We start from the raw sequence: 61,218 nt of genomic DNA, 5'->3' as shown, positions 1-61,218 counted from the left end.
ACAAAAACATTTTGGCAAAGCGTCCCGGTTTTATTGGAACGTTCACAGCCATGGCTGCACCCTCTAGCGGCTGATAGCCATAAGCCTAATTCTTTGCCAAATTCTGCTAGGAATGAAAACACCTTTACACGACTTGTTACTTTCAAAAAATAGTTTTATTTAGGAAAAGTACAGACCAATTTGAACACTGCAATTGGTAAATAAATGCAAATACACTGTTCTTGTAAGATACGAGTTATTGGTAAATAAATGCAAATACATCGTTCTTGTAAGATACGAGTTATTGGTAAATAAATGCAAATACATCGTTCTTGTAAGATACGAGTTATTGGTAAATAAATGCAAATACATCGTTCTTGTAAGATACGAGTTATTGGTAAATAAATGCAAATACATCGTTCTTGTAAGATACGAGTTATTGGTAAATAAATGCAAATACATCGTTCTTGTAAGATACGAGTTATTGGTAAATAAATGCAAATACATCGTTCTTGTAAGATACGAGTTATTGGTAAATAAATGCAAATACATCGTTCTTGTAAGATACGAGTTATTGGTAAATAAATGCAATTACGCCGCGCTTATAAGGTACAAATTGTTGTACATAGGGGAAATTCTATTTTAGTTGTTGAAAGTCACGGGACAACCTGGCAATATCATGAGTGCTTGTGTTTGTGCGTATCTTGAGAGATCGACGCAACCCATAACATATAAACCAGCAGTAATAAGTTGTGTGTTTCAATAAAAGAATGGACATATTTGGCATAAAAATCACAATGGAAATACTGTTGATAACTACACGTGGTCACACCTTTTACCGACTTGTTAAAGAAGAGCTCCCCTGTCGTATGCCACCAGTCAAATCGCGCCTCGCACGAGGTGTTTATTCATCCATGTCTGTCGATTACAAGTTAGTATGCCCACGCTTGTAGCTATGAAGTATTTTACGCACCGATCACGCGAACTCCATTGTTTTTGTGACCATAAAGTTGAAAAAAAAAACATGACACAAATTGATAATATACATGGAAATATGAAAACAGTGAAAACTGTTATTTCGAATAACGATTGCGCCACATTTAAAAAATAAGTTAAGAAACATAATGTGAATTAAAAAACAATTTTGCTTTAGAAACCTACCTTGTTACCTTGCAAAATATTGAGATGCGCGAAATCTAACTAAATTCTACCTCAGTGACCATAACTTGAAAATTGAGACACAAAGAAACACCCCCGAAAGAAATGTTCTATTTGAAACGGCAAAAACCAAAACTTTTCCACCAAAGACACAATTCATAGCCTTGCTAAACAACAGTGGTCTAACACTCCCTGTGGCGAGGTACCCGGAAAGAAATATTTTGAAAAAAGACACCAACCCCAGTGACAATTTTAGTTCGTTTTATTTTATTTATTTGTTGTAACCTTTTCTATCGCAAACTATGCCTCGAAAGCGACGGTGGTCAGTCAGTTCGCCCCAATGCACATTCGCCCCAGACCAGTTCGCCCCAAAGTCAGTTCGCCCCAAAGTCGGTTCGCCCCAAGTTTACTGGTGTTCGTTTTCGCGGTTATGCGTGCAAGGAAATGTGGTTTTGAAATATTTTAAAAATTATACTTAAGTAAAAACCACATCGAAGGAGGCTGATCGCCGCGATTGTAGCATATCGCCCGAAGAGTCGAACCGGTGTCGTGCCATATGCGTCGTGATAGCGATACTTTGCCTTTTTTTTGCCATGCGCTGTGATTGCGATTTTTTGCCCCTTTTTCGATTGACTTATCTCCCCTGGCTTGCCTTACAAACATGAATGAACCAACCAATCAATCGGTGTTGTGTGGTTTCGGCGTTCCAGTTTTAACGCACGGATTAAAAATACGGTGTCGCCATCTTGAACGTTCCATTCAAAAGGGGGTGGTGTGTGTCACAAGGACTGTGGTCACGCTAAAGGGATCACGAGACTTGTTATAATTATATATACAACGTAGTTATATTAACATTGTACACGTATTATATTTGTTTAGTTTTCAGAAGTGAAGAATTGTTATCAAGGGTTTATGAATGCAAGAACACAGTATTCATTTTGAAAAAATAAAACGTAGTAGTATTCTGTGTGTTTGTTCTCTGCCATTGTTGGCTCTACATTGCGTGATAGTAGTACACCATGCACACACCATCAAAAAGGTGTGACCGCGACACCTTTTCAGTAACGAATAACACCTATTAAACTGGGCGTCTAGAAAACCCAGTAACGTGGAGCTTTGTGACATGAAGTTGTGGTACAGCAACAACCAATTTATTTGTAGTCCATTGTATATGTGTTTTACATTCATTTTGTGACGTACTCCGTTATTCAAGTCCAGGGGAAATGTTGAAAATCATATTTGATTCTCAAAAATAAACATTACTCTGCAGTTTGTGCGCATACCTAGTACATGTATATCGCGAAACAATTGACCACACCCACTATTAGACCATTAACGGTACATGACTCGTACCGCCCATGATCGGCTTTGTATGAGTACATGAGAAGGGCCGCCCGTTAATCGATCTGACAGCTTGCACAATCACCCATTAGATAAGACGCACGCCGCTCATCGATCTATTGTTTTGTATCAACACCTCCAGTATCTATTAGGTAAGTGTTAAGTATAAGAGTGGTTAGCGCATATTAAATATGCAAATTTGCAATTTCCAATATATAATCCAAATATCCAATCAGCGTGATTTGAAGGGTATAAAGTCTAACAATTTCTAGGGTACTGCAACCACTCTGATTGATTTATCATCAAGTGAACATACGGCATACCTCTCTCAGCAGCTACGCTCTGACTAGACGATATTTACCTACCACGGTATTGTGACCCACCCATAGTCATACTATTGTACCCAGCACGTTATCCTATCCATCGACAGCAAATTCTATTTCCATTTTCGATTATATTTTGTATTGTCAACCGCTGATCGACAGACTAAGATTCTATTTCGATAATCAAGATTCATTGTTAATCTCAAACTCTATTTCGTTTATCAACTAAGAACTAAATTCAATTTAGTCAATCTCAAATTCTATTTCGATTCTATTACCACTGTTTAGCAAACATTTGTATACGATACCGAACAGTACTGCACAATTTCATTTGTATCTAGTTTGTATTTTCACAGGAATATATATCATCATGAATACCAGACACCAGGAAAGCCGCCGTATCGCAGTAGTAAGATGTCCATTAATTAATCATTCCTTTCGATATCTTTACAGGTGTTCGCGTATGTTGAGAGACAGTGGATATTGTCATCCGTGATGCCGCCCTCCACATGGTCTTGTTACTTACAGAGCGTGAGGACAAATAATGATGTGGTGGGTTGGCATTCACGCCTTATTAAGAAAGGGAAGAAAGCCAACCTGCCATTTTGCTACCATCATCAACGTGCATGTTCGATTGAAGATCGATTCGACCTTTCGATAAACTATTCAAAGCTCGTCCAGTTTACGGATCTCATCGAAGCCTGAACGGAAAGATTGCTGGCTGCTTTGACCTGTGAATGCCAATTATAAAATCTATCGGGTCGGAGAGTGTCGTACGGACTAATAGGTCAAACGAGTCTGCGATCATAGCACACGGCACAGCACGGGTTCGGGCGATATGCTACAATCATGAATCGCGGCGATCAGCGTCCTTCGATGTGGCTTTACTTTAGTATAATTTTTAAAATATTTCAAAACCACATTTCCTTGCACGCATAACCGCGAAAACGAACACCAGTAAACTTGGGGCGAACCGACTTTGGGGCGAACTGACTGTGGGGCGAACTGGTCTGGGGCGAATGTGCATTGGGGCGAACTGACTGTGAATCAAAGCGACATGTCGAAGTTTAGTACAGGCGGCATCATCAATTACGTACTCACTTCTATTCAAGTTGTTAACACCTTTAAGCCGTGAATTTTTTTCTTTAAACAATGATCTGCCGCCAATCGACAGGTCATTGTTTGCAACTTAGCGTATAAAGTACAAGAAGTCGGGCATTTAACTTGGCGACAGAGTGGGACATCTTGCTACATTGTTACATTCCGACTTCAGTTCTCAATTTATTCACGCAATCTCCCCCACGAAAAACACATCCTAACAAACCACAAAAATGCGGACCCTGAAATGTATTGCTCAACAACCAGAAGCACAACGTGCAAAGAAACAGTTTGTTCAGATATGAACGCATATCGAATATAATTTATACCCAATCTGTTTTGGATCGTCCAAACCAGGGCCGGATCGTCATGGCAACATGTTGCTTGCTTGAGTGGAGTGGATCGCCAACAGCCTACCGGTTTGTATATACAATAACATGGCATAGTTTCAAAACTCTTGTATTTCATTTCCACTGAAGATTACTACATGCCTCTCACCATTCTTGATTAAACCCTTGCCGTCCGTGCAGTATTTATTTTTTACATAAATAACACGGCGCTCGTTGCTGCCGCTTGTGACACGGAAACAATAACAAGCGTCTAATACAAGAATCACACCTTGCAAGATGTGTTAATTAACCATGAGGGTTACACCACGGTTACACGAACTCCAACGTTTTTAACCATAAAGCACTGCGTCACTGAAACCGATAATCCTTGTGGCCATATTTTATTTTTTAACAATCGACAACCCTTTCAGCATCACTGAAATCGACACCCTTTGACGCCCGTACATTTTTTTATATTGTATTGTGATTTGACTCTGGCAGTCTGTAATACAGCGCTCGCTATTGCATCACTGAGATCGATAACCCTTGGTGCCCGTGTATTTTTTTTAAACATTTTACTGTGATATGACAAAAGACACAGCGCTCGCTATTGCATCACTGAGATGGACAACCCTTGGTGCCCGTGTATTTTTTTTAAAACATTTTACTGTGATATGACAAAAGACACAGCGCTGGCTGTTTCGTCACTGAAATCGACAACCCTTTTTTTATTAACAAAGCACGATAGACATCACTGAAATTGCGCTCGCTATTGCATCACTGAGATCGACAACCATTGGTGCCCGTGTATTTTTTTAAACATTTTACTGTGATATGACAAAAGACACAGCGCTCGCTCTTGCATCACTGAGATCGACAGCCCTTTTTTTTATTAATAAAGCACGATAGACATCACTGAAATCGCGCTCGCTATTGCATCACTGAGATCGATAACCCTTGGTGCCCGTGTATTTTTTTTAAACATTTTACTGTTGCGTCACTGAAATCGACACCCTTTGACAAACCCATTAACACATATGCTGGCCGAGTACGGTCACTGGCCGTGATCGGTCACTGGCCGAGTAGAATTCTGGCCGAGTTCGGTGGTCACCAGCGTGAATGTACTAGTAGCTTCGCGGTGAGTGGCTTTCGCGGTAATTGGGTTTCGTATCTGTAGGGTTTCGCGGGGAGTGGGGCTTTGTCTCAGTAACTGGTCCTTTCATCCTTGTTGAGAATTGAAGTTTTATGTTTCTTTAACAACTGTCACTATTCTGGGAATACCATCATAGCAGGAGTTCCAAAATAAGACCCATGCCCTGAAAATGCCTCTACTTTCAAAGACCAATAAACATTACCATTATGATCTTTTTGGTGTTGCAAAGGATAGTTGAATATTGTTTATTGAAATTAATAATCCCCATAACAGTTTTCCAATATAGATAAATTGTAGTACGTAACTAACTGTATAACTCAGTCTCAACAATGAAATAAAGGAATGTATATATTTACATTATTTATTATACTTTTATTACTACTGTACTGATAGAAATACTGTATTTCTAAAGATGTAATTATTATTATTATTATACATCTGTCATCGTAACGCCATAGGTTACAGCGTGCCGTAATTTTGCGGTATTTTACGGGGTATTTTCATCCTACCATATTAGGAAATGCGAATTCCAAATATGGAATTATTACGCGCGTAAGCGTCCTCTAATAATAAAAACGTAATAAAAACTTCAATTCTCAACAAGGATGAAAGGACCAGACAGTACGCTGTCGCATCGACCTCCGCTGCGCGTCGGTCGATACTGCCGTTGTACTGTCTTCGTGCATACTTTGAGGTATCTTCGTAATAACCTCATATTATTATTATTATTATTATTATTATTATTATTATTATTATTATTATTATTATTATTATTATTATTATTATTATTACCGGTACTAATGCATTGCAATACTGTCACACGCAACGTAACATTACCGTAATTGGTATAGTACAGGTGTGATGGTTCAAATACCAAAATGGCAACAGTAACAAAAAGACTTCCCTGGCGGCGATGATAAAATACGAACACGGAGCCAACAGATGAGGTTTCAACTGGTACTGGTATTATTATACTCTGCAAACATCAAGTACAATAACGCGGTAAAACTCCACTACTCCAATAACTAGATATTAAAACTCCAATACAATTCAACGAGATCTCCGATCTGATCTCAGTGCTGAACAACTCCCCTATATATACCCACACTGTCTATAAATAGACCATTACATCAGCATACATAATGAGTCTGGAATTTACAACAAATTTCTAGAATGTTCCATTACCTTCTATTGCCTTCTACAGTGTTCTATTACCTATTCAACCAGCTTCTAAAAATTCCACCCAGACACAGTACGGTTCTAGAACATTCTCAGTCACACGGAAGTGGTAAACAAGTCGTATGCGACAAATACAAATAATTCAAATTGAAAGAAATTGCAATATAAAGTATTCATCAGTAATACTTCTCAACGGCGTATTTCGCGGTCAGTGTTATTTACGAAAATATTTGTTTATAATTTTATAAACTTGCTTGGCAATACCCACCCCAATTAGATATAATGTGAACATATTATAATAAATAAACATATACTAACAAAAATGAAATATTAATTATTTCATATTTTATTATATAACCTGCACAACAGTTATCAATAGTTTTCCTTGCTAGAATGATGTGTAACTTCATACGGGAATCCTGATAAAGTTCACAACTGGCGATTTAGCAGTATTGGGGATTGTCAACTTCCCGTGAATTTGATTACCTAACATGTTTAGGTTCATGCGCTGCAAGTTGCAGAGCGCGTACCTAAGCGGCCCCAGCAAATAATTAAGCCAAGGGGGTTTCGATATCGAAATCAAGAAACTCTCTGATTTGACACAATCTGGGAAGTTCGAATTACTAAATGAAGTACAGGACGACAGAGCTGAAACATCCAAGAACCAACACATACCAAAAATCTCAAAAGTGAATATTCGTGGTGTATTTTAATTCTAATCGGACCAGAAGTGGGAATTTGTTAGTACTCTAAATAACAGACATAGCTCATTCTACTCAGCTTGAGTTACTACTTGAATTTTCGATATCTTTTTTCATTACCGAGAAATTTGACCCCAAAGTTGGGGTTACAGTTCACCAAGAATTGCTTCTTAACTCTTCTGTGATTTTTTTGGGCTTGGCTGATTTTGTTCATACTTGACAGGCAGGTCGTACCGCCACTAATTGGAATACTTTCGCCCCAAATGTATTACCTATTACCAGTCTTGTAATAGCAGTGTTCAAATGGTCATCCTTTTTATTTTGGCTACGTTGCCTGCACACTGGTAAGAGATCACCGGCCCTTATATTGTTACACTGTATCAACGTAATCCCAACGCAACTTTGAACTTTGAAGAAACTGTAAATGCTGCCTTCAATCTAGAAAATACTATTGCAAAACGGTTGGAAATAATAAATTTAACAGCAAAATACGTCCTAGCAATAAAATAAAGTGACTTCTAAAGACTGGGTGTTTTTGGCGAACTTCGTATACGGTGCCCGGTGCCTACCGTGGCAACAGCCGAAAACATGTTGCTTGTTTTTTTAGCGGAGCCGATCGCCAACCAGCCTAACAGCTTGTTTTAGTATAAGCTAGTAACAACTTGTCAATAATTATGGGATGATTTGTAGGCATAAGATTGTTATGTGAACTTTGTTCATTAATGGAATACTGTACGATGACGCTATTTTCAGGGCCTAACTGATTCAGAATCTTATATTGACTATGTCCCGGGCTGTTTACTAGTACCAAACTACTTACTTGTCAGTGTCTAACTGTTATTATTGCATAGAAATAAACACTAAATGCAGCTATCGAACCTGAAACAAAAGTAACTCCGATCTAAACGACCTGCGTCTATGAAAATCGAGTCTTATCTCCTTTGCGTTTCCGATCGACATAAAGTCGGGGCCAATCTACCATGATTGTTTGCTTATAATCATCAATTCATAAAGGTCAAAAACGTTTTTAAACGTGAATTTAAAGGAGAACCGCTCAATCCCATGGATTGCACCAAAGAATCATGGGACACTATTGCTTATGTTGTTTACAATGTCAATCTATCTTTTGTTATCCATTGTTATTTTAATCCAGAAAGTAAATTTGTTGTGAAATTAATCTTAACTGGAAGGTGCCCCTTTAACGACCGGAACGTTTTTGAAACGAATCATTGTTCTGGTTATCTCTGGTGCAACTGCAGTCTTTGGAACAAACTTGAGGGACTCTAAAACGCAATTTATGGTACGCGACTTATAAACGGAATTTACATGTGAATTTCCCAACAAAAGTTTAAATGTTTTAGTTGTACCATGGCTATCATTTTTTAGCTTCATGGTTGTATGTGGTGTGGCACGAGTGTCGAAAGCTGTCGAATAAAATGGCAACAACCTTCGAACGCATTGTTATGCTAATTTGATTTTCGGCATGTTAGTTGACAAAGAAATAAAAGATTTCTTGAATTTTCGGCGATAGCTACGTGGATTTGAACCAAAATGTTATCGGCAAGACGCAGAATGCGACAGTGACAGCCACTGAAACGTAATTGAAGGCAAATGAACACGTCAAGCAAAAAAGACTTTTTCCAGTCGTAGTGTAAAATGGAGGCACATACCATTTTGACTCTTGAGGGGAATGTAAATCAGTTGATTTGAGGGTGTCACTATAAGGGAGGGAGTAAATCGTTTTTATGCTACGAAAAAAAATGAAGACCTTGAATGTATTTTTTGGAGGTTAGTACAACGTCATTTTTGTTTGATTACCTAACGTTTTTAGGTTCATGTGCTGTCAGTTACAGAGCACATACCTAAGTGGCCGTCCCTCAGCAAATAATGAAGCAAAGGCATTTTCGATGTCAAAATTGCGAAACTCTACCTTTGTACGCAAACTGGGAAGTTCGAATTACTAAACGAAGTACAGTACATACCAAAAATTATATCTCAAAAGTGAATTTCGTGGTGTATTTTAAGTCTAACCGGACCATAAGTTGGAATTCGTTAGTACTTTAAATATCCAAATATTTTAGTATAAGGTAGTAATAAAGCATTTCAACATTAAATGTAATTCGTACGCATTTTTTTATTTTAAATCTTAAACACAAATCATCGAGTACAATGTATATTATAAAAATGTAAAATGTAATTAGGAATTGGCTTTACCTGTAAAGTGTAAAAAAAATATTTTTTTTTACTGTAAATGGAACTGTCCTTTTTGTTTCCTGTAAAATGCATTTTTTTATTTCCTGTAACCTGTACCAGCTATCCCCTTGCTGAATACAATGACGTTTTGGGCGCTTTTTTAGTCTGTACTATAAATATAACATGGAGCTGAATAAATATAATAAACTTTTATGTGTTTTGAAATAAAAGTCTATTGAGTTCTTTGGTTGCTTTATTATACTGGGCACGGGGTGTCGATGGATTCTACTTTATTAGTGACCTGTGACATGTACTAATCACGACAAGTGTCGTGTGTCCTTGTTTTAACAAGTATAGCAGAATATGTCAGAAACCTTGAGATGAAATTAGATCCATCACAAAATTAATTTGATTGAGGGCGCACTGTTTTCCTGGTTCTGGCCAATAACCAGTAAACTATTTTTTAAAGCAGGATTTTTCCTTATAGTTTGAGCCTGTTGCATACCACTTCGGGTGTACAATTCCCTTATCAATATACAATGTCTACACTACGAGTACTGGTATTTAATGCGCCTCTACAAAAAAGCTGTTTGCCAGCTGAATGGAATGTTATCCCGATACATAACAGTTCAGAAAAATCATATCCAAAGAACTACCGTCTTACATCGTTGAAATCAATAATATGTAATATGTAAAAGACAACACAGTGTTTAGAAGACACTGCTCTTGTGAAACATCAAAACAAACCATGAATGGTCTGCTGAACTTGACAAAGGCAAACATTTAGATCTTATTTTACTGGATTTTAGAAAGGATATTGATAATGTTATGGTATTCATGAAAAACCTTGAACTTGACAAATTCTTTTTTTTTTGACAGGATACAGCGAGTGTCTGTAAACATCAAAAATTCTACTTGGCTGAATTTGATCTTGGAAAGTCCTATTTTACAAGTCATTGAAAATGACACAGTCCCCGTAAAATTTTTGAAAGCTCTCTTTGAAAGTGCTCGTCATATTCAAGTGAAGGGGTTGTCGCTAGTGTGTCCTTGAAACTTGAATACCAAGTGATGTATACAACATCAAATTCAAACACGTGTTGCGTGACGACCTCTCCGGTTTAAGACATAGCAAAAAAAAACATAGATCACAAGTGAAAGCATGTTCAAGTTATCACATTTAAACAAACAAGATCAAATTGCAAATTGAATTGACATGTACATGTATCCATTTATGACATGCTAAATATCAATGAAAATGATACATGGTGACGGAGATATAGTAATATGGCCAAAAATAAAAACAGCCGTTATTCGGCCATCTTTGATCTGATTATGAAACAAAGTGACATGTATGTGCCAAATATGAATGAAAATGAAATATAGCACTAAGGCCAAAAAGTCAAATGGCTGTCAATCGGCCATTCTTGATCCGATTTTAAAACAGGATGGGCGGATGCACGGACGATCGGAGGACATGTATCCTAACATGTATAATCTATGTACCAAGTTTGAATGAAAACTGACAAAGCATGTCCAAAATACAACATTTTCAAAAAACAAGATGGCTGCCAGTCAACTAATCGCTAAATCACTGCATGTGCATATGTCCCACATAAAGTACAAGGCACATGCAAAGAATGAACAGAATCGGTCCAAAGGATTCTGAAATATGACTCTGGAAGGACGGACGGACGGACGGACGGAAGGACGGACGGACGCACGGACGCACAGACGGACGGGCGGATGCACGGAGGACATGTATCCTAACATGTATAGTCCATGTACCAAATTTGAATGAAAACTGACAAAGCATGTCCAAAATACGACATTTTCAAAAAACAAGATGGCTGCCAGTCGGCCATTTTGAATCAAACCACTAACCACTGCATGTGCATATGTCCCACATAAAGTACTGGGCACATGCAAAGAATGAACGAAATCGGTCCAAAGGATTCTGAAATACGACTCCGAACGGGCGCTCGGACACACGAACAGGGACCGAATTATAAGTCCCCGTTGTCGGACTTCGTTACATGCTAAAAACCACAGGGTCAACTCTCTGATCAACTCACGGCATAAGCAGTAGGGGCTTAGCATTGGGCTAAAAGGCCCTACGTCGTAAACACGCCTTATCACTGATGTTTAGGTCACATCTTTATGTGTGGTAATCCAGAAGATTTCCAATTTGTAGCAACGCTTCAAAAAGGTGAATGGCAGCGTAATGATCTGTATAGGCGTGATTTTCTTTTTAGTAGGCGTATTCAAAGTCAATACATATGGTATGCTCCGCAATTCCACTGACAGCTGAATATTCACACTCCCCACTTTCATCAAATATGCTAGTCTTCTAGAACATGGTGGCGCCTTTTAATTAACATACTAGTAATTCAAATATAACCAATACAGGTAATCACAATCCGGAAAGCTCACATCCTTGAATTCTGAACACGCTGTTCCGAATATGCTTGGTCATCTATTACTATCGTGCAATACCATAAATAAGTACATTAATAAAGACATTTATCTATTAAAAATTAAAAAAATTAACCAATTGTTTAAAATACAATTGCCTGCCATACGATCAGATCAGCAAAGTTGGCAAATTCAAATAATTGATTATGTGACTTCAGAATAATTTATTTAAAATTTAATAGTTGAACAAATGAATATGTAGTCAAAATGCAAACATACTAGGACAATTATTTACGATTCACACACTACACATGATTCAAAATGTTTGGCCATGATTCACATTGCAATCCAAACAACCTAACATTCTTGACAACTATTTTCAACTAGGATTTATGGATTTAACAGGAAGTCTGGTTTAGAGCAAACAAAAAATGGAAGAATTGTGTGAAATATGAAACTGCATACATTTCACATTCATTTCAAATGCAAACAAGTGTTAGTTTCTAATGATAGAAGGTAAAGTCATAAACACCAGTGTTCCTAGGAATATTACAATGTTGCAAAAGAGGTTGTTCAGGAGATGTGGTTTTCCAGATCAGTTTATTTCAACACCCACTGTAATGAGATACAACATAATCTTTACTGTTTTTACATTGCCATTTATTTCACAGTTGATGAATGTTCCTTCAAGAACAAGAAAATTAAACAATTTGTGGACAAAATAAATTACCACATACAGAGTGGGCAATACTTTATAGAGTATACGAATAAAATTCAAACTTATTTACAAAAACTTGTGCAAATAAAATAAAAACAAAATACATTTGCACGTGATCAACGCAGCAAACGAGCAAAATATACTGCGTCTCAGTCAGTAATGTTGTAAATACACTTAGTACAAGTTAAATACACATCATTTGAGGTCTGTAAATTGTAAAACATCTTACAATGTTAAATTTAGAGGGATACAAAGACTGAATAATCAATTCAACATGAAAGCTTTATTACATTTTATAGCAGAAATTTACACAAACTTCCAGTTCAACTGTCACTTGCTTTTAAAATCTGATATGATCTTGCTAGTCCCTGACTTTAAAGAGCTCCAAAAGAAAACAATCGAGTATGTCAATTTTTAATAATTTTAATTTTCAGTCAACTGTATTGTAATAAATATAAATTTGGACCATAAAGGTGAGCAACTACTGGAGCAAATAAAATACATTTTGGCACAAGAGGGCGCTCATAAATTTAATCAGGAATAACGCAAGTGCTCTCATAGAATCGCTTTGAAATCCAACAGTGGTCTTCAACATAGTACATTTTTCAGATTTCTCAGAAACTTACTTCAATAAAAAGCAAATGTCAAGGATGAGACCCATGTTTGTAGAGACCTGTATTGTTTCAAAAATGCCTATTTAGAATTTTTTCACTTAAAAGAATGTGGAGTAATGTATTAAAATTTTAGTAGATTTAGAAAAATATTGTTTCAGAATATTTATTTAGTTTATACACTTAATAATCATTCAAAGTATACATTTTAGAATAAATTGACCCTGAAAGTGCCATTTATTTCATTCAAGAAATATTATCCAATATCCAAGACATACCGGTAATAGCCATTATTGTACAAGCAGCATGTGCAAAAATTTCAGAAAAGTCAGTTAAGCTAATGTTTACCAGTATTATTTTGAATTTACTTAGTGGATGCCAGAAAATGCACAACCAGTTTATTTCATTCCAGTTTATGCACTTTGCGCATTCAAATGACAATAAAAACAAAAGAACCAATCAATCAATATTCTGAGAAAGTTGAATGTACAGACGAATGTTTGGAATTCCACAAAATATGTGTACATTCGTTGAATGTCTTTAATTATGCAAATGCATACATCAGGTTATCAAAACAATAAATTTTCTGGCAATTTGGACTAATCCCCCCCCCCCCCATGTGATTTAGGAGGAGTGAAAATAGATTGAAAAATGTCATACAAATACGGGTTTCATCCTTAATAGAAAGTCCCAGTAATTTAATTAAAATAATTTTGACATGTGTAAAACAAATATGGTATACCAATAACTGCTGATGAGAAGAATACAAGGTCACATGTCAGAATAAAATCAAACTGCTGAATTACTAGCCCGCCATTCTACTGGTAACATTGATATTGCCACAGAAATCAGTCGTCAAAATAGGAACATGCCAAGAGAAACTGCATGATATTATTGCTGTATTATTTCTATGAAAAGTGGAGTAGGGCTATTGAAGAAAACAATTTAATTTTAAGATCATACACTTAACTATATAAAAGTTGGCTTAAGGTAGAAGCCTACTCATAAATTAAAATACCCAGAATTTATTCATTTTGCAATAAACTGAACTCCAAGGCAATATAAGGATATTGACCAAAAAAAAGTTGGGGGTCACCAGCCTTTTTTTCGAGAAATTGATGGTCGTATTTTAGTGGAAAGTCGCCATTTTGATACTATTATAACACTTTTACCACAGATTTCTATGGCAGAGATATTATGCAATATCTCAAAATCTAACCTGGTGACATAGGCTGAAAAAATTATATATTGTTAATGATGGAGTACTTTTTGTTTTTGTGAATTATTTAAAAAATCTGGATTTTAAAAAGTGTCAAAAAATGCAAATTTTCTTTAACATTGTGTTCTATGGAATTGTTCTAAAAATAGCAATTTTCAAGAAATATTATGACGAGTTTCTCAAAAAGCAAAACTGTAACACACAAAATAATGCCATTTCATTGTACCATGAGACAATAGCTTCATGATTGTACATAATAAACTAATGAACATTGTCATGCGATTTATGACCAATTTTGTCAAATTATGACTAGGCTTCTACCTTAAATCAGAATTCATGAGAAAACGATATTATAAATTAGGTGCCGGCACAGATGGTAGAAGATATTCGGTGAAAATTTTCACCACATCATCAACTGTGATTCAAAAACAAACAAGTTTCATCAGATATCTACAAATAGCTAAATACAAAATTACCAAGGCACTTTCACTTGCCTTTCACCCAAGCACCAGCAGTACTGGGGGGCATGCTAACTGTAGTGCTAGAAAGCGCCGGAAAATCACTGTCTAGATCATGAGAAGCAACATGTGAATTAAAATCAGCAGTGCTCAGAACCTGTTTACAGGCTGGACATGTTAGCCATTGCGTTATATCAGTGTTCCATGCACTTCGTGGAGTGCTTTTTTTCTTTTTACCAACATTACTAATTTTTAGCACATCTGGATATTTCTGTTCTTGACTCTTCGCAGTTTCTCTCACTTTAAAGTCATTGTGAGCAGCGAGCAATTGCTGCTGTTTTATATTGTCCGGCAGCAAAGCTACAAGTTCGGAGAACACTTTTGAAAAGTCATATAATCCTAACAAATTTTGGCATTTGGTATAATAGTCAGTTGCTTGGATTAAACCTTGACGAAACTGTCCTGACATGGTTTTAAATTCCTCAAATTTGACAGTATCATGCTGTAGTCCATTTTTAATAGCCATGATTAATTTCTGGTTCCTTTGTTGAAAATTATCGGGTTGAGTATACGATACTGAATTTGTTTGTGCTTTCATAACTGGTGCAATATTTTCCACATTGGTTGTACGCATAACAGGGTTTGTTGAAACTACAGGTGTTGCAGATATACTTCCGAATCCTGGGGGAGCTCTGCTTTTCATACTTTTCTCCATAATTTGTGTTTTTTGAAGTCCAGGTGGTGGTGCAGTTGGCTTCTTGACTGTTGAGGATTCTACGGGTGAGGAACGATGGGCAGGAGATGCAGCAGACACCAAGGGTGAGGAAGTAGCTGACTTCTTAGAAGCAGATGAAAAACCAGGTGGGGGATTTGTAACCTTTCTCTGTTTATGTTTCTCAGTGGTAAGACTGAAAGCAATAGAACTTAGACTTGGGAAGTCATCAACTGAAGAAGTGCTGACCAAACTCTTCGCCTGTTTGGGTGCTTTCACTTTAGGTTCTGCTTTCTTATTTCCATGTTCTGACGCCTTATCAGATACAACTCTAGTGTAATCTACAACAGGAGCATCAGATTTCTTGACAATTTTAACTTCACTAGAAACAATTTTTTTCGAACTATCTTTTTTCTCTTTCTTTTTTCCGCTAGCACCTTTCTTTGGATTGGAAACATTTACAGGAGGAAAGTCTTCCTCTCTCATTCTATGATTTGTCCATGAAGTCTGCCTAGTGTTAGTCTTCCCTTGAGCTGAACCACCTAATGTGGGGAATTCCTCTTCTTGGAGTGACCCATTTTGCACAGACATATGATTGGCTGCTGCCACTTTCTTTGCTAGACTTGGTGATACAGCTACAGCTTCTTTTTTATTATCCGAGGTCAGTTTATTAGATTTCATAACTTTTGGACTTTTATTCATATCGGGATACTCTACACTTGATTTCACATCAGGTACTTTAGGTGTCGATTCCTTGCTTGTAACAGACGCACTTTTCAATTCTTTCTTAAGTTTGTCTTTCTTGTCCTCCTTTGGTGTTTTTTTCACCTTTTCTCTGCCAGAGCTTTCAGCGACTGAATGGCCAGTTATTTTCCGTTCTGTCACATCTGCACGGCGTGATGACACAGGTGTCTTTTTCCGTGGTGCCGGATCATCTGCTGACTTAAGTGAAGGTACATCTGAATTAGCTGTTTTTTTACGCCCAGGGTGTTCAGTGTTAGATTGATGAGACGTGGTTTGAGATGAAGTGGTCTTTTTCCGTTGTGAATTATCAACAACAGCAGCCTGATTGGATGATGCATCACTCCAACTTGCAGCCATTGCTAGGGATGTTTGATGATCCATTTCACTTTCAATATCTTCTCTGCAGAAAACATAAAAATACAAATTGTTCAATACAGTTTAAAATCTAGTTTCTACTTGTATCAACATTAAATGCTGTTCATAATCCAGATCTCTCCTTTTGTAGAAATTAGTATAGGAATATATTTTCTGTATTTTTGGTTTTATACTAAGATTGGAATGGTATCAGTTCAATAACATTGTGATCTACAATCTATTTCTGGACTCATACAGACCCTTGTTATAACATGAAACGATAGATGATTTCCCGTTCAGCTGAATATCTCGTCTTCTACAAAAATTTTATTATTTTTTTCAATTTGTTCAATGTCGAAATGCCAATATTTCAGCTACAAATATGCCATTGAAATACCAATACTTCAAATGAGCATAGCACATTATTGAGCATGGGAATGCCCCCACAATATTTTGATAACACTACGACGTTTGTTTACCCTGTCTTTGATTTGACACGTAATGCAGGATTTTGCAGTAAACAGTAAATGATGTAGTACAGGTGAATGCAAGATAACACACCTTCTTCTGCCTCGACCACGGCTTCGTCCTGTTCGAGCAGGGTGTTGATGAGATCGGAACACTTCTTGATAATCATCACCAGATATTAGACCAGCTGAAAAACATAACATTTATTTATCAATTAAAACAATACATTTACTTTCTTGTAGGTGCCATCATGAAATGACAATTTTACTCAAATGTGAAGTGCTCTAACTTACAAAGGACTTATAAAAGTAAGAATATAATATTATCAAAGGGTTCAATACATATAGCACTATATTTTGTGTATTTACCTTCATGTCTCCTGCTGTAGCCAGCATTGCGTGGTGTATAATTGAATTCTACATCAAGATGTCTAGCCTGCTTAGCTTCAGCTTTTGACATCTTGCTGGAATGCCGTACAGCAGCATGAGCTTTAAGATCAATTTCAGTTTGAAAAGCAGACGTAAATTGCTCATCCTTACAGGTTCCCTCCTCACACAGGAAATGGCTCTCACGAAAATGATCTCTCAGTATTGAATAGTCACTGTAACAAAATAGATCATGTAGAAGCAGATTTTTACTATTCATAATGATACAGATTACAATATTGTAAACCAATTCCATTTTGCGCAACAAGACATATTTGGTGAATTATTATATGGTAATAAGATGAAAATGCAAATTTTTTCATGAACTTTTGTCCTTGTGAATATCTCAAATTATGAAAATTAATAGTGGTGAACATTGTAATCTACAATCTAATTCTGGTCTCCCACAGAAAGAGAAAGTTCCAGACAACCCAATCCACTACACTACACTACACTTTAACAATACGACTGCTATTTTAATTGACATGAAGTTACCTATAATATTGATGTGATCCAACAACATCACAGAAATGGCAAAAAAAATGCTCTCTTCTTAGATGTTTCAACAACTCGTCGTTATCCAGATACCTCTCATCACAGAATTCACATAGTGGATGTCCTTTGTGAGATTTATCTTCGGGATCTCCAATACGACGATGACGTGCCAACTCACTACGGTTATAATATCGCCTTTCTGAACTGAAGCTCTAGAATTAAAACAGCACAGCCTATTTAATAGGTGAATATATATGCAGTCAATAGTAGAAACCTGGTAACATTAGCTCTAGAATTAATACAGCACAGCCTATTTAATAGGTGAATATATATACAGTCAATAGTAGAAACCTGGTAACATTAGCTCTAGAATTAATACAGCACAGCCTATTTAATAGGTGAATATATATACAGTCAATAGTAGAAACCTGGTAACATTAGCTCTAGAATTAATACAGCACAGCCTATTTAATAGGTGAATATATATATACAGTCAATAGTAGAAACCTGGTAACATTAGCTCTAGAATTAATACAGCACAGCCTATTTAATAGGTGAATATATATACAATCAATAGTAGAAACCTGGTAACATTAGCTCTAGAATTAATACAGCACAGCCTATTTAATAGGTGAATATACAGTCAATAGTAGAAACCTGGTAACATTAGCTCTAGAATTAATACAGCACAGCCTATTTAATAGGTGAATATATATACAGTCAATAGTAGAAACCTGGTAACATTAGCTCTAGAATTAAAACAGCACAGCCTATTTAATAGGTGAATATATATACAATCAATAGTAGAAACCTGGTAACATTAGCTCTAGAATTAATACAGCACAGCCTATTTAATAGGTGAATATATATACAGTCAATAGTAGAAACCTGGTAACATTAGCTCTAGAATTAAAACAGCACAGCCTATTTAATAGGTGAATATACAGTCAATAGTAGAAACCTGGTAACATTAGCTCTAGAATTAATACAGCACAGCCTATTTAATAGGTGAATATATATACAGTCAATAGTAGAAACCTGGTAACATTAGCTCTAGAATTAAAACAGCACAGCCTATTTAATAGGTGAATATATATACAATCAATAGTAGAAACCTGGTAACATTAGCTCTAGAATTAATACAGCACAGCCTATTTAATAGGTGAATATATATACAGTCAATAGTAGAAACCTGGTAACATTAGCTCTAGAATTAAAACAGCACAGCCTATTTAATAGGTGAATATACAGTCAATAGTAGAAACCTGGTAACATTAGCTCTAGAATTAATACAGCACAGCCTATTTAATAGGTGAATATATATACAGTCAATAGTAGAAACCTGGTAACATTAGCTCTAGAATTAAAACAGCACAGCCTATTTAATAGGTGAATATACAGTCAATAGTAGAAACCTGGTAACATTAGCTCTAGAATTAATACAGCACAGCCTATTTAATAGGTGAATATATATACAGTCAATAGTAGAAACCTGGTAACATTAGCTCTAGAATTAATACAGCACAGCCTATTTAATAGGTGAATATATATACAGTCAATAGTAGAAACCTGGTAACATTAGCTCTAGAATTAATACAGCACAGCCTATTTAATAGGTGAATATATATACAGTCAATAGTAGAAACCTGGTAACATTAGCTCTAGAATTAATACAGCACAGCCTATTTAATAGGTGAATATATATACAGTCAATAGTAGAAACCTGGTAACATTAGCTCTAGAATTAATACAGCACAGCCTATTTAATAGGTGAATATATATACAGTCAATAGTAGAAACCTGGTAACATTAGCTCTAGAATTAATACAGCACAGCCTATTTAATAGGTGAATATATATACAGTCAATAGTAGAAACCTGGTAACATTAGCTCTAGAATTAATACAGCACAGCCTATTTAATAGGTGAATATATATACAATCAATAGTAGAAACCTGGTAACATTAGCTCTAGAATTAATACAGCACAGCCTATTTAATAGGTGAATATATATACAGTCAATAGTAGAAACCTGGTAACATTAGCTCTAGAATTAATACAGCACAGCCTATTTAATAGGTGAATATATATACAGTCAATAGTAGAAACCTGGTAACATTAGCTCTAGAATTAATACAGCACAGCCTATTTAATAGGTGAATATACAGTCAATAGTAGAAACCTGGTAACATTAGCTCTAGAATTAATACAGCACAGCCTATTTAATAGGTGAATATATATATACAATCAATAGTAGAAACCTGGTAACATTAGCTCTAGAATTAATACAGCACAGCCTATTTAATAGGTGAATATATATACAATCAATAGTAGAAACCTGGTAACATTAGCTCTAGAATTAATACAGCACAGCCTATTTAATAGGTGAATATATATACAGTCAATAGTAGAAACCTGGTAACATTAGCTCTAGAATTAATACAGCACAGCCTATTTAATAGGTGAATATATATACAGTCAATAGTAGAAACCTGGTAACATTAGCTCTAGAATTAATACAGCACAGCCTATTTAATAGGTGAATATACAGTCAATCGTAGAAACCTGGTAACATTTCATTATTACATGTATAAATCAAGAGGGCAGTTAGATTTTTAATTGACCAATCAAGAAATGGTATTATAACGTACATCATCACTAGTTCTAATTAACACGTTGTCTGCTGTGGAGTTTTCAGTAGGCAATGTGATAATATTAATAAGGGAGTTCAACATCATCCATTACTTTGAGTGGGCATGGCAGGAGATGCTGAATTGTTTTGAGTGATGAACATCAAGGGAAACAAAGAATTTCAAATTTCTGAAAGTTATTTGACACATAATTTCTCACACCAAAATTTTGCTTCAATAATTTGATTGTTTCTATGTAATTTTAGACATCGTAAAAATCACAATTGAAGGCGCAGCTCTAATAGAAGCCGCACCCCTAACTTGAGACATTGTTTCTTGTTAAAATTGTTAAGTTTTGATCACAGGGAAACCCTGCAATATAAGCCGCACCCCGAACTTCCACGTACGCAATGGTCTATTGTGTTTCATTTCCTGCCATGCAATCACCCAGACTGCGATTGAGTGAGAATGATCTAAGTAGTAACACGAATGAAAACAATAACTTTTAGGTGACAACGGTAAATACGAGACAGTCTAATCCTGTACTAAAATGCAACAAATAAATGTTTCATTTCCTGTTACTCAGACTGTGTACAAGTGAGAACGATCTTAGAAAAAAATAACTTTATTCAAAAAAGTTTCCATAAATACTGGAGTGAAAGCAAGAATCTTTCATTCTGAGTTCAGTATATCTGTTCGCAACACTATTTATCGCTATCACTTACATACAAATATTATCTACCACGCTTTCGTCAAAATGTCCGTTAGAAGAGCATCATACGACGCCGATTTTAAACTGAAAGTCATTGGTAAGGCGCTTGAGTGGAAGAACAACCGCAAAGCAGCTGATCATTTCGGTATAAATAAAGTCTGTAACTGGATTCGTTCTAAAAAAGAAATATTTAACAGCAAACGCACCAAGAAGAGGTTACCAGGTGCTGGTCGAAAAGTTCGCAGTGAAAACCTTATGCAATGGTGCGACGAACGTCGTAAGAACGGTAATGTAGTTTCTGGCCGTCAACTCCAGACGCAAGCTCGTCGCATCAATGAATATCTGGAATTTAAAGCATCAAATGGATGGCTTCGTGCCTTCAAGCAACGCCATACGTTATCAACTCGCACCAGGACATTGATAGGTCAGAAACTGCCACCCGATTACGAAGACAAAATTGCACAGTTTCATCGTTTTGTAATACAACTGCGTCAACAGCATCAATATCCACTGTCAGATGTTTACAACATTGACAAAACGTCGCTACATTTTGACATGCCGGGCAACAGAACCCTCGAGTACAGTGGTGTCAAAACTATCCACATAAAAACTACAAACTCCGAAGAGAGGGGCTTCACGGCTGTGTTGACTGTATGTGCAGACGGTACAAAGTTACGCCCGTTGATAATTTTCAAGGGTAAGCGCCCTTTACACCTCAGCAATCGTGACGTCAGAGTAGAAGTGCAGGAAAAGGGGTACATAAATGAAAATCGTGAGTACTATTGTATTTAATTTTATTTTTAAAATCGATAAAAATGTAATGAATGTTAGAACAGAATAATACTAGATTACAATAAAAAAACACTGAGCCACGTGCTTTCATTTTAACCTTTGTCCCGATGACGTTGTTGTTTACTTTTAACTGTCTGACTTCTGAGCACGAGGATGTTTTACCATTTGTTTTCGCCAGCCTGTTCTGTTATCGGCAAAGTTTTTTTAATACTAAGGTTACGGGTGGCGTTTCTATGATAATATTGTTCTTTCAGTTTGTTTGCGGTGGGTTTGTGATGTTTTCCCAAAGAGAAGCGATGACTCGCGACGTTTTACTGATATGGGACTCATGTAGCGTACATCTGACAGCTCGGGTGAAAGAAGAGCTCCGGCCCCGCAATGTTGACATCGCCGTAAATCCCAGTGGTCTGACATCTATTCTCCAGCCCTTAGATGTTGGTGTCAATAAGCCTTTGAAAAATTATATGCACGACGAGTGGGACAACTGGATGAAGACTGGTGATGTTATATTGACTGCAGCAGGAAAACGAAAGGCACCGGAAAAGAAAAACGTGCTGGAATGGGTAGTGGCGTCTTGGAATGCTGTCCCGGCATCAACTGTTCTCAACTCATTCAAGAAGCCTAGTATCTCAAATGCACTGGATGGGTCGGAGGATCATCTCATTTATGAAGATTGTGAAACCGACGATGAAGACGACAAGGTACTTGGGGAGCAGATAGCCGACATATTTGCCAATGACGATGAAAACAATGGAGATTTTCTGGGATTTTAATTGCGTGCTAACTTGCACACACAAACCAAACGGCCTTTTTCAGGACCACCACATATTTCAGAAAGAGATAGAAAGAGGGCAGTATGTTGTGTGTTCAAGTTTGTCTGTGTGTGAAAATCAAAAAGAACGCTTAGAATTGCAACAAAGTTTCTTTTATGTTGCTATCGAACGTCGTGCATCTCATTAACATATCATTATCTCTTCAGGCCTTTGTTTTCTGAAAAAAATTCCACTGTAACCGCAGTGAATGCCCCAATTGAAGCCACACCCAGACTTCGCGCATCTGAAGTCACCCATTAAAAAATTGAATTGTAATTAAAGCCACGGCTTCAATTATGATTTTTACGGTAATTGTTTTTTTATCATTTTTTGTACTTCCCCGGTCATAAACCCAGGTGCATGTAAAATCGGGAAAGTAGAGGTGGGCTTATACACGTGGACAAATGAATTTTTTGGGGTTTAACATTGTAACCATGTTACCACCATCGAAAAATTATCTAAATTACATTGTTCTTTCACTATGCCGGGGCTAGGGGGATTTTTAAGTCTTTTTAGAGAAAGACAATTGTGAAATTTCCACAACACTTTTACAATTAACAAATAAACATGTTTACAAAAATACACACATTTTATCACAATACGATTTACATAGCGAATGAATTAAAGAGATATAGATTATGTTTCAGTATTGTACCGATGGGTTTATCATGAATGCAAATCATGTTGCGTTATTTGCCATGCACTGTGAAATTAACACAAGTTTTCAAGTAAAAGCTTGAGCCAAATGGCCCTTGTTAGGGCCAGCACACACTTCAACAAGCAGTCTCTCGGCTGAGATAGCTCCGCTGTTAGCAACTCACATTTCAATTAAAGAATTGAAGATATCTTTAGAAAATGAACAAATCTGAGAGAGGTCGACCTGAGGTATCTATATGTATAGTATCAAAACAATCAGACTTGCGTTTTTTAGCTAGAGTCGAAAATATCACTTTTTACCAAAAATGTTCAATAAAATTAGAGAATTGAAGATATCATCATGAAATGAACAAATCTGAGAGAGGTCTACCCAAGGTACAGATACACCAAGTATCAAAGCATTCAGGCTTGTAGACTTTGGTTCATGGTTCATGTTTCATTTACAGCACATGCTTAAAGACTTTATCTCAAATGAGCAAATAATACAATTTTAAAATAAAACAAGTCATTGTTAATGACTCAGTCCCTGTTGCAAATGTTATTTATGCTTAAAATAAAGTTGTATGACAAAAAAGCAAGATAGCTGCAAGTCTGTCTTATCTTATCACTAATTGAATTGAATATTGTCCTAAGCATGTATTATGTATGTACCAAATTTGTATGACAAAGCATGTCCACAATACTACATTTTCAAAAAACAAGATGGCTGCCAGTCGACCATCTTCAGTGTTCTCACCAGGCTGCGCCCTTGCGCCATTTGTGCAATATTTCAAAATTTGGTGCAAAATTTCAATTAAAACGGGCCACATTTGGCGCAGAAAAAACAAGTCATTGTCAATGACACGTCCCCGTTCCGTTCATATTTGAGTGACATATACATTCAAAGCAGATCATGACCGAAATGCACCTGCATATGTACAACACATTGTACTAAATCTGAACAAGTCATGAATGACACTGCCTTCGCTAGTTGTCATTCTAAAGTTGCATGGACATAAATTGGCAAACGTGATTTCTATGGCATTTTCAAGTTTATAGCACTCTCCATCCAGGTCAGCATTATTCTCAGCAAGGAAACCAGATAGCACCAAACCAGTACAACAGGTAAAATGACAAGGAAGTATACAAATCAGATCTGCAAATATGTAGAGTCAGTGTTGTGTCTGTTTGGATAAACTAGTTTGTGGCCCTGGATTAGTTTCAATATCTCTAATAAGGACAAGATTACTTCTCATACGACAATGATACAAATAAAGTGCAAAAATCCAGAAAAATATTATCAAGTTTTTATTATCATACATTAATATTAACAAATCGTGTGAAATTTTATGTACAGAGAAACACATATTTATGCTTTGGTTGACAGAACTTCTCAAAGTAAAAAAAAGAGGACCTGCGGAACTTTATACAATTGTCAGACACGCAGTGAATAGTACCGGTATGTTTTTGTAATACATGCAGTTCTAGTGGCTTTGCTTTCTGAGAAAAAACATCGGTCCATGCATGTTCGAGATACAGGTGATCACGGACGGACGGACACACACAGGGCAAACCATAAGTCCCCGTTTTCGGACTACGTCTAAATGGCTTTCCCATTTTGACCGTATGGTGGCGCTATCAACGTAGCAATTTATTCCCTAGAGGGGTCCCACAATTGAGCAATGTCTTGCAATATACGCAACTCATTTCAAGCCTCATGGAATGGGCGCCATGAGCAAGCCAAAACGCCACAGACTTTATTGAATTTTGGAATTTGCCGAAACCCTGATTCGGTACATGATGCTCAAAGTGTCAGCGATGGACTGAAAACCCCGGCGACAGAATCAGTACCTTTAGAAAATGTTCCAGCAGACATGCAAAATGCCGATGGTATTGAGTCTGGTAGCATAGCGGTGATTGTGGGGAGTCTCACTAATAATGAAGGCAAGGAACATCGACGATTTCGGCGAAGTTGATTAACAACTCATCCATGGCTGAAATACTCGGATGATGAAAATTTGATGTACTGTAGTTGGTGTGTATTTTCAAAAAATAATACTGCTATGACACGGGGAAGTAATAATTTAAAAACTAATAGTAATGGAATAAACATATGTTAAACTAATGTGTGTGATGATTTTATGATTATTTATAAATGTTAACTCAATAAGGGCTGCAATTTTACCTTGATCCAATTTTATTTACCCATTAATGGTTACACCATGGAAATTTTCATCCTTTGACAGGTAGGTGGAAATTTCCCTAAACCAATTTACCCCCGGCCCTATTTTATAATTTATGGCCCTGCTTTTTCAAACGATGGGCCTTTATGGCCCCACAAAAACAGAATCTGGTGAGAACACTGCATCTTTGATCTGAACACAAAACAATTGTCATGGACATGTATCCTAACATTTAAAATGAATGTACCAAATTTGAACAAAAACTGACATACATGGAGATGTGTAGCATGTCCAAGGTACCACATTTTCAAACATGCAGCCTCTCGGCTGAGATAGCTCTGCTGTTAGCAATGCACATTTAAATTAAAGAACTGATGATATCATTAGAAAATAAACAATATGTATGATATCAAAGCAAGCAGACTTGCTTTTTCAACAAGAATTCAAAAATATCACTTTTTACTAAAAATTACAAAAATATTCATCAAAATTAGATATCATCACAGAATGAACAAATTTGAGAGAGGTCCACATGTAGTACCTATATGTATAATACCAAACAATCAGACTGGCAGTTTTTAACAAGAAGTCGAAAATATCACTTTTTACCAAAAATATTCAATAAAATTAATGTATTGAATACATCATCATGAAATGAACAAATTTGCGAGGTCCACATGTAGTACCTATATGTATAATATCAAACAATCAGACTGGCAGTTTTTAACAAAAAGTCGAAAATATCACTTTTTATCAAAAATATTCACCAAAATTAGAGAATTGAAGATATCATCACAAACTCTGAGAGAGGTCCACATGTAGTATATATGTAATATCAAAGCATTCAGGCTTGTAGTTTTCAAGAAGAAGTTGAGAAAGCAAAAAGTTGACACGGACGACTGACAATCACTCATATGATAAGCCCTGCTTGACAAAGTCAACAGCAGAGCTAAATACAAGATGGCAGCCAGTCAGCCATTTTTTATTCAATCGCTAAATGAATCATCATGAACATGTAGTGTTCTCCCCAGGCTTCAGTCAAGCATCACGGCCAATTTGCATAACAATACATCTAATTTGCATAATTTTATTTGCATAATAATCAGGTTTTCCCAACAAATATTCTCAATCTACAATTAATTAAAGACAAGATATTTTTATATCTGATAAATTTAAATCATTTTACTGCATTGTATTTTATGCTTTTGTATCAAGTCAAATAAAGTTTGAAATAGAACAGCATAAAATGACACAGTCCCCGTTAAATTAAGTTCTCTTTGTGCTCGTCATATTAAAGCGGAGGGGTTGTCGCGAGCGTGTCCTTGAAACTTGAGTTCCAAGTGGCGTATACAACAGATTGTTTATTTACAGCAAAACACGTGTTCCGTGTAGTAGTAATATGGCCAAAAATAAAAACAGCCGTTATTCGACCATCTTTGATCTGATTATGAAATACACTGATATGTATGATGTATGTGCCAAATATGAATGAAAATGGTACATAAATTGTGGAAATATAGTAGTAAGGCCAAAAAGTCAGATGGCTGTCAATCGACCATCCTTGACCAGATTTTGAAACAAATTGTCATTGACATGCATCCTAACATGTATAAAGTACATGTATGTGCCAAATTTGAATGAAAACTGACAGAGCACGTCCAAGATACGGGATAAAAAAAACAAAAAAAACAAGATGCCTGCCAGTCAACCATCTTTGATCCAATCGCGAAATAAATCGTCATGGTCATGGACATGTATCCCAACATGTATAATCTATGTACCAAGTTTGAATGACAATTGACAAAGCATGTCCAAAATACAACATTTTCAAAAAACAAGATGGCTGCCAGTTGGCCATTTTGAATCGAATTGCTGAACCACTGCATGTGCATATGTCCCACATAAAGTACTAGGCACATGCAAAGAATGAACAGAATCGGTCCACAGGATTCTGGAATATATCTCTGGATAGACTGACGCACGGACGGACGGACGGACGGACGGACGGACGGACGGACGGACAGACAGACAGATGGATGGACAGACTCAGGAACTCGCAGATGGTCGGGGACATGTATCCTAACATGTATAATCTATGTAGCAAGTTTGAATGACAACTGACAAAGCATGTCCAAAATACAACATTTTCAAAAAACAAGATGGCTGCCAGTTGGCCATTTTGAATCGAATTGCTAAACCACTGAATGTGCATATGTCCCACATAAAGTACTCGGCACATGCAAAGAATGAACGAAATCGGCCCAAGGGATTCCGGAATATATCTCTGGACAGACTGACGCACGGACGGACACAGAATTATTTTCGAACTTGTGTTATAGCCAGTCAATGAATATAATGTTATGCATGGATGTAACTGGTTCATCATTGTGTACAAGTTTTAGTGCCCATGTCACTGTTGGTTCATATAAACGTCGAGGAAAACATTTTTTGGTTAAATTTATGAAGTCGGCGAGATATCAAAATATGTTGAAATTAATAATTCAATAATTAGAAAAAAATTCTACAATGGCAGTACGGCACTAATAGTCAGCGATTTTTTATTGCAATATACCTTGTGAGTAACGCTACGATCACTGTAACATTGTCAGCTGACTGCATTGCGTTGGACGTGTATTCACCGCTGCTATTGCGATCATCGGTATCTAACTTTTTGATGTAAAATACACAAATTGTTTATTAAAACGATTCATTGACGATTATCATAGGCATTACATTAAAATCGCCAATGAGATGCTGTTTTTAAACATCGCGGAAAAACATGCACTCTGCGCCGCCATCTTTGTTACCTCGATCAGATTGTATGGCTAACAAAAGCGGGATTACCGTAAAAATCCGCAAATAAGCGCCACCCTCAATTAAGAGCCACTCAGTGAAAATTTGTTACATTTGACCCTCCATTAAGAGCCACTAAGAGTTGAGTGGTTTTGTCAATAAGAAACCAGAAATAAGCGCCAGCCGCCCGGTTGTTTACAATCAGGCAGACACAGGCTTGTCGTGTCTCACTTCCACCCTGCATTGTTTATTGCCCCACAGAAGGTGTGAGACAAATAAAGATTATCCCCATAGCTTGCCTGATGTCCAGTATAATTGAGAACGGAAGAATGACAGACGAAAGAAATACACTGAGAGCGTGAATGTGACTGATGCACAATCGACCAATTCACAAACTATTTAGTAGTAACTATGTTTTTTGCCGAAACACCGAAGGACACGTTGAGATATTCAATTATTATTATAACCAAGTAAAAAAACGTCACGATTTTAGAACGCCTTTATCGGAAAATCGGAGGTATCGAAAATATTTTCTTACAGACGGACCGGAACAGGAAGTCAATAGAAAACAAAAGATTTTTTCCTCAGCGTGGGGGAAATTTGGTTAGCGTGGGGGGAAACAGAGGTGTTAATCCGGTCCTGGCAACGTTTGAGGGATCGTGACTCCGACTGTGAGAATGTAATGATTACGCAGCCCACTCTCGCTGATCGTGATTTTGGGTTATTTTTGGCATTTCATTTGAGATGTTCGTTTTGGGGTGATTCGAGACAAAATGTTCAGGGACGTGACAAAATAACTGGCATTAGTTTGGAGAGAACTCTCTTGCCTAAAATAATCAAAATTGAAGTCGAATGGATTAGTTCCACAAACTTGCGCGATCAACTTGTCTATACAGCAAAGCGAAGTCGACGTGACCCGCCTGACCCAAATATTTAAATTAGCTATTTGTGAGAATTGAAAATAATCTGGACTTGTACCAATTAGAAAATGCCTTGTAACAGGCCTGGGCTTTTGTAAATGATTTAGTCTCTCCGATTGGTCACAGGAAATTATTTTTAATACATGTAATTTTTACTTTCTCGGTATCGTTTCGTATTTGGTTAAGTATATAGGGGTGGGGCTATAGTTTGACCCCGTTTGCCTGGACAGTGAAGTACGTGAATATCATTAACATATCATTATAAGCTGGCTTGATTATGAAACAGGAAATATATAAACCAAAGCTGTACTTTCAGACGTCTAGCGCAATTAAAACAATGCCCAAGTACCCAAGCTGTAAAAATCAATAGAAAAACGTATTTTTCTTTGTTGTTTTTGCCATAAATACAAATGATTGGGCATAATTTTTTTTCATTCGTTCCATGCTCCTGTCGCTGCTGGTCAGATAAATTCTATCGAAACTATTTTATATCGTCACCAAATCAACCACCATGCCAGCCACAGCCACGCAAGTTATTCCCAGTTTTCAAGAAAAAAATTGGAGTTTGCCGTACCAGACTTGGTAAACTAATTGTACAACGGAAGTACAAGTGTGGGTCAGACCCTGAGAGTGCTACCAAATCCGACTTCAGGCATCGCTACGCATTGTCAGTGAAACATGACTTCAGGCATCGCTACAGGTGAAACGTTGAATCGTTGTGTACGCTAAGCAGCACGGTCAGCGAGCAGCCGTTCTTATTTGACATTTGTTATTCCCATAACAGTATATTTACAGAATAAATTAATTGCAATGATACATCATTAATAATTATTTGTCTGTTTTGATTGTGTGTGTGTTTGCCTATCCCTTCCCCATTTCACAATGAAAAAGTTTGATCACCCTGGTTTAAGAGCCACTGGCTACAAAGTTGTCAAAATGTTACCTCAAATAAGCACCACCCAGAAATGAAAGTGTTACAAAGTGGCTCTTATTTGAGGGTTTTTACAGTACCTTTCAATCAATACATGTTATTGTTTTAAATTTGTGCAAGACGAGACTGACACTTGTAAACAAAGCAATAAGCATCACGGGCGAGTGACCAAGCGTCAAGGACAAAAGGCAAGCATCACTGCCAAGTGTCCAAGCGTCACGATACCGTGTCGCTTCAGAGGCCTGGGGAGAATACTGTATCCTAACATTTATAATGAATGTACCAAATTTGAACAAAAACTAACATACATTTAGCATGTTCAAGAAACATTTTAAAATCAAAGAAAGCTTAGAAAGAACTCTCGTGTGCTGAAAGTATTGGAGACACAAATGAGAAGCTTGGTAACTAATATTTGTCTGCAATTTGAGATGCACAACTTGAAAACAATGTGATTTACAGTATCAAAATTTATAATAAATACAGAAAATACATTTGAATTTTCATCCATGGTTTTTAGTCTAATTCCAGAGCACCTCAATTCAATTAAAATCTGATTTTTTTAGATATCTGAAATGGGCTAATAATAGATAATCAATATGCATGTTTATCAACAATAAACTAATCATGTCTGTGGGTTAACGCAATGAAAATGAATTATTATACAAATTAAGCAATTATTATGCATAGATTTCGGTCTGCATATTGTTTCAGGGTGCCAAACAATTATGAATTATTATGCAAATTAGGTAATTAATATGATCTGATTTTAACCAAAAACTGAGCAGGGATGTACATTGTTCGAGAGCATCAATGTATCAAGTTTCAATGGAATAATTAGTACATGTGATATCAGTGAAAAAGCTGAAAATTGGCTAATTATGCAAATTAGGTAATTAATATGCACTGAATTTAACCCAAAACTAATCAGGTCTGTGCATTGTCCTAGAACATCTATGTACCAAGATTCATTGAAATGAGATAATTAGTACTCATATCAGTGTAAAAGACAAAAATTGACTCATCATTATGCAAATTAGGTTAATTATATGCATGGATTTTTACCCAAAACTAATCAAATTTGTGCATTAATCTAGTGCATCTATATAACAAGTTTCATCAAAATCCAACGTACAGTTCTTGAGATATCAGTGGAATGGACAGAGACACACACACACACACACACACACACACACACACACATAGACAGGGTAACTGCAAAGACTCCCATTGTGTGCTTCGCACACGGGAGTCAAAAACAAGATTGCTGCCAGTCAGCCATCTTTGATCTGATTGTAAAACAAACTGTCATTTTGAACTTCATTTAAACAGCAAAAATGCACTTCTATTCTGCAATCTAGATGATAAAAAGATCAGATCACGTTTTCACTGAAACTTATATTAAACTGGTGTGTCACAGATTCCCTGAAATGAGGCGTGGCTTCTATGAAATACATAAGCCTTATTAGGAATCCATTATTCAGTGACAAATTATAAAAAGAAAAGACAACTTTCCTTATACAACATAAATGGACTATTTTTTGCAAAAATAAATTCCAGTTCAAAATTTAGTACATGTATTATTCACAGTACCAAGCTTTTAACTGTCTCAAATTGTCACACTATATAAATTGGAAATTTTCCTTTCCACCCAGGTCCCTAAAATGCATCTTGCATAGTGGAAAATTACAGAATAGAATTTGATACAAGCCACACTCACTGGTGTGAGTTCTTAATTACTTGGTACCATATATAAATTATTAAATATTATAATATGGTATCATGCATGGTTATGTGTGGTTCTGTCAGACATACATGTACATGTATGCATATACAACAATTACAAAAGTTGCATGTGAACACAAAACAAAATAATCAAGAAATCACCAGTTGGTTCATATATGTTGTCCATTGTACTTGCTATATCTAATGGTATACCAGGTCCCACAATGGTTTATTGCATAAAGCCAAAACAATTAAGGTGTGGTTGTGACAACATGCACTTACTAAATGTAGGGCATGTGAGGGTTTTCTTTCTCCTTTGCCTTGCTTCCTGATTCCTTAACCAAACCTATGTTTAATAATCTTTACAGTAAAGTCATCCTATTTTGGCAACAATTCTGGATTTTCACCTGTGTGGCCAAAAAAGGTTCAGGAAAGGTGTTTAGGTAGATGGATAGGTAGGGCATATTTTTTTATTTCACTTTATAGGTCGGGAATTGTGGTGATAATTTTGGGTAAATCAACAATGCTTTTAAAGCACATGGTCACAAAGATCTGCATACTCCTCACCTGTAGGTTGGACACGCACAAATCACAGTAAAACAACTCATGGCACTTTCTCATATGATCTTTCAAATCTTTAAATGTCTTGATATTTTCAGGTGTCTTTATCTTACAGATCTTACACTGATGTTCAAGGAGTTTCTGAAAGGCTATCTTCACTTTGCTATTTTGGAAGAAGATTTGGTATTTGCGATCAACTGGAAAATTTTGATAACTGATACTTGCAAATTTCAGTGGTTTCTCTTCAAAAAGTACCTGCAAGAAAAATACAGATGTTATTAAAGTTTTACCATCAGCAGTACTCTCATATACAATTGGTGTGTATCTGAGCAATACAATCATTGATATAACATTATAGTCAAAAAAAAAAAAGACTGATTCTCATTGGAAACAGAAATTTATTGGGGTATACATGTATCTTGGGAAACGTAGCTTTTCAAAATGATTATAGGTAGAACTGCAGTTTAGTCTTCCATAATCATACTTCATAAATCTATACCATAATTATATTGTTGAGTAAACCAGTGCAGAAGACAGTCTATTACAATGATTTCATTTACTCTTTCAGTTTACGCGACTTTCTCCTTTATCACACTGTCTACATATCATAATGTCTACAATTTTAGTTTGTTTTCCTAGCATGAAACAGAATTAAAGCTAATATTCAAAAGATACTGAATTAAGATCAATATTTCATATTCTGAGGCATAACTCTGGAAACCACAACCCATGGATAATGTTGCATTATGCCCTATATAACCATGGCTTACATAAATTAAAACTGGGTATGGTCCAATCACAATTAAGTATTCATGGCAATGACACACTGGTATAATATAAATCCTAGATATTTAGCAATATAAGGTCAGGTCAACAAGTTCAAAACTATCTGTAAACTATCACATTGAATGATTTTGTGGTGGAATTTGACCACTCGCTGTGGAAAAACTATTACAAGATATGGAGGATGTTATCAGGAGCAATCTCAGACTGCCATAACAATGTCCATGCTCACTTTGGCCACCTAAAATATTCAGCAATCAGGAGCTTGTTATGCAAGGATTCAAGAGAAGCAACACTACTATATGACTGGTACTGTATTAATTAATTGTTAGACAATCAGATCATTCAAGACCCATTAAAACGACTATCACAAGCCACAGATACCAACTGTGATATAAAATTGGTTAATTATTCAGATCATATAGCAGTAAAACCCACAGGCTAAAGATATATCACAATCACCAATGCTAGCAACAAGCAACCACCATGGCTGGTCATTATTACATGGTACCATATGCCAGTTTTAGGACAATTTCAGTAGTAACAGTATATCTCCAACAAGATTTACTATAATTAGGTTTCCGTTGGTTTACAACAACTACACGTTCTTCAGTTTCGCAAATACGTTCTAACAGAACATATATCGCCACAATTTAATACGTTAACAAGTTTACATTGCCGGTGACCCAACCTCATTCCGTTTACAACAGGATCAAATAGACGGGCGACCCATCAGTCGTTTTGCGTTGCGTTCTCGTACCAAGTCAATTGGTAGTCCAATATGATCACAACATTCAGAACAACGCAAGTTGACGCTAAAATCGCAGATACAGTAGTAACAGAACGTCTGTATAGGGTTAAAATCCGTTAAACTTACGAACCTCGTCCAAGTCGGTCCTACACACAGCACAGTACTTTTGATTGCTTAATACTCGCATTCTGGTTGAACATTTATAGCAAACTGGATGGTCGCAGTGTCCAACGGCGTAAAACTTTACATTCTGGCAGCACAGAACGCAAGTAGACTCGATATTATCTGTAGTTTTTGACATTTTTAAGGTTGGTATCGCGTGACGTCAATTCAGCGCAACGTGTGAGAATGATTGTCATTCAACATGGCGGCTTACATATATATATAGCGTTCGAAAGACCCGGATGTAAATGACTTCGTTGTGTTGTGCAATATGACGAATGTTTTATTTTTAGAAGCCGCGATAATAAGGGGTCGCTCGTAACAATAGTCGCGTATTGTTAACCAGTTTCATTAGTGCGACCATAGCACTTATACAGAGAAGTCTTTCTTGCGAATCAATATTTCTAGGTGAATTCTATGACGACATTTCCCACGAAACACTGACGACAAGAAATGTGCGAAGTTCATATTTACTTTACTTATTGAAACAATTACATAAAAAAACAAATCTATAAAAAATGTTGTACAGTTCAACGAAATAACAAAAAAGGTAAACATTGTAAAATATGACAATAGTCTAACAAATTTCTGAAAAGTAGAACGAATAAAGTCGAATTTTACAAATTTATTTTTTGTTGTGTCTATATACTAGTAACTTTAAATGAGTTGTGAAGTGCAATCATGTATACACACATTTTCGTTACCATTTCTTAAAATTAATAAAACATTTTACACATTCCCGTAGTGATTTTCTTTGACCAGTGTAAACTGGAGGTGATATGTTGAGGTGATATTTTACATCAATGCGTTGCAAACTTGCAAGTTATTTTTCTTTTCTTTTTTGACGAGATAACTTTTCCAAGGTCCCGGTTTTCCATTAGCTTCAATTTTTCGATTTCCGTTTTTCCGACTTTCAATACAATTCACCCAAAAAACTTTCATGTAGAAAATATCAATCCAATCTGATTATATTTTATATATTTATTTTACCGTGACCTTTACTATTATTCAAAATTATTTTGTATTTTTTAAGTTATGTTTTTTGTTACGTACTTGTGATTCGGTATATTATCTATCGCCACATATAGATCCCTGTTTGGCATTCGCAATTACCAAAACTTTAAAAAAACTACCAACAAATAAATAACAAACAAAACTATCAGATTGATATTAATCATACTTATAGTAATGATTTTTTTTTTTTTCAACTCTTGGGTGAGTGGTCTCGCGCCCTTATCTTTGTTTCAACTGTGAAACTTTTGTTGCCAACTCATTTAATTTTTAAAATCTTGTTTTTTTACAATTGAAAATTGAGCATTATCACAATATGGCTACTATCACAGTCCCTCTATATAAGGATAGGGGGACTGTGCTATACAGAGAGGTATAACTCCAGAACGAAACCCCCGATCACTTAATGATGATGTCATCGCCCGTGTCACATGATTTTCAATAATACCCACAGTGCTTCGCAAATCCAAAATGGAAGGCGGAGGAGCGTACGGTGCTGGAAAAGCGGGTTCTGCTTTCGACCCAATTGCGTTTATAAAAAGACCCCAAGTTATCCTCAGGATAGTAAGTTGGGTAAGTGAGGTCACCTTCTTTGTAAGATCAAAATTAGGCCCAGTTTCAGTGGACCGAAGTGCATTCCCAGTGACGGCGGTGTAAAACAAATATCCTAGCATTGGCATTGCGTTTGTGACTGGCTTTAGACTAAATAAAGCGCACACTGAAACACTGCAGAGTAATACCCTGTTTTAAAACATTGCTTATGCAATTCTATATTTATAATGTGTTTTTTTCTACTCAACATACAAAATAGTCCAATCAGTATATTTAACTTTTCAACGTGTCATCACAATTTATCATGATTTATTTTGTTCGACAATATTTATTTATTTAAAAAAAACCCACTGAATAACCTACCTATTGTGTGGTACCCCCTATCCCACACCACCGTTTCAGCTGGTTGGCAGATATAATTGAGGTTTGTACCATGAAGGTGTTAATTAATAATCTTGTATACGCTGGGTAAACAACATACATAAATTAAGTGCAATAATACATCACACTCACTGGTAGTCACTAAGGGCTAAGGGGTCAACCATTTGAAATTCGGGGTGTGTGAAAAAAATGTCAACTAAACAGAGAGAGAAAGATTGCATGCAAAATTCTTCCGAAAAAAAAATTTTGGCAATATAAAAAAAAATAGTACTCACAAGAACCATTAAAACAAAACTGTTCTGGTCACACTCTTCCAGTCAGCCCCCTCCCTGGATTTCAAAAGTGCAACCCTTCTGAATTCAGATTATTTATGTATTCTTCACCAAATATCGCTGCAATGATTGAGTTTTAAACCGAAATAATTATTGAATTTGATTGGTGTTGATTTTTTTTTATGTTCTCGATAATTATACTCGTGTAAATAACACTTTTTCAATTGACAGCCTACACAAATCTTAACATCTTAACAAGTAACTAATGTATAAAGAGTTGTTTGAATTCAAATTACTCTGCTGTGTCATAAATGAATAGTCTATACAAGAGCAGTGCATGTTCATGACATTGTCATCTTGGTACTCACAATCTCAGCATTACTATTAAGCCAAGTGAATTAGACGCACAAAGCATGTATATTGATTAGTTTGACCTGTAATAGGGGCAGTCAAGGTATTGCCAACAAAATGAAATACAATATAAAAAAAGTTGATACTTTAACTGCTGGTAATTTAACTGTTTGTTTAATGCATTTGGTACATTGTTAATCATTTGGGCAGAACTTATTACATTAAATCCAACATTTATTAAAAAAAACATCTGTTTGGCTTTATAATGTAGCCTAGAATGGTTTGTGAATTCAACAAAATCTGTTCTTCATATGAAAAGCTAGGTAATATACTCCATTCCGGTCACCATGTATTATATCCATAAAAGGGTACAATATATTATTTATGTACATACACACATATAATATATGCTCTGCTACATGTGTAAGTGTTAAATTAATATTAAACAAGTCCTTATGTCATTTGAAAAATATTGAATAAACAAATAATTATGCATAGAAGTGTTGTGCAGCAACCAATATTTTTGAATTGTAAAAGCTATTTTTCAGTGAGTCATGATTGTAATCTGAAATTTATGAGTTAGCACAGCCTGCAAATACTTGATATTGTACCTTTGATCTTGATAACAAATTGTGCAATTAGAGCTGAATGCTTTTGTACATCCATGATGCAGACCCATTATTTTTCTTAAAAAGTCAGTGTAATTGTGTATTTTTAGGAGGTGGCATGTCTTAACTGTATTGATGTTTTTTTAAATTTATCTGTACACATTGAATAGTTTCTTTTCCATGATTCAATTAAATAGCATTTTTTGTGTGTGACAGTGACGATTTTGTGAAAGGTCGCCATTTTGTGTAAGTTGGTATTCTCTTCCTTTCTGTTATTATAAAACTAAGAAGTACTGGTATGTTACAAACATTCTGGGAATTATACAGAAATTATTTTGCAAGATGCAAGATGTCTGTTCCACTAAAGAACAACTTATTTTGGATTTTGATGAAACTTAGTACATAGATGCTCTTGGCTAATGTGCAGATTTGAATCGTTTTTGGTAGAAATCCATGCTTATTAATTAATTATTAATTGTACCTAATTTGCATAATGATTAGTCAATTTTCGGCTTTTGCATAAATCTCAAGTACTAATCACATTTCAATGAAACTTGGTACAGAGATGTCATAGGATAATGCACAAACCTGATAAGTTTTGGGATAATATCTGTGAATACATGTATTAATTAATTAATTACCTAATTTGCATAAATTAAGTTTTTTCGTTTTGGGGTAAAAATCTGTGCATATTAATCACCTAATAATGATTAATAAATTGTTGCTTTTCCACTGATTTCTCAAGTACTAATAACTACATTTTAAGGAAACTTGGTACATAGATGCTCTAAAACAATGCAGAGCCCACATTAGTGTGTTTTAAAATCTTTCGATTAATTACCTAATTTACATAATAATTTTCTATCTATATCTCAAAAATCAATTATTGCATTTAAATAAGTGCTGGAAACAATGCTGAAGTCAATTATTAATTTGGGATTGAAAGTCAAGCATACTAATTATCTAATTTGCATAATCATCACATTTCATTGAAATTTGGTTCATAGATGCTCTGGGTAATCGGGATTAGTTGAATGTTGAAAAACATGCTTATTGATTATCTAATGATTATTAGCCAATGTAGATACTCAAGAAATATATATGATTGTCAATGTGTTAACACATTGGAGGACACACAAATTGTACACCATACATTATGGGCAGCATACAGTGCTATATGGTTGTCAATGTGTTAACACATTGGAGGACACACAAATTGTACTCCATTCATTATGGGCAGCATACAGTGCTATATGGTTGTCAATGTGTTAACACATTGGAGGACACATAAATTGTACTCCATTCATTATGGGTAGCATACAGTGCTATATGGTTGTCAATGTGTTAACACATTGGAGGACACACAAATTGTACTCCATTCATTATGGGCAGCATACAGTGCTATATGGTTGTCAATGTGTTAACACATTGGAGGACACACAAATTGTACTTCATTCATTATGGGCAGCATACAGTGCTATATGGTTGTCAATGTGTTAACACATTGGAGGACACACAAATTGTATACCATACATTATGGGCAGCATACAGTGCTATATGGTTGTCAATGTGTTAACACATCTGAGGACACACAAATTATACTCCATTCATTATGGGCAGCAGACAGTGCTATATGGTTGTCAATGTGTTAACACATTGGAGGACACACAAATTGTACTCCATAGGTTATGGGCAGCATACAGTGCTATATGGTTGTCAATGTGTTAACACATTGAAGATCACACATTGCACTCCATACATTATGGGTAGCATACAGTGCTATATGGTTGTCAATGTGTTCACACATCTGAGGACACACAAATTATACTCCATACATTATGGGTAGCATACAGTTCTATATGGTTGTCAATGTGTTAACACATTGGAGGACACACAAATTTTATACCATACATTATGGGTAGCATACAGTGCTATATGGTTGTCAATGTGTTAACACATTGGAGGACACACAAATTTTATACCATACATTATGGGTAGCATACAGTGCTATATGGTTGTCAATGTGTTAACACAATGGAGGACACACAAATTGTATACCATACATTATGGGTAGCATACAGTTCTATATGGTTGTCAATGTGTTAACACATTGGAGGACACACAAATTTTATACCATACATTATGGGTAGCATACAGTGCTATATGGTTGTCAATGTGTTAACACAATGGAGGACACACAAATTGTATACCATACATTATGGGTAGCATACAGTTCTATATGGTTGTCAATGTGTTAACACATTGGAGGACACACAAATTTTATACCATACATTATGGGTAGCATACAGTGCTATATGGTTGTAAATGTGTTAACACAATGGAGGACACACAAATCGTACACCATACATTATGGGTAGCATACAGTGCTATATAGTTGTCAATGTGTTAACACATTGGAGGACACACAAATTGTATACTATACATTATGGGCAGCATACAGTGCTATATGGTTGTCAATGTGTTAACACATTGGAGGACACACAAATTATACTCCATACATTATGGGCAGCATACAGTGCTATATAGTTGTCAATGTGTTAACACATTGGAGGACACACAAATTGTATACCATACATTATGGGCAGCATACAGTGCTATATGGTTGTCAATGTGTTAACACATCTAAGGACGCAAAAATTATACTCCATACATTATGGGCAGCATACAGTGCTTTATAGTTGTCAATGTGTTAAGTTAACACATTGGAGGACACACAAATTATACTCCATATGTTATGGGTAGCATACAGTGCTATATGGTTGTCAATGTGTTAACACATCTAAGGACGCAAAAATTATACTTCATACATTATGGGCAGCATACAGTGCTATATGGTTGTCAATGTGTTAACACATTGGAGGACACACAAATCGTACACCATACATTATGGGTAGCATACAGTGCTATATGGTTGTCAATGTGTTAACACATTGGAGGACACACAAATCGTACACCATACATTATGGGTAGCATACAGTGCTATATAGTTGTCAATGTGTTAACACATTGGAGGACACACACATGTACACCATACATTATGGGTAGCATACAGTGCTATATGGTTGTCAATGTGTTAACACATTGGAGGACACACAAATCGTACACCATACATTATGGGTAGCATACAGTGCTATATAGTTGTCAATGTGTTAACACATTGGAGGACACACACATTGTACTCCATATGTTATGGGTAGCATACAGTTCTATATGGTTGTCAATGTGTTAACACATTGGAGGACACACAAATTGTATACCATACATTATGGGTAGCATACAGTGCTATATAGTTGTCAATGTGTTAACACATTGGAGGACACACAAATTATACTCCATATATTATGGGTAGCATACAGTTCTATATGGTTGTCAATGTGTTAACACATTGGAGGACACACAAATTATACTCCATACATTATGGGCAGCATACAGTGCTATATAGTTGTCAATGTGTTAACACATCTGAGGACACACAAATTGTACACCATACATTATGGGCAGCATACAGTGCTATATGGTTGTCAATGTGTTAACACATTGGAGGACACACAAATTATACTCCATTCATTATGGGCAGCATACAGTGCTATATAGTTGTCAATGTGTTAACACATTGGAGGACACACAAATTATACTCCATATATTATGGGTAGCATACAGTTCTATATGGTTGTCAATGTGTTAACACATTGGAGGACACACAAATTATACTCCATACATTATGGGCAGCATACAGTGCTATATAGTTGTCAATGTGTTAACACATTGGAGGACACACAAATTATACTCCATTCATTATGGGCAGCATACAGTGCTATATAGTTGTCAATGTGTTAACACATTGGAGGACACACAAATTATACTCCATACATTATGGGCAGCATACAGTGCTATATAGTTGTCAATGTGTTAACACATCTGAGGACACACAAATTGTACACCATACATTATGGGCAGCATACAGTGCTATATGGTTGTCAATGTGTTAACACATTGGAGGACACACAAATTGTACTCCATACATTATGGGTAGCATACAGTGCTATATGGTTGTCAATGTGTTAACACATCTGAGGACACACAAATTGTACACCATACATTATGGGCAGCATACAGTGCTATATAGTTGTCAATGTGTTAACACATTGGAGGACACACAAATTGTACTCCATACATTATGGGTAGCATACAGTGCTATATGGTTGTCAATGTGTTAACACATCTGAGGACACACAAATTGTACACCATACATTATGGGCAGCATACAGTGCTATATAGTTGTCAATGTGTTAACACATTGGAGGACACACAAATTGTACTCCATACATTATGGGTAGCATACAGTGCTATATAGTTGTCAATGTGTTAACACATCTGAGGACACACAAATTGTACTCCATTCATTATGGGCAGCATACTGTGCTATATGGTTGTCAATGTGTTAACACATCTGAGGACACACAAATTGTACTCCATACATTATGGGCAGCATACAGTGCTATATGGTTGTCAATGTGTTAACACATTGGAGGACACACAAATTATACTCCATACATTATGGGCAGCATACAGTGCTATATGATTGTCAATGTGTTAACACATTGGAGGACACACACATTGTACTCCATTCATTATGGGTAGCATACAGTGCTATATGGTTGTCAATGTGTTAACACATTGGAGGACACACAAATTATACTCCATACATTATGGGCAGCATACAGTGCTATATGGTTGTCAATGTGTTAACACATCTGAGGACACACAAATTGTACTCCATACATTATGGATAGCATACAGTGCTATATGGTTGTCAATGTGTTAACACATTGGAGGACACACAAATTATACTCCATACATTATGGGCAGCATACAGTGCTATATGGTTGTCAATGTGTTAACACATCTGAGGACACACAAATTGTACACCATACATTATGGGTAGCATACAGTGCTATATAGTTGTCAATGTGTTAACACATTGGAGGACACACAAATTGTACTCCATACATTATGGGCAGCATACAGTGCTATATGGTTGTCAATGTGTTAACACATTGGAGGACACACAAATTATACTTCATACATTATGGGCAGCATACAGTGCTATATGGTTGTCAATGTGTTAACACATTGGAGGACACACAAATTATACTCCATATGTTATGGGCAGCATACAGTGCTATATGGTTGTCAATGTGGTAATGTGGAGACTACACAAATTCTACTTCATACGTTATATGGCTGTATGGCATTTGTAATAGTTGTTTACTCCCAAGATGATCGTAAAAAGTTATCTTTATCAAAGTAGGACCATTTGGAATGCTATAGTCAAACCATGCCTTAATCTTTTGTTTTCAATACAATTGTGTGTTATTGTTTATAGATTTTTGCCATCATAGTATTTGGATGTATATCTGCTGAAGGCTATTACAATAATCAATGTATGTACAATGGAGATGAAAATGCCTGTAATTTTGGCATTGCGATAGGGGTGTTGGCATTTCTTGCCTGTATGGTGTTCTTGGTGACAGACGCAGTAATGGACCAAATAAGCAGTGTGGAATATAGAAAATATATTGTCATGGCTGATTTAGGTTTCTCAGGTACGTCCATTTTAATCTTACACATATTGTATAACCATCATTTACTGTGGAATCGTAAATCATTGAATCCCCCTAGTCAGCATGTGATTGCATAACACTGTCAGCACTGCATGTTCTGCACTTTGTATCACATGTACCAAAGCATTCAGCAAAGACCATGTGATTGCATAACACTGTCAGCACTGCATGTTCTGCACTTTGTATCACATGTACCAAAGCATTCAGCAAAGACCATGTGATTGCATAACACTGTCAGCACTGCATGTTCTGCACTTTGTATCACATGTACCAAAGCATTCAGCAAAGACCATGTGATTGCATAACACTGTCAGCACTGCATGTTCTGCACTTTGTATCACATGTACCAAAGCATTCAGCAAAGAGCCTGGTGCAATGTTACAAACTAGCAAAGAATTTAGCTGACTGAATGGAGGACTAGGAGTATTCCGAGATGTGGCGCCTTACATTCATGATCTCATAACACCATAGTAGACTTTTGTCACCATTCACAGATCAAACCATTATTTAAAAACAAAATTGGATTATTGGAAGTTATGTCTATTTGGTCCAAAATTAAAATAAATTATAGAAAAATACATAAATATGAAAAATGACGGACTAAACTTTTGAAAGAAAAAAATATGGGTTGATAGTGTTTGTGAGGAAAAAATTCTGCTCAAGTTGCTGTTACTCGCTTTCTCAGATCAAAGTAAAATTGCCACTGCTACAAATTTCTGCCATTTTCACTGACTCTGAAATTTATTATATCACAATGACCGAGAACAAAAATACATACTATTGTTATTTGTAGCGGCTGCTATCACATAACATCAATCATGATGTACGACTCCATAATGTTCAACTATAATGAGCGCATCTGGTAACAGCTTTGATATGGCAGCTTCACCTCGCACACTGCTGTTCGCACTCCATTGGGTGTGCAGAGGGGTACCTTATGTTATTAATTATCAACGCCCCTTTGAACGATAGTCTCAAAATGCCCCCTAATCATTGTTTCCACATTTCATCCAAATTTTTGATCATAACCTCTAGAAAATAAAAAATATTGTCCAAAATAAATGAGGAATTTATTACTAATTTTATAAAAATTTGTAAAAGAGTGCACTAATTTTGTAGTTGTGATGACAGACTAGAGACAACTAGATGACACAACTTGTGCTAAAATTAAATTTCAACAAAAAATTGAATAAATTGTTCACCCATATTTAATAATCAAATGCCCACAAACAATCTTAAGAAGAAATGATCACTGGTAAATTTCATAAATTTTCTAAATATTGTTGTAACATATGTGTCAAGTAAGTTTGAAATTTGTCCTATCAAGATTGGATCCCAAATAGTTCTTTTATATTTCCATGCAGTGTTATACCCAAACTGGTGGCTATTTTTAATAATGATTTTTGGTAGATATATTTAATTTGTTAGGAAACTTGTAAACTGTAATCCCTTGAATAATTTTGAATTTTTCTTAGTTATGTGTAATTTAGACCTCGTGAACATAATGTTGGCTCCATGACTTGTATTCTCATTTGAGATTCAGTATAGACGGCTTTTGTATTTATTCACTGTAACTATAGATACTGCTGACAACTTTCATTGTATTCTTTACTGTAACATTGCATTGGTATACATTCTAGTCATCTCATTCATTCAGCATTCTGGACATTTATGTGGTTTGTGTGTTTCTGCTATCTGGCGGATACCTGGAGAAAGAGTCCAACAATGCCTTACGGTTCAGACGAAGTACAAGCAGCAATTGCGTTCAGCTTCTTTTCCATTATTTCATGGGTAAATAATCTCATAACATTTGATGAAAACCCCCAGCCTATTTTGAAATTAGTTTGTGAGTAATAGCTTGTCTCTCAGTGCCAGCCATACTTGGTGTCTGGTTGGCTGTATCCTGGTGATTCACATGGCCCTATGCCACCTATACAATGTGTGTGAAATACAACCCAAACTCAAAATTAAAAAATATTCACAAACTATTTTCACTAGGCTGGGAAAAACAATATTTAGTGTCATTGATATTTATTTTATTTTATTTCAATTCAGGTTTTTGGACGTTTATGTGGTTTGTGTGTTTTTGTTATCTAACAAATAAGTGGACGACTTTTGATAACCCGCCCCCAGACTTTCCCGATAGTGGAGTTGAAGCAGCTATAGCCTTCTCCTTTTTCTCCATTTTAACTTGGGTAATAATAATATTCTTCCTTTGGTGAATGTGGAGAAATGTTATATACATGGTTTGTATGCATGACACTTTATTTGATGTGTAACAATATATAATGCCACTTCATCTATTTCGATGTTAAAAGCAATAGTCAACAGTGAAAGCATCTTTGTTTTGTGTCAACTTGGAATGAAATATTAATATGCATATTAGATTTGTTCTCAGTGAGTTGTCCCTGTTCTTTCTAGTAATAAAGTGCATTCATCAGTATATTGACGACTATCCATGAAAGAGTAAATAAAAATAGCATTTATTGTATAACGAATTATTAATTAAAATGTAATTTTAAACATATCTTGATCAATTACATATTTAAAATATAGATTACGTCGCTTTAACCCAAGCTGTTCTATCATAAAGTATTGTGGATGTTTTGTAGAGCAAATTAGAACATTTTTGCTATTTCTAAATGTGACTCTTTATGATAGATAAAACAGTTCAGCCAAACGTGATGTAAAGTATAAAACACTGCTGTGATATTATCAGTAATTTTTGTGTTTATGTACAGGCTGGATTGACTGCATTGGCCGTGATGCGATTCAGACAAGGATCTGCACAAGCATTTTCTCAAGGATATGAACCAGATATGGCCGGTCCAGACAGCAGTCCATACACATCGTACCCAACGGGTGGGGATGCATCCCAAGAATCCTATCAGGAGCCACCATTCAGTGGAGGATCTGCAACTGGAGAAAGCGAGTATAAACCGCCGACATACTAAGTTTAGACAAATAGGTATATGGTATATGGAGAATCAGTAATTGTAATTACGATAAAGAGAGAAAAAATGAATAGCAAATGAATGAAAATTACAATTCTGACAACAACAAAATCTGACTACCATCACAAGAATATAAACCTTTGCAGATTGTCAGTGTGAAAGTGAATGTTTCTGGGTACTGTTTTAGTATTTTGCTTATGCAATGTTAAGGCATCTTTCTTTGTCTTTGAGTGACATACCATTGTAATGTAATTAAGATTATAGCATTGCTGCTCTAAGCTCATTGGTTTCCTGTCAATGATGCACTTGTCACTCTTCTAATTACTGTTAGAAGTCCCTGCAGGGGATGAGGTCTTATGTTTACACAGTAAACAGGAATGTTTTTTTTTCTTTTATAATATATAGTATATTTTGTTTGCTTTGACCTCGCAAATTTTGGCAATAAATTCCTATTTTTCATTTTTGTTAGATTGACAAGTGCGGTAGATTTCCCCTACATACCGTACTTCCCCAGTATAAACCCAGGGGCCTGAACATGTAAAATCGGGAAAATTAGGGGGTGGGCTTATACTCGAGAACCACCTCAGAAAAAAAATTTTTTTGGTGCGTTTAAAACTGTAACCATCTTCCCAGCCTCGAAACATTATCCAAATTACATTTTTCGTTCACAGCGCCGGTCTCGGAGGAATATTACGTCTTTTTGAGAAAACAGAAATGTGAAACGAGCCATCATTGATTTCAACGGCGCTTTTTACAATGAAGAAATGAATATGAACAAAAAACAAAAATTTTATTACGATACGGTCCACATACCATCTGAATTTACGGTGCAAAAATGGGTAGGGTCTGTGGGAAAACAGTCGAAGGCAAGATCGTACGCAAACTCTCGATACAAAGCTATTTCCACCATGGTTTCATGACCTGAACAACTTCCTTTGACCTAACAAATCACGTCTTTCGTTAACCAATGAAAATGCTCTGTAATACAGTCGAAGTTTTCTGATCATTTACGAAGTATTTTTATCAACGCAATGCAGAAGTGTATTACCGCGATGTTCAAATGTGATCTGTTAACACTGATATCGACAAAAAACGGTGGCTTTTTTCCCCCTGAAAGCTGTTGATTGTCGATTTTTGAAAGGTAAACTGAAATCAATACCGTACCAATCATGATTTTTATACAATGAAATACGCTTTTTACATGCATATTTTAATAAATGTCATCGACGCCCGCTAAAAAACACCCTGGGCCTATACTCGGGGATGCCCTCAACTCGTTAAATGTCAAAAACAGAGGGATGGTCTTATACTCAGGGAGGAGCTTATACTCGGGGGAAGTACGGTAACACTAGAGGGCTATGTTTTGAGTATTAATGTCTGATTGATATGCGATGGTAAATTAAATTCAGTGCTCACTGCCATTGTAGTACATTCAACTACATGTAAGTCCTGCATTCGTTTTTTTCTAATCCCAGCATTAAATATGGTGACCCCTGTAGACAGTGCCCTCTATTGTTGTGCAAGGGAAAATTTGTTCATTTACAAGTGTATTCCTTTCTTTGTGTTCTTCCAGCAATAAGGTTGTATAATTATTCGTAATTTGTCCAATGATTGTTTTTCCAATAATTTGATTCAATCAGAAACTTTATATCGATTAATATTTTGAGTTAATACTGTAAATCGCTTAATTTTAACTAAGAATTTTGGCTATTTAATGATTTTATTGTTTTCATAAAGACATTACGCAAAAGTAACTGACATTTGTAGGACCCATGAAGAAATTTTCAATGCTACCAAATTACATGATTTTTTCAGCTTAGCATGCAGGGTCACTATGTCATGGCATGTCAAGTTTGATCTACGTCCCATGTGACATATGTGATACGTGTAAATGCATTGTTTTCACAAAATTTAAGCTTTTAATACCACAACCACCGCTCTTTAACTAATCGATTTGCTTTGCAAAATACTGGAACAATTAAAACTTAATTCTGCTGAATTGTGTCTAGCTGTTCATTTTATATCGCCAAGACTTCTGGTGGAGACCACAAACCTATGTATGGTTTTAAATTTATTTATAAACCTAAATATTTATAAATTCAAAACTGCAGCTTAACTTTGTAAACAAAGGCAGAATAGAATATGCAGTATTGCATGACTGTTTCATGCAATGATGAAGGGTAGTACCGTCCTCACCAATTCAGTTGTCTATTAATTTCAACAAGACTGATATGATAGTTCATTAAGTTTTTGGTCTTCACTTTAATATCTTTAAATTGCTAAAGTACTGTGTTTTCTCTTTTAGAAGTGCATGTAAATCAATTGTTATATTTGTTGAAAACTAAATTATTGAAATTTATAACCATAGACTCGCCTCTGTCATCATCTGAGCACATACACTACTAATAGAGTGAATACGGTACCTAATATTCAAAATGGAGTTTTCATCATTGAACAATTTGGTTATTTGCATGGTTATTTTGAAATATTTTTTTTATTACCTGCTACTGCTGTTCAAGTATGGTTTACTGTGACTGAAAGAAAAATGGAATGGCAATATTGCAGTGTGAGACTCTGTGTCTCAAAAGAGTGTTGCCACAGTAAGCAATAATATATTGTGAGCAATATAGCTATATTATCATAAACAAAACAAAACACTGTGTACTATACTTCAATATAGTGGTCACAGTAAATAATATACACTTTATGCGATTTAGCATGGACCATATCAACCAGATGCTATCAACACCATTTTTATATTTATCATTTATGTTAGCGCTTTAACTTTTCCTAGTTCCCACAACTTTCAGAAGCTTTTTTATGTGCTCAGAAAGAATGAAAGAAAAAAACAACTTATATTTCAATGATTTTTTAAAATTCCATCTGTACTATTAGTAAACACATTGCCTACTGACACCATTTTTTCCAATTCATTTTCCCATTACCTGTGGAGACTTTCAGCTGGCAATGTGTCAAATTGGAATTTTTTCATCATTATTTATAACAATTATTTTGTGATATCTATTTTTTTTTTCAGTTTGGTTAATCAGAATAAAATGGAGCATGTAAATTTTTACATTGTTATTTAAAACGTGATCAAACATTGTCAACAACAATTTTGGTTTTGGTTTTTTATGGGGTCTAATCAAGTATTTATACACTGTAGTAGGAATGAGTATTCAGGTAAAATGAGTGGTGACTAGATTAATTCTAGGAAAATATTTTTATAGTCGCCGTAAGACTAGGATAGTTTTTTTTTTTAAACTATTATGTTCATTAGTCTCTTCCCTCATAGGAAATGAGTTACAATTATAGACAAAACATGTTTCAGTAAAAAAAAAATCAAAATTTAGGATTGCAAAAATTTATGTATTGGAAATGAATGTTAAATAAAAAGGTGAATACATGAGTCTTGTTGTAGAAATTCAACCTCTCCCTCCCTCTCCCTCTCCCTCTCCCTCTCCCTCTCCCTCTCCAGTCTGACTTTTGCATCATTTACTTAGCATATGATAAACCTTATGCACAGCAAGTATGACCAAGATTCTACAATCTTGTGAACAACTCATTTCGGTCACTATCAAATAGTCTACTGCCCTCGGTGGTGGAAAGGATAAGTTTTTTTCGAGGCCTTGATGACTTCAAATTAAAACTGCTGGATAATTGCATGACCCTGGTACTTTTTGTGTTGCCCTAATCTTAAGGTTTTTTTTTGAGGACTAATCTCAGACACAACAAATTAGTACATTTTTGTATGATTAACCAAAACAATACAAATGTGCTGATCATAGGTCTACAATGATTTCAGAGTTTTTCAGACAATAAAACTAGTTGTACCATAAACTTTGCTAGCTTAGTTTTCCAAACATGTGCATCAGGTGGGGAAGAAATAAGTTGTGTGTAGCTGTCTTCAGTGAGTCGAAAATAACCATGCAATCCCATAATGATGTCAACACTAAATTAAGATAACTATACAAATTTTAACAACATTATATAGGGTTCCTCAAGACATTAAACGGCAGTCATAGCTTCCAAACTCCCTTAGGTAGCCATGTAGGAAGATGTGGATAAAAGAACCATTTGATATATACAAGTAACCCAATGTGTTTTGATGTTACTAAAATAAAGATTAAATAAAACATTTAAGAAATTTTATAGAATTTCAAACTGGTCTGAATGAGCCAGTGCTATATGTAATTTCCATCCTTGATTTAAAGGGACCATTACTACATGTAATTTTCACCATTGATTTGAAGAGGGTCATTACTACCAGTATATGTAATTTCCACCCATGATTTGAATGGGCCATTACTAGATGTAATTTCCACCCTTGATTTGAAGGGGCCAGTACCATATGTAATTTTCACCACTGATTTGAAGGGGTCATTACTACCAGTATATGTAATTTCCACCCTTGATTTGAATGGGCAAGTACAATATGTAATTTCCACCCATGATTTGAATGGGCCATTACTAGATGTAATTTCCACCCTTGATTTGAAGGGGCCGTTACAATATGTAATTTCCACCCTTGACTTGAATGGGCCAGTACCATATGTAATTTTCACCACTGATTTGAAGGGGTCATTACTACCAGTATATGTAATTTCCACCCTTGATTTGAATGGGCAAGTACTATATGTAATTTCCATCCTTGATTTGAATGTACCAGTGCTATATGTAATTTCCACCATTGGTTTGAATGGGCCAGTGCTATATGTAATTTCCATCCTTGATTTAAAGTAACCATTACTATATGTAATTTTCACCATTGATTTGAAGGGGGTCATTACTACTAGTATATGTAATTTCCACCCATGATTTGACTGGGCCATTACTATATGTAATTTCCACCCTTGATTTGAAGGGGCCATTACAATATGTAATTTCCACCCTTGATTTGAATGTACCAGTGCTATATGTAATTTCCACCATTGGTTTGAATGGGCCAGTGCTATACATAATTTCCACCCTTGATTTGAATGGGCCAGTGCTATACATAATTACCACCCTTGCTTTGAATGGACCAGTGCTATGCATAATTTCCACCCTTGAATTTAATGAGCCAGTACTATACATAATTTCCATCTTTGATTTGAATGTACCAGTGCTATTTGTAATTTCCATCCTTGATTTGAAGGGGGCCAGTGCTATATGTAATTTCCACCCTTGATTTGAATGGGCCAGTCCTATATGTAATTTCCACCATTGGTTTGAATGGGCCAGTGCTATACATAGTTTCCACCCTTAATTTGAAGGGGCCAGTGCTATACATAATTGCCACCCTTGAGTTGAATGTACCAGTGCTATATGTAATTTCCACCATTGGTTTGAAAGGGCCAGTGCTATACATAATTTCCACCCTTGATTTGAATGGGCCAGTGCTATACATAATTTCCACCCTTGCTTTGAATGGACCAGTGTTATACATAATTTCCACCCTTGAGTTGAATGAGCCAGTGCTAATACATAATTTCCACCCTTGATTTGAATGTACCAGTGCTATACATAATTTCCATCCTTGATTTGAATGGGCCAGTGCTATACATAATTACCACCTTTGCTTTGAATGGACCAGTGCTATACATAATTTCCACCCTTGAGTTGAATGAGCCAGTGCTATACATAATTTCCACCCTTGATTTGAATGTACCAGTGCTATTTGTAATTTCCATCCTTGATTTCAAGGGGCCAGTGCTATATGTAATTTCCACCCTTGATTTGAATGAGCCAGTGCTATATGTAATTTCCACCCTTGATTTGAATGGGCCAGTGCTATACATAATTTCCACCCTTGATTTGAATGGACCAGTGCTATATGTAATTTCCACCATTGGTTTGAATGGGCCAGTGCTATACATAGTTTCCACCCTTAATTTGAAGGGGCCAGTGCTATACATAATTGCCACCCTTGAGTTGAATGTACCAGTGCTATATGTAATTTCCACCATTGGTTTGAATGGGCCAGTGCTATACATAGTTTCCACCCTTGATTTAAATGGGCCAGTGTTATACATAATTTCCACCCTTGATTTGAATGGGCCAGTGTTATACATAATTTCCACCCTTGATTTGAATGGACCAGTGCTATACATAATTTCCACCCTTGCTTTGAATGCACCAGTGCTATACATAATTTCCACCCTTGATTTGAATGTACCAGTGCTATACATAATTTCCATCCTTGATTTGAATGGGCCAGTGCTATATATAATTTCCATCCTTGATTTAAAGGGACCATTACTATATGTAATTTCCACCCTTGATTTGAAGGGCCATTACTATATGTAATTTCCACCATTGGTTTGAATGTACCAGTGCTATATGTAATTTCCACCATTGGTTTGAATGGGCCAGTGCTATACATAATTTCCACTTTTGAGTTGAATGAGCCAGTGCTATACATAATTTCCACCTTTGAGTTGAATGAGCCAGTGCTATACATAATTTCCACCCTTGATTTGAATGTACCAGTGCTATATGTAATTTCCACCCTTGAGTTGAATGGGCCAGTGCTAATACATAATTTCCACGCTTGATTTGAATGTACCAGTGCTATATGTAATTTCCATCCTTGATTTGAAGGGGCCAGTGCTATATGTAATTTCCACCCTTGATTTGAATGGGCCAGTGCTATATGTAATTCCCACCCTTGATTTGAATGGGTCAGTGCTATACATAATTTCCACCCTTAATTTGAATGGACCAGTGCTATACATAATTTCCACCCTTGATTTGAATGTACCAGTGCTATATGTAATTCCACCATTGGTTTGAATGAGCCAGTGCTATACATAATTTCCACCTTTGATTTGAATGTACCAGTGCTATTTGTAATTTCCACCCTTGATTTGAATGGGCCAGTACCATATGTAATTTCCAACCTTGATTTGAATGGGCCAGTGCTATATGTAATTTCCACCCTTGATTTGAATGGGCCAGTGCTATACATAATCGCCACCCTTGAGTTGAATGTACCAGTGCTATATGTAATTTCCACCATTGGTTTGAATGTGCCAGTGCTATACATAGTTTCCACCCTTGATTTAAATGGGCCAGTGTTATACATAATTTCCACCCTTGATTTGAATGGGCCAGTGCTATACATAATTTCCACCCTTGATTTGAATGGGCCAGTGCTATACATAATTACCACCCTTGCTTTGAATGGACCAGTGCTATACATAATTTCCACCCTTGAGTTGAATGAGCCAGTGCTATACATAATTTCCACTCTTGATTTGAATGTAATAAATAATTTCCACCCTTGATTTGAATGTACCAGTGCTATACATAATTTCCATCGTTGAGTTGAATGGGCCAGTGCTATACATAATTTCCACCCTTGATTTGAATGGGCCAGTGCTATATGTAATTTCCATCTTTGATTTAAAGGGACCATTACTATGTGTAATTTTCACTATTGATTTGAAGGGGGTCATTACTACCAGTATATGTAATTTCTACCCTTGATTTGAATGGGCAAGTACTATATGTAATTTCCACCCATGATTTGAATGGGCCATTACTATATGTAATTTCCACCCTTGATTTGAAGGGCCATTACTATATGTAATTCCCACCATTGGTTTGAATGTACCAGTGCTATATGTAATTCCCACCATTGGTTTGAATGGGCCAGTGCTATACATAATTTCCACCCTTGAGTTGAATGAGCCAGTGCTATACATAATTTCCACCCTTGATTTGAATGTACCAGTGCTATATGTAATTTGCACCATTGGTTTGAATGGGCCAGTGCTATACATAATTTCCACCCTTAATTTGAAGGGGCCAGTGCTATACATAATTGCCACCCTTGAGTTGAATGTACCAGTGCTATATGTAATTTCCACCATTGGTTTGAATGGGCCAGTGCTATACATAGTTTCCACCCTTGATTTAAATGGGCCAGTGTTATACATAATTTCCACCCTTGATTTGAATGGGCCAGTGTTATACATAATTTCCACCCTTGATTTGAATGGACCAGTGCTATACATAATTTCCACCCTTGCTTTGAATGCACCAGTGCTATACATAATTTCCACCCTTGAGTTGAATGAGCCAGTGCTATACATAATTTCCACCCTTGATTTGAATGTACCAGTGCTATTTGTAATTTCCATCCTTGATTTCAAGGGGCCAGTGCTATATGTAATTTCCACCCTTGATTTGAATGAGCCAGTGCTATATGTAATTTCCACCCTTGATTTGAATGGGCCAGTGCTATACATAATTTCCACCCTTGATTTGAATGGACCAGTGCTATATGTAATTTCCACCATTGGTTTGAATGGGCCAGTGCTATACATAGTTTCCACCCTTAATTTGAAGGGGCCAATGCTATACATAATTGCCACCCTTGAGTTGAATGTACCAGTGCTATATGTAATTTCCACCATTGGTTTGAATGGGCCAGTGCTATACATAGTTTCCACCCCTGATTTAAATGGGCCAGTGTTATACATAATTTCCACCCTTGATTTGAATGGGCCAGTGTTATACATAATTTCCACCCTTGATTTGAATGGACCAGTGCTATACCTAATTTCCACCCTTGCTTTGAATGCACCAGTGCTATACATAATTTCCACCCTTGATTTGAATGTACCAGTGCTATACATAATTTCCATCCTTGAGTTGAATGGGCCAGTGCTATACATAATTTCCACCCTTGATTTGAATGGGCCAGTGCTATATGTAATTTCCATCCTTGATTTAAAGGGACCATTACTATATGTAATTTCCACCCTTGATTTGAAGGGCCATTACTATATGTAATTTCCACCATTGGTTTGAATGAGCCAGTGCTAATACATAATTTCCACCATTGGTTTGAATGGGCCAGTGCTATATGTAATTTCCATCCTTGATTTGAAGGGGCCAGTGCTATATGTAATTTCCACCCTTGATTTGAATGGGCCAGTGCTATATGTAATTCCCACCCTTGATTTGAATGGGTCAGTGCTATACATAATTTCCACCCTTAATTTGAATGGACCAGTGCTATACATAATTTCCACCCTTGATTTGAATGTACCAGTGCTATATGTAATTCCACCATTGGTTTGAATGAGCCAGTGCTATACATAATTTCCACCTTTGATTTGAATGTACCAGTGCTATTTGTAATTTCCAGCCTTGATTTGAATGGGCCAGTACCATATGTAATTTCCAACCTTGATTTGAATGGGCCAGTGCTATATGTAATTTCCACCCTTGATTTGAATGGGCCAGTGCTATACATAATCGCCACCCTTGAGTTGAATGTACCAGTGCTATATGTAATTTCCACCATTGGTTTGAATGTGCCAGTGCTATACATAGTTTCCACCCTTGATTTAAATGGGCCAGTGTTATACATAATTTCCACCCTTGATTTGAATGGGCCAGTGCTATACATAATTTCCACCCTTGATTTGAATGGGCCAGTGCTATACATAATTACCACCCTTGCTTTGAATGGACCAGTGCTATACATAATTTCCACCCTTGAGTTGAATGAGCCAGTGCTATACATAATTTCCACTCTTGATTTGAATGTAATAAATAATTTCCACTCTTGATTTGAATGTACCAGTGCTATACATAATTTCCATCGTTGAGTTGAATGGGCCAGTGCTATACATAATTTCCACCCTTGATTTGAATGGGCCAGTGCTATATGTAATTTCCATCTTTGATTTAAAGGGACCATTACTATGTGTAATTGTCACTATTGATTTGAAGGGGGTCATTACTACCAGTATATGTAATTTCTACCCTTGATTTGAATGGGCAAGTACTATATGTAATTTCCACCCATGATTTGAATGGGCCATTACTATATGTAATTTCCACCCTTGATTTGAAGGGCCATTACTATATGTAATTCCCACCATTGGTTTGAATGTACCAGTGCTATATGTAATTCCCACCATTGGTTTGAATGGGCCAGTGCTATACATAATTTCCACCCTTGAGTTGAATGAGCCAGTGCTATACATAATTTCCACCCTTGATTTGAATGTACCAGTGCTATATGTAATTTGCACCATTGGTTTGAATGGGCCAGTGCTATACATAATTTCCACCCTTAATTTGAAGGGGCCAGTGCTATACATAATTGCCACCCTTGAGTTGAATGTACCAGTGCTATATGTAATTTCCACCATTGGTTTGAATGGGCCAGTGCTATACATAGTTTCCACCCTTGATTTAAATGGGCCAGTGTTATACATAATTTCCACCCTTGATTTGAATGGACCAGTGCTATACATAATTTCCACCCTTGCTTTGAATGCACCAGTGCTATACATAATTTCCACCCTTGAGTTGAATGAGCCAGTGCTATACATAATTTCCACCCTTGATTTGAATGTACCAGTGCTATTTGTAATTTCCATCCTTGATTTCAAGGGGCCAGTGCTATATGTAATTTCCACCCTTGATTTGAATGAGCCAGTGCTATATGTAATTTCCACCCTTGATTTGAATGGGCCAGTGCTATACATAATTTCCACCCTTGATTTGAATGGACCAGTGCTATATGTAATTTCCACCATTGGTTTGAATGGGCCAGTGCTATACATAGTTTCCACCCTTAATTTGAAGGGGCCAATGCTATACATAATTGCCACCCTTGAGTTGAATGTACCAGTGCTATATGTAATTTCCACCATTGGTTTGAATGGGCCAGTGCTATACATAGTTTCCACCCCTGATTTAAATGGGCCAGTGTTATACATAATTTCCACCCTTGATTTGAATGGGCCAGTGTTATACATAATTTCCACCCTTGATTTGAATGGACCAGTGCTATACCTAATTTCCACCCTTGCTTTGAATGCACCAGTGCTATACATAATTTCCACCCTTGAGTTGAATGAGCCAGTGCTATACATAATTTCCACCCTTGATTTGAATGTACCAGTGCTATACATAATTTCCATCCTTGAGTTGAATGGGCCAGTGCTATACATAATTTCCACCCTTGATTTGAATGGGCCAGTGCTATATGTAATTTCCATCCTTGATTTAAAGGGACCATTACTATGTGTAATTTTCATTATTGATTTGAAGGGGATCATTACTACCAGTATATGTAATTTCCACCCTTGATTTGAATGGGCAAGTACTATATGTAATTTCCACCCATGATTTGAATGGGCCATTACTATATGTAATTTCCACCCTTGATTTGAAGGGCCATTACTATATGTAATTTCCACCATTGGTTTGAATGAGCCAGTGCTAATACATAATTTCCACCATTGGTTTGAATGGGCCAGTGCTATATGTAATTTCCATCCTTGATTTGAAGGGGCCAGTGCTATATGTAATTTCCACCCTTGATTTGAATGGGCCAGTGCTATATGTAATTCCCACCCTTGATTTGAATGGGTCAGTGCTATACATAATTTCCACCCTTAATTTGAATGGACCAGTGCTATACATAATTTCCACCCTTGATTTGAATGTACCAGTGCTATATGTAATTCCACCATTGGTTTGAATGAGCCAGTGCTATACATAATTTCCACCTTTGATTTGAATGTACCAGTGCTATTTGTAATTTCCACCCTTGATTTGAATGGGCCAGTACCATATGTAATTTCCAACCTTGATTTGAATGGGCCAGTGCTATATGTAATTTCCACCCTTGATTTGAATGGGCCAGTGCTATACATAATCGCCACCCTTGAGTTGAATGTACCAGTGCTATATGTAATTTCCACCATTGGTTTGAATGTGCCAGTGCTATACATAGTTTCCACCCTTGATTTGAATGGGCCAGTGCTATATGTAATTTCCATCTTTGATTTAAAGGGACCATTACTATGTGTAATTGTCACTATTGATTTGAAGGGGGTCATTACTACCAGTATATGTAATTTCTACCCTTGATTTGAATGGGCAAGTACTATATGTAATTTCCACCCATGATTTGAATGGGCCATTACTATATGTAATTTCCACCCTTGATTTGAAGGGCCATTACTATATGTAATTCCCACCATTGGTTTGAATGTACCAGTGCTATATGTAATTCCCACCATTGGTTTGAATGGGCCAGTGCTATACATAATTTCCACCCTTGAGTTGAATGAGCCAGTGCTATACATAATTTCCACCCTTGATTTGAATGTACCAGTGCTATATGTAATTTGCACCATTGGTTTGAATGGGCCAGTGCTATACATAATTTCCACCCTTAATTTGAAGGGGCCAGTGCTATACATAATTGCCACCCTTGAGTTGAATGTACCAGTGCTATATGTAATTTCCACCATTGGTTTGAATGGGCCAGTGCTATACATAGTTTCCACCCTTGATTTAAATGGGCCAGTGTTATACATAATTTCCACCCTTGATTTGAATGGACCAGTGCTATACATAATTTCCACCCTTGCTTTGAATGCACCAGTGCTATACATAATTTCCACCCTTGAGTTGAATGAGCCAGTGCTATACATAATTTCCACCCTTGATTTGAATGTACCAGTGCTATTTGTAATTTCCATCCTTGATTTCAAGGGGCCAGTGCTATATGTAATTTCCACCCTTGATTTGAATGAGCCAGTGCTATATGTAATTTCCACCCTTGATTTGAATGGGCCAGTGCTATACATAATTTCCACCCTTGATTTGAATGGACCAGTGCTATATGTAATTTCCACCATTGGTTTGAATGGGCCAGTGCTATACATAGTTTCCACCCTTAATTTGAAGGGGCCAATGCTATACATAATTGCCACCCTTGAGTTGAATGTACCAGTGCTATATGTAATTTCCACCATTGGTTTGAATGGGCCAGTGCTATACATAGTTTCCACCCCTGATTTAAATGGGCCAGTGTTATACATAATTTCCACCCTTGATTTGAATGGGCCAGTGTTATACATAATTTCCACCCTTGATTTGAATGGACCAGTGCTATACCTAATTTCCACCCTTGCTTTGAATGCACCAGTGCTATACATAATTTCCACCCTTGAGTTGAATGAGCCAGTGCTATACATAATTTCCACCCTTGATTTGAATGTACCAGTGCTATACATAATTTCCATCCTTGAGTTGAATGGGCCAGTGCTATACATAATTTCCACCCTTGATTTGAATGGGCCAGTGCTATATGTAATTTCCATCCTTGATTTAAAGGGACCATTACTATGTGTAATTTTCATTATTGATTTGAAGGGGATCATTACTACCAGTATATGTAATTTCCACCCTTGATTTGAATGGGCAAGTACTATATGTAATTTCCACCCATGATTTGAATGGGCCATTACTATATGTAATTTCCACCCTTGATTTGAAGGGCCATTACTATATGTAATTTCCACCATTGGTTTGAATGAGCCAGTGCTAATACATAATTTCCACCATTGGTTTGAATGGGCCAGTGCTATATGTAATTTCCATCCTTGATTTGAAGGGGCCAGTGCTATATGTAATTTCCACCCTTGATTTGAATGGGCCAGTGCTATATGTAATTCCCACCCTTGATTTGAATGGGTCAGTGCTATACATAATTTCCACCCTTAATTTGAATGGACCAGTGCTATACATAATTTCCACCCTTGATTTGAATGTACCAGTGCTATATGTAATTCCACCATTGGTTTGAATGAGCCAGTGCTATACATAATTTCCACCTTTGATTTGAATGTACCAGTGCTATTTGTAATTTCCACCCTTGATTTGAATGGGCCAGTACCATATGTAATTTCCAACCTTGATTTGAATGGGCCAGTGCTATATGTAATTTCCACCCTTGATTTGAATGGGCCAGTGCTATACATAATCGCCACCCTTGAGTTGAATGTACCAGTGCTATATGTAATTTCCACCATTGGTTTGAATGTGCCAGTGCTATACATAGTTTCCACCCTTGATTTAAATGGGCCAGTGTTATACATAATTTCCACCCTTGATTTGAATGGGCCAGTGCTATACATAATTTCCACCCTTGATTTGAATGGGCCAGTGCTATACATAATTACCACCCTTGCTTTGAATGGACCAGTGCTATACATAATTTCCACCCTTGAGTTGAATGAGCCAGTGCTATACATAATTTCCACTCTTGATTTGAATGTAATAAATAATTTCCACCCTTGATTTGAATGTACCAGTGATATACATAATTTCCATCCTTGAGTTGAATGGGCCAGTGCTATACATAATTTCCACCCTTGATTTGAATGGGCCAGTGCTATATGTAATTTCCATCTTTGATTTAAAGGGACCATTACTATGTGTAATTTTCACTATTGATTTGAAGGGGGTCATTACTACCAGTATATGTAATTTCTACCCTTGATTTGAATGGGCAAGTACTATATGTAATTTCCACCCATGATTTGAATGGGCCATTACTATATGTAATTTCCACCCTTGATTTGAAGGGCCATTACTATATGTAATTCCCACCATTGGTTAGAATGTACCAGTGCTATATGTAATTCCCACCATTGGTTTGAATGGGCCAGTGCTATACATAATTTCCACCCTTGAGTTGAATGAGCCAGTGCTATACATAATTTCCACCCTTGATTTGAATGTACCAGTGCTATATGTAATTTGCACCATTGGTTTGAATGGGCCAGTGCTATACATAATTTCCACCCTTAATTTGAAGAGGCCAGTGCTATACATAATTGCCACCCTTGAGTTGAATGTACCAGTGCTATATGTAATTTCCACCATTGGTTTGAATGGGCCAGTGCTATACATAGTTTCCACCCTTGATTTAAATGGGCCAGTGTTATACATAATTTCCATCCTTGATTTGAATGGGCCAGTGTTATACATAATTTCCACCCTTGATTTGAATGGACCAGTGCTATACATAATTTCCACCCTTGCTTTGAATGCACCAGTGCTATACATAATTTCCACCCTTGAGTTGAATGAGCCAGTGCTATACATAATTTCCACCCTTGATTTGAATGTACCAGTGCTATTTGTAATTTCCATCCTTGATTTCAAGGGGCCAGTGC

General features: G+C 36.3%; 2 protein-coding genes across 3 annotated transcripts; one reads left to right on the top strand and one right to left on the bottom strand.

Moving 5' to 3' along the window:
- Positions 1 to 12,504: 12,504 nt before the first annotated feature.
- On the bottom strand, positions 12,505 to 34,663 carry LOC100373573 (E3 ubiquitin-protein ligase ZNF598-like). The gene is made up of 6 exons (XM_006818807.3): positions 34,426 to 34,663; positions 32,768 to 33,016; positions 18,071 to 18,282; positions 17,519 to 17,751; positions 17,244 to 17,337; positions 12,505 to 16,728 (listed from the first exon to the last, which is right to left on the bottom strand). The coding sequence occupies exons 1-6, from the start codon at positions 34,594 to 34,596 to the stop codon at positions 14,901 to 14,903; spliced, it is 2,787 nt and encodes a 928-aa protein (XP_006818870.2). The 5' UTR covers positions 34,597 to 34,663; the 3' UTR covers positions 12,505 to 14,900.
- A 1,246-nt stretch (positions 34,664 to 35,909) lies between these two features.
- Positions 35,910 to 46,287, top strand: LOC100373178 (synaptogyrin-3-like). 2 transcript variants are annotated; one of them, XM_085502589.1, is made up of 4 exons: positions 35,910 to 36,041; positions 43,040 to 43,259; positions 45,333 to 45,472; positions 46,019 to 46,287. In XM_085502589.1, exons 1-4 carry the CDS (start codon positions 35,940 to 35,942, stop codon positions 46,229 to 46,231), a joined length of 675 nt encoding a protein of 224 aa, XP_085358715.1. In that variant the 5' UTR covers positions 35,910 to 35,939; the 3' UTR covers positions 46,232 to 46,287. The 2 variants fall into 2 exon arrangements, with proteins under 2 accessions (XP_085358715.1, XP_085358716.1); XM_085502590.1 differs by lacking the exon at positions 45,333 to 45,472 and adding an exon at positions 44,935 to 45,068.
- The last annotated feature ends 14,931 nt before the right edge of the window (positions 46,288 to 61,218 follow it).

Source organism: Saccoglossus kowalevskii, chromosome 8 (genome assembly GCF_978046115.1).
Source record: "Saccoglossus kowalevskii chromosome 8, keSacKowa6.1, whole genome shotgun sequence".
Taxonomy (NCBI): domain Eukaryota; kingdom Metazoa; phylum Hemichordata; class Enteropneusta; family Harrimaniidae; genus Saccoglossus; species Saccoglossus kowalevskii.
The sequence above is the reverse complement of the archived record's forward strand: the minus strand, read 5'-3'. Positions and strand labels throughout refer to the sequence as shown.

Bases quoted from the DNA above. Each gene is read 5' to 3' on its own strand.
- LOC100373573 (XM_006818807.3), bottom strand. From the start codon at position 34,596: ATGTCAAAAACTACAGATAATATCGAGTCTACTTGCGTTCTGTGCTGC. The intron at 33,017-34,425 runs GTTCGTAAGTTT...TTTTTCTTGCAG, and splicing joins GTAGGACCGACTTGGACGAG to GTACTTTTTGAAGAGAAACC. The intron at 18,283-32,767 runs GTGAGGAGTATG...TTTTAATTCTAG, and splicing joins TGTGCGTGTCCAACCTACAG to AGCTTCAGTTCAGAAAGGCG.
- LOC100373178 (XM_085502589.1), top strand. From the start codon at position 35,940: ATGGAAGGCGGAGGAGCGTACGGTGCTGGAAAAGCGGGTTCTGCTTTC. The intron at 36,042-43,039 runs GTAAGTGAGGTC...TATTGTTTATAG, and splicing joins TCCTCAGGATAGTAAGTTGG to ATTTTTGCCATCATAGTATT. The intron at 45,473-46,018 runs GTAATAATAATA...GTTTATGTACAG, and splicing joins TTTTCTCCATTTTAACTTGG to GCTGGATTGACTGCATTGGC.